General features: G+C 51.0%; 1 long non-coding RNA gene across 1 annotated transcript; it reads left to right on the top strand.

The window, feature by feature from the left end:
* The first annotated feature begins 26,659 nt into the window (after window positions 1-26,659).
* On the top strand, window positions 26,660-52,683 carry LOC107034996 (uncharacterized). Its single transcript, XR_012059644.1, has 5 exons — window positions 26,660-26,828; window positions 31,597-31,678; window positions 48,270-48,419; window positions 50,888-51,030; window positions 51,599-52,683. It is a non-coding gene; the product is annotated as an uncharacterized lncRNA (long non-coding RNA).
* The last annotated feature ends 13,275 nt before the right edge of the window (window positions 52,684-65,958 follow it).

The raw sequence follows: 65,958 nt of genomic DNA, 5'->3' as shown, positions 1-65,958 counted from the left end.
AATTTATTTCCTTTGTTCCAATGCCTTTAATTTTATACATTTAATGTACATTTATGCACTATTCTGAGAAGGGGTCCATGGACTTCACCAGATTGCCAAAGGGGCCCAGGGCAAAAAATAAAAAATTAAGTCTCCCTGAATTCTGGGGAGACAGTCCAGACATAAGCATATTTCTGGAAAAAAATTCTGCATTTTTTAGGCAGAGCGAAAGTTGTTTGTTTGGGAAGGGGCATCGGTTTATGCAAAGATACCTCTGCATTATAATGAGGAAGGCCCCAGTGGTCCAGCAGTGACATCTACGGGGCAGTGACAAGCCTCTTTCCCTGTGCTTGCTACCCGTACTGCCCGCTCCATCGCACGTCCCTCAGTTTGCTCAGCCTGTGCTGTCACATCCCCATCACACACCTTCTACATCTTGTCTGTCACTTGGTTTACGTGTGTCTACGTGTGCATTGCACGTCCCTTCAAGGCTTGTCACATTTGGTCCAGTGCCTGCCATGGTGGGTCACATGTCCCCACCTTGTGTCAGCTGCATGTCCACATACGAATTTCACATGTTAGTTTCTTCGCCATTGGGTACTATTTCCCTCATAGGTCCAGCATGTGTTTGACATGTAGCTGTCTATCAGGGTAGTTCACATATTATTCACTCATTCATTTATTCATTCATTATTGAGGTCCTACTATGTGGTGGTCACTGTTTTAGACTCAGTGGATACAACAATGAATAAACAAAAAAGCCCTGCCTTCATGGAGGCCAAACAATAAACACAACAATAACTTGATATTCAGTTTAAAATTATTACTATTCAACATATCACAACAACATAGTAGTAGTAAACACATAAATAGATCAATGGCGTAATGCAAAGCCAGTTATATGGGGTGCCAGAAGTGATGAGCACCATGGGAAAAACAGGGCAAGGTGAGGGGGAGAGGGCTGAGGGGCAGAGTGGAGTAGTAGGGAGGCCAGGGTGCTCCTGGAAGAATTATCCGGGCAAAGACTTGGAGGCAATTAAGTGAGCTTTGCTGATATCAAGGAAACGTGTTAGAGGCAGAGGGAACAGCAGGTGCCAAAGCCCAGAGATCGGAGCACGTGTGGAGTGTTGGAGGAACGTTGAGGAGACCAGGGTGACTGCAGTGGAGGAAATCATCAGGAAACAACAGGACTGAACCAGTTTCTCAGTCTCAGTGACCTCACAGTTTCCCTGCTGCCGTCAGCCTTTGATGTAACTTAGTTCACATCCAGCCGTGACACAGACTGCACCTGAACAACTGTCATGGACAACACTGTGGGCTCGGGTCAATTTCCTACATTTTGATAGATTTAATCTCAAGGAAACAAAGCAACAAAACCCTTCTCTCTGCAAAGGTAGGTAGAAAATGAAAATGGGCCAGAAAATAAAGAAAGTTGTGTCACCCAAAGGAGGCAGAGGGATGTATGGGAAGGGTCTTGGCTCTGCCACTTAACAAGCCAAGGGACAGGGGTCACAGTGCTGGCCTCCCTGAATCTGTTTCCACATATGTGAAATGGGGGGACAACCACCATGATTATCAGGCTAGGACGCAAAAATAATCCCCAGCTCTCAGCCGGAGCCTGGCGGTGCTCAGGCTGGCTAGCACGTGGCCGCGTCCTCCACATTCATTGCCCACGTGCAGCTCAGGTGCCAGGTAAAAGTTCTGCATGGTTTCTATTTTTAATCCTGAATTCTTCCACTTAGAATAATGCTTCAAATCTTTCTGGAACAAAAACCTGGAGCCCGAATCCTAAACAAATAAAGCACGTGAATTTGAACTGGCACAGTTCATCTTGTAATCTTTTGAAAGAACATGTACAAATAAATGCCCACTTGTCCCGCTTGGGTGCCTGGCCGCTGCCCTCTGGGACTCCTTTTCCTCTGCTGCCATCACCTGGAAGGAAGAGGGACTGCAGGGACACAGAGACACAGACCAGCAGGGACTCTTTTTCCTTCCTGCTGGTGAGGAGACTCTGGGTGCGTACCCCACAGAGGCCAGCAACACATCTCACATGAAGAGGTGGGTATTATGGCTTGCAAAGCTGGCTTAGGGCCATTTCAGCAGTAAGCGAGGATTCAGCATCAAAGGACAGAGTCTTAACAATGACAGATCTAGTCTACCTCCTTCCTTAAAAAAGGAAACAAAGACCAGGTCAGTTATGTGTTTTTCCCAAGGCTGAACTACACCTTAGGATAGTCAGGATTCAATCCCACAGCCCTGAGCTCTAAATTCAGGGTTGCTTTAGAGCCTGGCTACTCAAGAGTCTAGTCCTTGGGCCAGCTACCTCTTCTTAACCCGAGAGCTTATTAGGAAAATACTGGATCTCAGGCCCCACCAGAAACCCGCTGAATAGGCTCAGCATTTTAACAGATCCTGCAGGCAACTGGCACGTGGTTCAGAGCATGTGAAACACTGAGTTTGAACACACTGCCTTCCAGCTCTCCTAGGAGGGTACGTTAAGATGCTTTTGTTTCCCCAAATGGAAATCACAGCATTGTTTTTACCTGCTTATAAAGGTTTTACATGCTCCTATAAAGAAACTCAGACAACACAGGAAAATTTAAAGCAGAAAGTAATAAACATTGTGGTATGTAAATATCCTTTTAAACATCTACCATGTGTGCACAAACACACACTTTAACAAAAATCAGATTATATTCTGCGTACTACTTGGTAGCCTCCGCCTTTTACCTAAAAAGTTTCTTAAGTATGATTTCTCTTTTGAGTAAGTAGTTGCTCAATGAATATTTGCTACATGAAAAGATTGATTAAAACAAGCCATGAGTGTATTTGTTATCTATTGCTGCATTAAAAATTACCCCCAAACTTAGCAGTTTAAAATAACAAATATTTATTATCTCAAGAGTGTTTCCGAGGGTTGGGATCTGGGAGTGGCTCAGAGGGGCGACTCTGGCCCTGGTCTCTCGCAGCATCATCGTCAGGCTGTTGACGCGTCCAGTCATCTGAAAGTTGTGTCACCTCCCACCCCAAGCCCTCACTGTCTCTCACCTGACCTTGTACAATAGCCACACGTCCTATCAGTTCCCACATCTAGCCCTACCCGCCTCTCAACCATTCTTTGATTTACCAGCCAGAGTGAGCTTGGAAAAGGCAAATTCAACCTTGTGGCCCCTGCTTAAAATCCACCCATGGTTTCCCATGGCTCTTAGAATAAAGTATAAAAAATTAAACAAGAAAAGGACCACCAGGCCCGGGGTGGTGTGGCCCAGCCAACATCCCCACCCTATCGTCCTGGCCTTGTCCCTTTGCTTTCTGTGGTCCAGCCACACCATCCCTCTCAGCCCCTCCTGTGTGCCTCGCTCTGCCCCTCTGGAGCTCTCCCAGGATGCGGATCCCTCTGACCGGCCTCCATCCAGGCCCTTTCACCACCACACCTCCAGGAGTGCAGTTCACACACAGACAACCTACTCAGCGGCTACTCCAGCCTCCAGTCCTTTACCCCAGTGCCCAGAGAATGCTCACCCTCAATAAAGACTTGTTGAACTTTCATATCTCTGATATCTTTTATGCTTTACACTAGTGGCAAATATTTCCCCCAGATTGTGATTCCCTCTAACTCTGCTTATTGTTTATTTAACCTTCAGAAGTTTCACATTTTGATGTCGTCAAAACAGTCTTTGGGGATTTCTCTAGTGCTTTATGCACCAAAAAGTTTTGTAGTAGAGCAGGTGCCTCACCTAGGGTCCAGGTCTGAGGAATTCAGATGAGAAGGAACAGGACGCTGGCAACCTTGAACTGACCGTGGGCGCTGCACAGGTGGGCGAGGCCAGGTACCAGCCAGCTCGGGGTTAGAATGTCCCGGGCGTGGCATTCCTGGCCTATCATTTTTCTACACTGCTCACCACCCCGTGACGGGTCGGGCCCGTATTAACACCCAGCACATGTCAGGGGAAAGCAGGCCGGGGCCTACCATTTGCCGGGTGCTGTGTGATGCCCTGGGGAACTGAATTTTTAGGTAAGACTTAAGGGAGGGAGTAGTGGTTTACTTGGTGCAGGCCCTGTGTGTGTGTGTGTATGTGCACGTGTGTGCACATATGAATGTGCCTGGCAGAGGGTTCAGGCAGAGGGAAATAGTATCTCTAAAGAGCCCCAGGTGGGATATGTTCAGGTGGCCTTCTTAAATCCCCAGTGAGGCTGCAGTCACTGCTCCTTCATCTAAAACCCACCGATGGAACAAGGGGAGGGTGTTATGACCCAGATGTGTGGCCGTGTTCTTGAGGGTCTCAGCCCAACCTCAGCTTCCATGGAGGACAGGGCCGGCCAGCTCTGGTCCTGCCATGTTTCTCCACACCTGCCATGAGAGTTAAGGGTGAAACCATGAGTAAATCACAGCAGTGTCCCAGGTGAAGTCCTGTCCACAGGCGTCCTTGGCTCCCTGGCTGGCTGTCCCATCCTTGGCTGTGAGAAGGGGCAGACTTTAGACAAACACCTGTGAACTACAGCAGTTCTGGGGCAGGTGCAGCTCAGGGGTGCCCAGTGCACGGCCCAGCAAGGTGCCACTGGGAGGGGAGTCTCTCTGTGTCTTCTGGGGACAAGTCAGAATATAAGGGCGATACTATGACGCCCAGTGGTTGGCAGGAGCCAGCCCTCATGCTTGCACTTTCCTTACACAAACTTAAGTTGTAGGTGTGACTCACTCTCACCTTACAGATAAGAACCGGAGGCTCAGAGAGGTTCTGTGATTTGTCCAAGGTCACTCAGCTAAACTTGGGAGATCCAGGACCCAGTTTTGCCTGGCTCTAGAGCCTATAAGGGGACCTGGGATGGCCAGGAAGGTGTCCAAGGGCCAGGGGTGGGCATGCGCGAGGCAGCATTGTGACCTCGATGTCTGGTACCTGGGGGAGGAGACTGATGACAGGGACTTTGATTCCAAAAAGGAAGAGCTTTGTGGGGAGGCAGAGATGTGGCTCTGCAGACCTTTCTCATAAAAGTACCTCCTCAGCCCCATTGCAGGGCTAGAAGGAGGCTATTTTAGTAGCAGCAGAACTGTGTGGGCCCCAAATGAATGGCAAGCCATGTATGGACAAAACTGGGGAAATACCGAAATGGGGCTGTTAGAACCAAACGTGACATGCAGGGAAGGTTGATGGGGTTTGGGCTGTGTGACAGCTGGCAGGAGACCATCTCCCAGGAGGACACAGGGCAAGGTGCCAATCCAGGCTGGGAGGAGTGGGGCGTGCTGACAAGGAACAGAGAGAGGCTGCCTCCCCTTGCAGCAGGAGCTCTGCCGCCTGCCTGGAGGAGGGGGCCCTGGAACGTGAATTGGAGACAAGTGGGGAGAAGAGTGAGGTGAAGCAACGCAGGTAGTGATTGCAATAAGCGCCCCTGGACCCCCGAGCTGGTGAACTGAACAATTCCAGGAAGCGTTTGTGTGTGTTTATAAATGTCCTCCCCTCCAAGTTGGAATCAAGTCTTATTTGGCAAAGAATGTTGTCTCAGGGAAGGAGACTGACCGCCCAGAGGCGGGAACGCTGAGGTGAATTTGTTTGCCAGAGCTCCAGATTCGGCTTGTTTGTCCACGGCTCTGCTATTTTCCTAAGATAAGGGAGACCTGCATTCAAACCCCAGCTCTTCCGCTTGGCTGGGGGACCTGTAGCAAGTCACTTAACCCCTCCAGGCCTTCTTTTCCTCAAATGAAACATGGAGAACAAACACATGAGTACCTATCTCAGACAGCTGTCACGGGATCGGATGAGGTAACGTGCATGAACGCCCTAGCTCAGTGCCCGGTGTGCAGCAAGGGTGGGGGGCGGGCGGCAGGCAGCTACTGCTAGCTATCATTAATAGTAACAAAGTGAGGACTCTCCTCTCACAGTCACGGGTCCCAAGCCCCCAGGGCAGAGAAACTCAACTCTATTTTAGAAGGCAAACTGCCTTTATTTTGAAACCGGCTCTAGGAAACAGGCTGAGAAATGGCGGTATGTGTTTCTAGATTCCCTTCATCTTGATGCAGGCTGAACGACTACTGCTCATACACATGGTCCATTCTGGGATCCGAATGTGTGTAGAAGGTGTCCTCCATCTACCTTGTGGGGAACACAGAGTTTTTGCGTTTGGGTAACAAGCCTACCAAGAGATACAGGAGGGCCTTCGCCCAAACTCGGTTTTACAAGGCAAACTGCATTCACCTTGAAAACGACTCTAGGAAACAGGCTTAGAAAGTCCCAGTACTATTTTGCAGGATTGGCCCTGAGAGGGAGGCCCAATTGTCGAGGAAACTCAGAGAACAGGATGACAGGAGGGCCTCTAGTCTGGGCCAGCCCCAGGTGCTGCCTGGGAGGGAAGCACCATTTCAGAGGGCCGGGCTCACCCCCCGAACAGCCTCAGTTTCCCTCTGTCATCCCCGCTCTAGTCACCTGGCCCCAGCCTCCCCCACTGAGGCCTTAACGTTGTCAAGACAAGCCCGCAGCCTGGGACAGCTGCGGGAGGGGGAGATGCCCACTCAGACCGGGCAGAGGTACCGGGTCTCAGGGGGAACAGAACCACTCAGCCCACTTAGGGCCACTGAAGAGCAAAGGGCACATGGGCAAAGAGTGAAATGGTGGACGGTCAAGGGCTTATCACTGCACATGCGTGGATGACAAGAACGGCTAAAATCAACACTGCTGAGCCCTCTGCGGGGATGGACCTAGGAGGTGACAACCGCTCCGTCGGGCGGCTCTGCAGGCCCACACGGCCCTGGAACAGGACCCAGGGGCAGTGGTCCTAGTGAGGCAGCTCTCATCTCGACCCGAGGGAGGACTTCCTGACAAGGGAAGTCCCAGAGGATCCCACCCACCACGAGAACGATGCTCCCTGGTTCTGGAGGCCTTCAGAGATGACCTGAGGCTCTAGGAAGGGAAGTTTCTCTCCAGTAACCCCCAAACCCTCCCATCACTTCACTTTAATCATTTATTTGGTCACTCACTAATACGGCCAGGTGGCAACGCAGCTTAGCGGTCACAAGCATGGGGTGTCACGGTCCAACTGCCAGGATTTATATCCGGGCTCCCTGTTCCACCACCCACTATCTGGGTGCCCCTGGTAGGTCACGCAGCTTTTCTGAGACTTACTGGTGAAATGGGATGGAGGAGATCTACACCACGGGGCTGGGGTGAGCTTACACAGAAAGTTCTTAGCAGAGGGCCCAGCACGTGATAAGCACGCATAAATGTGGCTACTCTGATTGTTAATCATAAGCAGTTACTGTGTGCAGGTACTTTGCGGGGGGGTTTCTGCAGCCTGGCGCCCTCTCTGGCCACCAGGGGTCAGCTCAGACCAGTGCATCAACCATCACAGCCCCTCAGAGCCTGAGAAATTCACCTGACAACCCCCTGCTCGCTGTGGTCCTAGTTTCAACGACACTGGCCTCATCCTCCCTGGTCCTGCATCACCCCTTTTGCACGATGAGGTCAGAGGGCAGGGCTCGTTCAGTGCTTCCTAGACCTCGGCTCACACGTATTTTAGGTACATAGCATGTGGATACATCAAATAACATCACTCTTTTTCATTTCATTATGGACCAACTCAAACTTCCTCAAGAGCTGGTAGTGGCTGAGAATGGCATTTGAGAACAACAGTCTAGAAATGGGTATTTTTCAAAGGTGGGTAATGTATACAACTCCTTTATAAAGGAAACGCTCCTTGCAAGACTCCAAGAGTATGTCCGCAGACTCCCAACACCAGTGGTCCCCATGGACAGCACCGCAATATACCTACTTATTCCATAGAAATGTCTTTTAATTGTGAGTTTCATGGCAAAATTTTAGTCTCTATAATTAGAAATACATATATATACATACATACATATATATATTTTTTAGATTGTATCTGCAAGCACCTCAGTTTGAGAAGTAGGTCTAGATGTCCATTAAGCAATTGTTCTGTTTCTCACGGGAGAAGAGCTTAAATGAAAGCCAGTGGGATTGAAGCAAATTGTGAAGGAGAGCTAGTCTCAGTGATGGGAGGTGCCAGGCAGCACAGCCCAGGGCAGTGACGGGTTTGCTCCTTAGGAGAGGGACAAGGGGTCACCGTCCTGGAAGGTGGGAGAAGAACAGTCTCAGGGGCAAGGGGATAGACGGCGGAAAAGGCTTTAAGCCCTGGGCATTCTCAACTGTGTTTCCCTGCGTCTGTGAGATGAGAACTTTGACGGGAACAAGATGAAACACGCAACTTTTCTTCCTGGAGTCATTTCACACACCCCTCCTTTCAAAAGAAATTCCTTGGAGGTCTGGGGGAGAAACTCCAAGGGAATGCCAATAATTCTGACATCACAGCACTGCCCTAGTGACCCATGAAGAAATACCAAAGCTAGAGATGGTTTCCTGAGCTGGGTCAGACCACCGGCCTGGCTACAGGCACGGCCCACACATCAGAGTCCCCCAGGCCGCTGGGCTCCATGCTGCTGCACCCGGCCTCCCCAGCTTGGGAGACAAGGGGGGATGATGGAAGGGACAGGGCCAGAGAGCTTGTGTGCCCAGCGGGGCATTGCAAAAAAGCTGATCACAATTGGCAGAGCTCTGAAGTTCACAGCTGCTAGGACATTTTATCCATCGGCACCATGGGCATGGTGTCCACCACCTACCAGCTTTTCCAGGTTATAAAGATATTTGAAACCCGAAAAAAAAATTATTAACTGCAAAATACAGAAAGAAACCTGCAAAGCTAAAAGCAACAGACGCTTCATCACCTGTCTACAAAATAGAACAGGACGTTAGCTAGTCAGCAGCAGCTCAAGTCCGACACAAATTACACTGACGGCAGGATGTGGGAGGAGTCTGATGGGCTCACTATGATGTCGGGTGAAGCCTATGAATTTACCAGGTCTCACATTCACCCCTCTCTCAGCAGGGCTACCCAACCTGGCTCCCCCTTTCCTCCCTTTTCTTCTTGCCTCTTCTTGATCTCCCAATTTCTATTTCACCCTGGCTGCCACTGTCCATCAGGCCAGAAAAGGTGCCCCAGGAATCTCCCACCAGCCTCGGCGAGCAGCTCAGCTCCTACCCCCACCCCCGTGAGGCATCTCGGGAGCCGGCCCGCGCTAGGGCCAGCAGAGCCCTGCCCTGCACTGCGGTCCAGCCCGGTAGCGAGGGACGGACCCCAGGCTTGCCCGGGCCAGGCTATCGTGGGTGGAATCTTAGTTGAGTCAGGAATCAGGAGGCAGTGTCACATGGCTGTTAAGAACATGGGCTTTGGAATCTGGCAGACCCGAATTCAACTCCCATGTCTACTGGGTGACTCAGGACAAATTACTTTTGTCTCTTTGAGTCTTAGTTTCCTCACATGTAAAATCACACCCGTCGTTATTAAAATTGGGTATGAATTATCATGTGAAAAGTATTGTGCCCATAGCAACAGTCTTCCTTAGGGGCACAGAGGGCAGCTGTGAGGCTTTAGATGGGATGATACATGTTAAGCTTTCACTTTCTGTAAGAACAATAACCACTTCTACGGAGCATTTCTGATGTTCCAGCCACGCGCACTTTCCCCGGCTTTATTTCAGTGAGGTCTCCCACCAACGGCGGGCTGAGGTTCTGTTGATGGTCCCTGTGTTGCTGATAAGCAAACTGTAGCTCAGAAACTTCAAAGACCATGCCCAGGACCGCACAGAGCTGGGATTCTAATACAGGCAGGTCTAAACCTAACCCTGCACACACCGCCCCCAAACGGTAGCTTTACAAATCGTTCTGTAACGGGCAATCCAGAAGAACATTGACCTTAAACCCAGAAAACATGGCTTTGAAGCAAGGCTCTACCTCTCCTGTAGGTGTAAGCGTTTTAAGCAGCCTTCCAGCCTCTCTCAGCCGGTCCCCTCATATGTGAGTGGAAATAACAAGGCCCAGGTTCTGCCAACGGGACAGGATTACAGCCAGGCTCAAATCAGATGCTGGATACAAGTGTTGGGTGGGCCAGCAATCCCTTGGCAAGCACATTGTGATGACCCTTCTTTACCCCCTGTCAGCTAAGTGTCTGTCCAAGCTCCCCTTGAATACTTCCGGGGACAGAATGCTCACTTCTTAATCTAGTCGCTCATTCTGGTTACAAAGTTCTCCCCTTTGCAAAGTCCGCAAGGATTTGCCTGTAACTCCATCCCACCAGCCCTGGCCAGGACCTCCTCTGCCCTGCCAGCTGGAAGAACCCTCGCAGTCTCCCGCACTGGAGGCTGAAGACCCCCATGGCTGTGTCCTTGCTCCTGCCGTCCTGCCCTGGGCTCCCCCACCACAGGAAGAGGCAGATGAAAGCAGGCATGTTCTCGGTTTGCATGGGCTCCTCTCCTGCTACTAACTCTTTCCCTGTCCCTGCTTACCCGACTCCCAGGCCAGAGACAGTACAGAGCAAAGAAGGATGTGGAAGACACCAGACGCCGATGGCTGCTCTGACCGCTCACACTTCCTGACGCCCCTGCCCTCTGCAAACACCTGCAGTGCCCCGGCTGGTCCTGCCACCTTGGCTGGCACTTGGGCTCTGGGGCCAGGATCATGTGGACTTTGTCCTGTTGGTTTCCCTTGTTTACCCCACTCTCCTTCCCCTGGCACTCCCCAGCCACCCTTTTGCTCGTACCTTGAAAGACTCCAGGAATCCCCCATGGCCCCCACTCTCAAACTTGTCCTCTTCTGGGCCCAGTCCCAGCATGGCCTGCGTGTGGGCGTGGAGTTCGTCGTGAAGGTTGTCCAGGAGGGCTGCCTTCGTCCGGTCTTGGAAGGGAGAAGGGTGGGGGTGGTTAAGCTGGCACTGAGAGCAGAGATGTGCCCCCCCCCCCGGAGGCTCCAGACACCTGGCCCAAGGGCTGTGAATCTGGCCAGCTGCATCCCAGCAACAGTGTGGACCTATATCCAGGCTGGGCTTCATGCTCACAAATGCTGCAGCTAACACTACAGCTCCGTGCCCTGCCCCCTGCTCCCTTCTCTCTGTCCCTTCTCCCTGGGCCATCTCGCCCTCCCATGGCTCTGCCCTGATGACTCCCAGCCCAGATCTCTGCCCCAGGCACCACGTCCATGTACCCAACTGCCCATACATAGCTCCTCTCCATCCAGGTGTGCATCCAAGGTCACATCTACAGCCACCAGGGGGCGCCATTCACACAGACCAGGACCAACCCTTTCAGCAACACAGCCTTTGCCCGTGCCTCCAAATAGCAGGTCCAGACAGTGTTCCCATGTCAGCAAAGAGCCCAAGCCAAAGGCCCGGGTGGCTCCCCACAATCCCACTTCTCCCCACTCTTATATACAAGAGTCCATCAAGTCTTCCTGACTCTGAGCACTTCCTGTGCTGAAGCAAGCTGCCACTCTGCCTCTTGGACTCCTGTAATAGCTTCTAGCTGGCCCCCTTCCTGCCCTCGTGCCTTCAGGCTGACCGTCACCTCTGCCACCTCCTCCTGTACTTTATTAGGGCCTTATCACCTCTAGCTCAAAGCCTTTCTTGATCTGACCCAACCAGCATCTGCAGCTGGTCCTCCCACCATTCCATACCCCTCATGCCTTCAGGCTGACCGTCACCTCTGCCACCTCCTCCTGTACTTTATTAGGGCCTTATCACCTCTAGCTCAAAGCCTTTCTTGATCTGACCCAACCAGCATCTGCAGCTGGTCCTCCCACCATTCCATCCCCCTCATGAATCCAACCCTCTGGAGCTCCCTCACGAAGTCATGCTCTGAATCTGCCCGGCCTTTTCATGCTGATTCCCACGCCTGGAATAACCCTCCCCAATCTTTCCTCGTGGCAGAAGTCTCATTAGATATCCAGATTTGGCAGCTCCAAGGCCACCTCCTCCAAAAAGCCTTCCCTGAACACACCTTCCATTCCCCACAGGCAGAAGCAGCCACTACCCTGAGCCACAGCCCCTGCTGGCCTCCGTCATAGTCCAGGGCACTCTATCATACCTGTCTCCACCAGCCGGTGAGCTCTGTAGGGGCAGAAACTGTCTCACTTATCCCAGTTTCCCAGGGAACAGAACAAAGCACAGTACACAGTAGGTGCTCAATAAATAATCAGCGAATGGTTGACTAGACCTAAAGTTTGGAGGGAGTTCCCACAAGAAGAAAGAGCTCCACATCAACACAATGCTGGAGGCTTAGAGGGGCAAAGATGGTGCTTCCCACCTTAAATAGCCCCCAAGAATAGACCCTCGAGAAAGGCTGGCCCGGTGGGCAGGAGGAAGACCAGAAACCTCATGCTCACCTCCAGCTTCGCAAACTTGTCTGACTTGCAGCAAGCGTTCTCCGCGTTGGTGAGCTTGGTGGGCTTGGTGAGCAGAAACTCTCTGAACTCTGGGCCCTGGAACAGACAAGATGCTCCATCCTTAGCTGCTGCCACAGGGCTTTAACCACAGTAAGAGGCAGGCAGTTCAGGGGGCCTGGGGGGAGAGTCTACTTCTGACACTGCATCACTTTTAGCCCAGCCCAAGCCCACCTGCTAAGATGCCAACATGGAAACCAGCTGCCCTGGTGCTAGCAAATCCACTTTCCACACCCACCATAGCACTTCCGGGAGTGGTGGCCACTTGTGCCCAAGGCGCCTGGGACTGGCGTACAGCATAAAACCCTCCTCTGAGCAGAAAGACAATCCCAGTGTCAAACACCCTGACAAGAGGCCTTGTGCTGGGCCAGGCTGGCAGTACAAGGAGAGGTGGGGACAGACACCAAGTAAAGGAGGTTCTCAAGTTCCCAGCCCAATTCGTCCCCCCTGCAACCACTGCCACTCAGGCGTGGCAACCTGGAGTCTCAGACATGAGGGAGGCAGAAGGAGAGTTTCTTAACTTCTGGAAAACATGGGGCTGGGCAGAGGTGGGCCAAAAGCAGGCACGTATTCCCGGGCAGTGACTGCAACCTGAAACACAGGGACTCAGTGTGGGCCACCAGAGGGGAGACACAAGCTGAGGATGAAGAGCGTTCTGAGTCCTGGCCCTGGGGGAGCCCCCTTCCCACGCAGATCTACTCCCCTTCCCAGAATACAAAGAATGTCCCCTGGGCCAGCGCCAGTGAACCCAAGTCACTGTTCCTAGAAGTGGGGCTGGACTGTGCAGAGCCATCCACACGCCCTCATCTGCATTCCAGGAGGCGGGAAGCAAGTTTGGCAAGATGATGGGGCGGGGCTGAGGAGCAGCCTGGAACCCTAACTCTAATGCAGTACCAAGAGCCCAGGAGATGCTATCTCTTCACCTCATTCGACGGGATGCTCATCCTACAGAGAAGGCACAGGGAGAATGGTCAGCCCTGTACTCCTGATGAGGATACAGACGCCCAGAGCCGTGGAGCCCTCCCTCCAACGGCACACAGGAGATTAGCCCCGGAGATGAACAGACGATCCAGAGCTCTCTAACCCTGCTCGGGGGTTCTCTACCACAACACTGACTCCCATGACTGGCCATACATTAGAATCACTTCAAGTGTTTAAATACTAGTTACATGGGCTCCACCCTAAACCTACTGAATCAGCAGCTCTGGGGTGGAGTCAGGACTCTGCAACTGTTTGAGGCTCCTGAGAGAATCTGTGCGGTCGGTACACTGGTGTTTGGGAGCCCTAGCCCCGCACACGGGGTCGGTCTGGGTGAGGCTGAACTCACAGAGCACCAGGGCCCAGGGTGGGAACTGGGGGCAGGGGGACATGCAGGTGCTCTGCATGGGCATGCAGGCTGGGTGTGGGGTGTGCACCTCTGGCCACCCTGGTGAGGGAGGAACTAATGGAGAGAGGGCACCAAGGTGTTCTTCGTGGGGTCTCCCAGGCTCAGGACAGGTCCCGCACCTGCATCTCCCGTCTCTGCCTGGAGATGCCCTGGTTTCACCTGTTCTCAGCCCATGAGGCTGCAGGCCTCTCTGGAGACCCTGCCCTCTCCCTTCCCAGGGAGGCTGCTGACATGAGCCCAGCCCTGGTGCGCTGCCAGCCTCCTGGGCTCGGCCCGTGACGTAGGGCAGATGCAGAGTCTGCCAGAGCGGGTGAGCAGGCACCTCGGAGCCAGGCCAGGCCGGAAGGGCCCTGCCAGGATCTGGAGTGCAGGGGAGCGGGAGAGGGCTGGTCAGTACGGCTTTCTCTCCCCCAGCCCCAGGCTGTCCACACGGCCCACACCATGGTGCCCAGAGTCGGAAAAGACTGATGTGATTTCTGGCTGCTTCCAGCTGCCACACCGTCCCCCTCCACCACCCACCATCACCCTCAGCACAACTCAAGAGTTCCACCCACAGAGCCAAAATCAGGAGGAGGGGACGGCCATGGAGAGGCTGCTGATGGGACCAGCCCAGAGGCCAGGTTCAGCTCCCCCATCTTCCCACCCCGACGCCGCCTCCTTCTCGGGCTTGCACTGGAGTGTTCTGTGCTGGCTGGGTGAGTGGCTTCGATATGTTCTGAAAGCGGCCTGAGTCTCCCAGCTGGAAGAGCCCACGAGCCAACTGCCCCGCAGCAGCCGGGTCAGAAAGGCGGGGGACGGGATCTTCCCTTTGCTGGCTGTTCTCTAACCCCACGTGCTCCCTCCCGTCCAAATGCCCGGGCCTTTGTGGTTCCCTCCTCTTGGGGGCGGTTGGGTTGCTGGGCTGAAAGCAGAAGCTGCCTGAACACAACCTCCCCTTCCAACTTTCTAGACCCAGCCAGGGCCTCCTGGCAGGGGCCGGGAAGGAGAGAGGCAGCAGGTGACTCTGGGGAAAAGGCTCTTCAAGACCGGAAAGTGGAAGGAGGCACGGGTGTGTAAGAAGGATGTTCTAGGAGTGGGGGTGCCTCCAAGATCTCCAGACTTGATAAGGTCCCCACGCATGCCCAAGGGTGGCCTGGAAGCCCTGGAGGACCATGAGGTCACTCAAGCGACAGATCAGCAGTGAGGGGAAGGGGGCACACAGCCAGGAGCCGGCCCCCTGGTCAGCTTCGTGTAAGACTCCTGACACCTTTGCAGGACTTCAGGAGTCGGGGCTGGGTGAGCTCAGACAGGGAGGGGAGGGTGTCCTGGTGAAGGCTCAGCTGAAATTTCCTTCCAGTCTGGCAGGATGGGGATGAAATGTGTGTCTGAAACATAACTTGATGTGATGTTTCATGCACACCCCAGATGATGGGTCCAAGTTCCCACCTGCTGTGACGGCTCCATGAGGAAGGCCACAGTCAGACCCGGACAGGACTCTGGCTCCACTGTTTCCATGCTCTGTGGCCTCAGATGTTAAGAAACCTAAGCTCTTGGCTTCAATCTTCCCCCTGTAAAATGGGGCTAACAGGAGGCCTATCTGACTAGAGGCTTGTGAGAATTTAAGAAGACTGCTTTTAAGGGCCTGGCACAGTGCCCGGCACAGAGCCAACAACCAGTAAGGAGTAATCATTGTCACTCGGTGCTTTTTTAATTTTCCCTGCTGTTCTGCACCTAATAAAGGATGAAATACTACAGAGTTTCCCCAAACCACTTCCTAATCCAACACACACACACACACACACATCCCTCTTCCTCACCTCCTCCTCCTCCCTCTCCACAGCATGTCAGGGCTGGAAGGAGTTCAAAAGTTGTCTACTCCAACTTTCTCATTTCACACAGTTGGAAACAGAGGCCCAGAGAGGGAAGGAACTGGCCCAAGGTCACACAGCAGTCAGAGGCAGGGCCAGGACCAGAACCCCAGGCTCCCAAGCCGCTCTGTCTGAGGTCCTTTCTTGTACATTCCCACCCCTGTCCTTCCCCCTTTCCTCTCCTTCCTGTTGTTTGTCCTCCCTGGTGGGGGCCTCCTGGGGCACTGCTCAGTCCCTGGGGAACTCTCACCCTCCTTTGCCACAAGCCATAAGCCTGCAGGGGTCAGCTGAGGTCCACGTTACCTGGACCCCCCGAGGGGTCTAACCAGGTCCTCCTCAGTCCGCCCATCACTGGATGATGCACAGAGCTTTGGGGGCACCTTAGAAGGCTGACCTCCCTCCCTGTCCTCTGCCCTGACCCACAGGTCCTGCCTTCCAGCTTGGATGTCTGCCTGGCAGGTAGAGTTCAAGGTCCCACATCCCCGTGAGCTCTGCTTCTCACCTCTCTGAGGACAGTGCTTCTCCCTGGACCAGAGATTGTGGCTGGGGAGACTTGGTAAAGACTTCTAGCATCTGTGCTGGGGGTGGGGTGGTGCTTCTCTGATTTTTCTTTATTTTCCTAACTCTACTAAAGTTCTTGGGAAAGGGAAGAAGCCAGTTAGCTGGACTCCATTTCCTACCAGGAACTTAAACACTAAACATCCGCAGGAGGCCTCATTCTGCCAGCAGAGGCCCAGCGGACGAGCCACACACACATCCGAGACTGCCTGGCAGGGCCCGGGAGCCCTCCTATCACACAGTTCTATTCTGAGCATCCTTCTGTGTTGCGCTCTCCCTCCAAGAGCCGTTAAATGAACCAGGTGGCTGGCTGACCTGTGCTCACAGCCTCTTCTGCTCCTTCCCTGAAGCTGGTTCTGTACGTCACTTCCACGTGCCCGCACAGTAGGCACTGAATGAGTACGCTTGCTTCCACCAACAAAGTAATTAGGCAGCTGATGGACAGGCATGCCCGTGTGGGTCAAAGCCTTCAAGGAAACACCCAAACCGTGGGTTCTCCAACTTTTCAGCTAAAACTGCTCAGTGACAGAGGAGCGTGAACACGGGCCTGTAAAGGAATCAGTTCTCCTCCATAGGACAGAGTGTGGGGTTTCTTTTGTGTTTGGAAGCCTTCTATTTGGTTTTTAAGCGGATGTGACTTTTGCACTTAATATACCTGGATTTGTACTGATAAAAAAGTCATATAACAATTATAGAACATCGTTTTTCTTTCCCAGAATATTCAAACCAAATTGATACTTTGTAAAGAAGGCCATGAAGTGCTATGGCCTCCTGAACCCTGGAACCAGCTTTGGCCTAAGTTAATACACAGGAAGCCTTGCAGGCCTCAGGGTTTCCCAAGAGCTCCTTTGCGCTCTCCCTGACAACACTGGCTCCTAACACTGGGGGGCGCAGGGAGTTCTGAGAATTTGAGCTACAGCCTCTCTCCTCTGCAGACACAAAGCAGCACGTGAACTCCACAGTTTGTACCTATCTACCAAGGGTTCAAAGACTTATCTAACATCCACTTTAAAACCCCTGCCTCAGTCTATGTCCCTTGGGTCCCCTGCTCCCCCCACCACTGTGCGACAGAGAAACTGTGGCCCAAGAGGTTGGAATTGTTTCTCACAGTTAAGGCGAGGGATAGTGACACAGCCATCAGGAGGTGTGGGGTGAGGGCCCGAGGCACATCTGCATCAGTGAGGCGTCTGAGAAAGTCCACTAATGGGTCAGGAGCTGAGACCCAGGTGCTCACAAGCCCACCCCACCCCCGCCCCCAGGAGTCTTCAAATGAACGTGGCTCATTTGCCCAGAACAGCTAAACCAGAGGGACCCCCAGGGGGCCAGGGTCTACCAGGACCCCCGCCCTCCACTTCTCATCATGAACATTTCTCCTTTTTCTTTCTTCCTTTTGTCTGTTACTGTCTTTCTTCCTCTCCTCTCTCCTGACAGTCCTCTCCACTTTCTCTTTTTTTCTCTCCTGTGGCTCTGCCTTACCCTAACAAACAGCATTACCAGACTCCAAGTAGGGACAAGGGAGCCTTCTCAACCCTTGAGGTAGAGGCTGTCCCATCTGGAGGCAGCAAGACAGACCAGGGAACCTGAGAAGGTGCTCTCCAAGGGTCTAACTCCCAAATCCCAGAAACCCAAGAACTCATGGGAAATCTATCACGTGTTAGAGACCGGTCTGAGGAGCCACTGAGAACTGGTGTTCCTTGACATCACTGATTCTGTTAAGTGTGGTGAGGTGCCTGGGCCCCCCACTTCCTCCAATGAGATCTTCTCCTTACCTTGTAGGATGGGGTCTCCATGCCCAGGTTCTCAGCCTGCACTACAATGTAGGCATGTAAGAAGTTGGATGCAATCATATCTGGGACAAACGGTGTGTTTTCTTCTTGGAAGATGATGGCCACAAAGTCATTCCCAATGTGTCTCTTTCTCTGGAGCTAAACAAAAAGTGTTCCATTGTTATAAGCCAGTTAGGAACATCCTGAAAACAGAATAGAACAGAATACAGGAAATTCTTCTTTGTTCTATCTTTATACATAAACCTGGAACACTGAGATCTCTCTCTCCAGGGAGCTTTTTCTTTCAATCTTTAGAAGCCACTAAAAAGGAAGAAAATGAGGAAGAGGCCTAAGTTGCTAGGAAGAGGCTAGCAAGCCTCTGACTGAGCTCTGCAGCATGTAGAGAGCCCTGACTCGGGACTGGTGATATAGTTAAAAGGTGATGCCAGGTTTTACCCTGGGAGAGCCTGTATTGGATCAGGGAGAGACACAAACACAGGTGGAGCCCCTGGAGAACACTAGCAAAGTCACCAGGCAGCAAGTGCTGAATCAGCCACTGCCTACGTAGTGCCTAACACTATAGGAGTAGAGAAGAGGGCAAAATCAGGGGCCTGATGGTAATCTGAGAAGGCTTCCTGGAAGAGGAGATTGGGTGAGGGGGGAGCACTTGATGGACATGTGGATGAGCAGGGAGGAGGGGGCAGATTATCCTATACCAGAAGGGAGAAGAACCATACTTAGAGAAATATGGACACGCTGGCTTGGTGGAGGTCATGGGGGAAGACAGAAATCCGGCCCCAATTCAGCTTCCCACGCTCAGCCAGGTGCTGTCACAGGCGATCCCAATCACCAAGCACCTACTGTGTGTCAAGAACCATGCTGGGCTGTTCACATGCATGATTTCAAATGTTAAGGCCCTCCTGGAAGCCAAATCCTGGCTCAGTGCTTACCTACACATTTGTTCCTTTATTAAGCACCTACTGCATGCAAGCCTGATGTTTCATGTGGAGCTTCCCACTTACTAAGCACCTGCTATATATTAAGCCTCATGCCAGGAACTTTTATAAACTGTCTCACTTATTCTGCACCCATCATCTCATTTCTTAGCAAAAGGAAATGAATATTTATTCAGTCCTTGCTGAGAGCCAAGCTCTGTGCACGTCCCACTTAACTGAGGTGACACTGAGAATGAGCCAGGCAGAGACCAGCCCTCAGCCTCAGGCTAGGGCACGGGGTGATGGGGGCCGTGAGGGAACAGAGATTGAAGGTGAAACACTGAGAGAAAACCCTCTTTGGAAACAAAAGGAATCCTGCTTCTATTTGTTTCTGGAACATTCAGTAGTAGAGCCAAATCGCAGTCTCCTTTGCCAATTTCCTTTTTTCCTAAGAAGCCAGGCACTGTGTTTACAATATGACTTCTGTGCTCCCTCCCAGTTCTCTACTCGGAAACATGGATCCGTTAGGAAGCCTGCCACAAGCCAGGCATTGTACTGAGCCCCACATTTGGACCCTTATGTGATCCCCACAACAACCCTCTGATGTCCTTGGTGTTATTCCCATTTTACAGATGAGGCAAGTGAGGCCACAGGGTTAACCGGTTTGCCCAGAGTCACAAACCCCTAAGTGGCAGAGCTGGCTTCAAGCCACCATCTGCGGACCCTGTCATGTACTCTTCACCACCACCCTACACGGTCTGGGCACCTGGGCTCTGCTCTCAGCTCTACCCCTGATCACTTGGGAAACAGTTTTTTAACCATATGGAGCTACGATTTCCCCATTGGTCATAGGGAGATAACCAGGGGCCCTGTCCTGTCTTCCACACAGGCTGCTGACCTACGGCCTTGGTGAGATAACGCAATAGCATGGGCTTTGATAGGAGGAATGAAGCTGAACAGACGGGCCTCTTGATTATGAAAACAGGGAAGGGAAGGGGGCCTTAGTCCCTTGGGGAGACCAGACCAGATGCAGGCTCTCACCTCGCACACCCTGGTTTCCCGAAGCCCTCCCGAACCTGGTTACCTGCTGGGTGTCTCCCTCGGTAGACGGCAGCTTTGTGGAGACATGAAACACGGTCTCTGTGTCCCGGAATACTGTGTACAGTGATTCCACCCCTGTCTGTCCGTGCGTCACGTCCAGGCCTCCTCGGAAACTTGGTGAAGCATTCAAGTGCCAGGGGAGGGAGGGGGGAGGGAAGGAAAGTGGGGAAGTTTGTAACAACCAACCGCACCCCCTCCTCTGTTTTTTTGTGTAAAAAGAGCCTGTATTCTGACTGGGGGAGGATGGTTCTCCAAGATATTTAGTTGGCCATCCTCTCCGTCGGTCTGCCTGCTTTCCGAATAATGTCGCTATTCCTTGCCCCAACACCTCGTCTTCCGATTTATTGGCCTGTCGTGTGGCCAGCAGAACGAGTTTGGACTCAGTAACCCCCAGACCCCTCCTGCCTGTTTCTGGGTTTCTGGACCACAGGATGATGGTGCTGCAGCTGCTGACAGCTCTCCTCCCCATGCCCCCCAATCCAGTCTCCTGAAGGAGGAGAGTCCAGCTCTTCCTAGCTGGGGATCTCAGCCTGAATTGGAGAGACAGCAGAGGGGCTGCATCAGAAGAGCACTGGGCCAGGAGCCCAGCGGTTCCTGGCACACTGGCAGTGGGTGCTCAATAAACATTTCTTGTTTGGAGAATCACAGCATTGGGGTCTGGTCTCCCCTTGGTGGCATGGTGAGGGTGCAGGTCCTTCCCTCCCTCCCTCCCTCTGCACCCATCTCCTCTCATCAATAAGTGTGGAGGTGGGGGAGGGGCCACAGTTTAGCTTCTAAACCCTGGGGACACAAGCTGGTGTGCAGGCAGGGGAGGGGTGGCCTCTCCGTGGGAAGGGCGCCTGTCGGGACAGGCATCTCTCCTGGTTTGCTGGGGGAGGGAGGGGCAGGCAGGCTGGAGGGTGGGTGGGGCCCCAGCTGTGTCAGCCTGTGAGTGGAGTCACCCAGGCCAGGAGCAGGAGGCGCGGTGACTCAATTGGCAAGGCCTTGCTATCCCCCCAACCCGCTCAGGGCAGGGCAGGTCAGGGGTTGCTCGGAGACCCAACTCCAGAATACAAGAATCCTGTTGCTTGGGGTGCAACCTGATGGGCTCCTGAAGCTCTGAGATGGAACCCTGGGGGGGCTGGGTGCAGGTAAGGGGGGTGACCCGGGAATAGACATTCTCTGGAGAGGTCCTGACCCTCCTTCCCCTCCCCCTCCACGGGCCCCTGGTATCTCACCCTGGCCCGTGCTATTTCTGGCCCATTCTATCTCTGTTTTCTTGTCTCCCTGTTTTCCCTTTGACATTCCATCCCCACCCACACGCCTTGCAGTGAAGTGTGGCTGGAGCTGCCTCTGTAATTAAGAGCCCTCCCCTGGCCAGCCAGGCACACACCCACAGGACCAGGCCATGGGCAGCCTCTGGTGTCAAGGCTCCTCCCCTGGACAAAGGGCGGCAAAAAATGGCAAGAGCACCCCATCCTCACTCCTGGGGCCTGCACCGTCCTGCCCTGCTGCTCCTGCTCCCACTGATGCCAGGGCCCACTCCAGCCAGAAGCCTTTGGGAGGCACTTCTGCCACCAATATCCTCTCCCCAGGCCTGAAGGGGACCCCCTCAGCAAGTTCCCCCACCCAAGCACCAGTGGGCAGGGGCAGCAGTGCAAAAGGAGTCCCATGGAGAGAGATCTAAACAAGTTACGAGCCAAGCTAACTGTTAAGTAAGACACCGGACCAGTATACCTCCACAGGGACCTGAAAGGCCGGATAGAATTGAGAATTCTGACTCCTTCTCAGAACGCGGCAGCCTCTGGCAGCCTCGGGGAAAACTGCTCCCTGGCCTCCAGCCCCTGGGCCATCCCCTTCACACCCCTGGCTCCCCCCACACCACAAAGGGCCTCCAGCATGCGTGTAGGCACCCCAGCTCGCGTGTCCCTGGCGTGTGCGTCCCTTTCCCACAACTGCCCCTCGTCACCTTTTGCCTGAGTGTGCGCACACCAAGCGGTGCTGCTGTCCGAACAGGAGGAAGAGCCCAAGTAAGAGACCCCCCAGGCCCCTGAAGCAGGGTCGGTGCCGGGCACGTCCCCGGAGTGTGGTCTCCGAGGGGAGAGGTGCGAACTCTGTGTAGGCTCGTCCCCTTGGCCCTGTGTGGAGGGGCGCAACCCCGGGACGACGAGAGCAGGGGCCTTCTTCAGGGCAGGACCTGGGACAGAGGCCCCCCGCCCCGAGTCTAAGGCTGGCTCTGCCCCGTCTGCCACCAGGAATGGCTTCGGTCTGTGCTCCTTCCCCGCTGCTGCGACGCCAGGGGAGAGCGGCTGTGTGCTGAAAAGGGACCAGCATCGGCCTGAAGTTTAGCTTTGTATCTGTTCACCAGTTCTCCCCATATGGAGGTGCCATCCCCGCTTAGGCTGCAGAGGAGTGAAGAAGGGTGTGTGTGTGTGTATCTGAGTGGGCTGGGGAGAGAGCGCTGACACGGCCTGCATTTGTGTATCTGGATCTGTGTCCCTGCATGTATATCACTAACGTGTGAGCATGGAAGTTTGTATGTGTGTGTGTGCATGTAGTGTGTGCAGATCTACATGTCTGCTTGCCTCTGGAAAAGGGGACCCCACAGAGAAAGGGCTGGTTGTGAACACACGCAGAAACTCTTGCACCTCCTTATATGGCCCAGAGGCCTCCTGGAGGATGAGAAGGGAGGTGAGCAGAGGAGGGCAGCCTGGCTGCCCGTTCACCTTCCCCAGGAAGCACCTCCCCACCTTCCCACAAGCTCCCCTCAGTGGATCTCTCTTTGCCAGTAACTCCTGTCTCTGGGATGACTTGGGTGCCCTTTCCTTCTTTACTCTGGGGCCCCAGAAAGCTGCAAGGTTGAATTAACCATATGTGTTCTTGGGGGCCCAAGGAGTCTGTTTCCATGGAGCTCTGGGCAGGAGAAATGAGTTTAAATCACAGGGATGCGAATTGAGGCTAGACTTCAGAAGGAATTTACCGGTGTTAGAATAAGGAGACAAGGGTATTCATATAAGGGAGGCTGGAGAATCTCTTTTCCTGGAGATTTGTCAAACAGAGAAATCCCTGCCTTTAAAAGCTTGGAGGTAGGGGACTGGGTACGATGACCTTTTCCTTCAGGTTCAAGCTACAGAGTGACTCTCCTCCCTCTCCCCGGGCACCTCCTTGCCCCATGAAACCGCATCCCCCCTGATTCTAGTAAACATCACTTTCTGATTCTTTTCTGTATCCTACAGAGGAATGAATACTCAGTGACTACCAGGCAATAGTAGGTGCTTAGTAAATGTGCAGAGGACCCCTTGGTCTGGGAGGCACAGCTCTTAGCCCAGTTATTCCTGCTGCAGTGGTGCCTCCACCCAGTCCCAGCCTGAGCGCTGAGCTGTGGGGCCAGCTTGTTACAGCATGTTCCAGACTGACATTCAGGGCGCATTCTGGGGAGACACACAAACACACACATGCAGGCTTTATTCTGAAGCCTTATTTCTGCCCCTCCAGCCCAGCCAGGCCCTTCCACTCCTCTGCAGTCAACCAGCCCTACTGCCTGTATGCTGAAGTCAGGAGAAAGGAAGGGGTTAAGCCAGGCTTAGGGTGGGAAGTGGGTGTGTGTCTGTGTGTTGTGTTTGTGTGGGGTGTGTGAAGTGGGCAGGGGAAGATGGGAGGTGGGACGGGAAATAAGTGAAGCCCTGGTAGGGGCAGGGGCCTAGGACTGGGAGCTCTTTTCCTCCCAAGCTGGGGTCTGCATGGCAGGGTGGCAAGTGGGTGGGTGGAGCAGGGATAAGGTGGGGAGAAAGATGCTGAGATAAACTGGAAGATGGGGAATAAGGGAGACAAAACAAAGGGCAGTGGCCCTGGCGTGTTGATGGTAACTGATCAGGGATGTTGATGTCTCCCTGGCCCCTTCTTGGATGGCACAAGCCTCAGAAGTGAGACTCTCACCATCATTCCTTTCTCTGGTGGAGACAGTCAAGAATGCTGCTGATGTACCTTCCCCCAGTGCATCGTGCATGCTAGCTTTGGGAAGATAAAGCTTTTTTGAGGGACCCTTTCCGGAACAACCACCTGTCTGATACCAATGCACCCAGAGTGACTAAGATGACCTATTTACACTTAACTCTCTGGAAGCCCTTGGAGGGTTGGAGTCATTTTGATTTTCTGTGTCACCAGCGTCTAGTCCAGTACCTAGCATACAGCTGGTGCTCAATACTTATGTGTTGATGAATGAGTATCTATAAGACCCTTAGCATGCTGTACAGCCACCAGAAGGCATTCACTTCATCAACCACAGAAAGGAAAGACCCTTGTCTATTGGGAAGCTCTTTCTGATTACTGCCCCCAGGCTCTTCCGCTACTGAGGGGCCCGCTGCCCTGCTTCTTTTATGCCAGTGATGATTTCCTTTAGATCTGCTGCCTCTGGGATTTTTTTTTTCATAGTAACTCTCAGTCGTGCAACACAGTGCTCTCCTCCTTCAGAGGGAGATAAGGATTTGAAAATGTGGAAGCAAATAACAATAATAATAATAAAAAGTTAAAAGCCTGTGGCAAGGGGTGTAGAGCTCAGTGGTAGAGTGCATGCTCAGCATGCAGGAGGTCCTGTGTTCAATTCTCAGTATATTTATTAAAAAAAAAAAAGAAATGTGGAAGCAAACTGAATGGGGGAAGAGGGTAAACAACACAGATAAGGGAATTTAAAGGAAGAATCAGAGGCTCCAAAAGAGGACAGATTAGACTGCTGGGCATGAAGGGGATGCTGGGGGTCACTCTGCGTGGAAGCCTCACTGTTCTGGGTTACGTGGGCGGGGAAGCAGCTGGTAAGGTGGAAGCAAGAACTGGTCTTCTTTCTCTCCACAGGGTAAAATGCAGGCTGCACTGTGCAGGCCGGCCACTCTCTTGCTGGATGACAGGGTGCCACGTGGGATAAGGCAGGGTACAGGCCTGTGGTGGGGTCACTCCAGAATTCCTCTCCTCACTTCAGAATTCTTCATTTCTTTTTCCTCTTGCCTCCACTTCCTGTTATTTTCTTCCCTTTCTGTTTACAAATAAAACTGACCAGAGCCCCAGAAATACATGGTGTTCTAGGGCTTCATCCTTGTTCCATCTAGGTCCGGGCCCCTGGTTCCCTGACTGTCATTTGCAAACCAAGAAGACTGTAATGAAGAAGTTCCTATATTTTTGGAATTAGTAAAGCATTCCTTGTGCAAAGCCTGTGTTAATGTATTCATTATTAATTCCACGTGTATTTGAGTACCTAACAGAGTAGGAGTGTGTTTGGGACTAGAAGACAAAGCATAACTGTTGTTCATGAGGCGTTCATAATCTAGCTGGGGAAGCAGAGACATATATGCATGATGGAGACAATGAATGGATACATACAATGAATATAATGGTAATAAAATCTATAGTTACTGGTTTTAAACAGTACCAGGATTTAAGTTATTCCTCCAAAGCCAACTATTTTTGAAGAAAGCTCAGGGGTAGGTCATGGGTGGGGCTAAGGGTCTGGTATATTGCGGTGGAGAAGGTAGTGAAGGGGAGGGGAGAAATGGTGCCAGGTGCCAGTGATTTGGGGGTACTTTGGGAGAATAGACTAGAATCTAGATGATTAAAAAAGCTTCAGGACCTGCTTTGCTCGGAAGGTGCTGATGTGGAGTAAAACCTGCTTAAGGACACTGCAAAGACAGAAAAGGGACAGTTGGAGGAATGCCCTATAGAGAGCCACCATCAGTCCTGTCTGGCTAAACTAGGGTTTTATTGAGCCACTCATAATCCTACTCTGAGCTTTAATTCCTTCAGCTATAAAATGAGTGATTTGACTATTCAATGATTCCCAGACTTTTGGATTTCACAGACCAGTAAAATGTCAAAGAAAAAAAACTAAGACTGTGAAAGTTTCTAACTTCTAATTTTAAAGCCCAAGTATTAATCAAAACAACTATCCTTTATCAGTATCTCTTCATAAGACAATTTTTAGCATCAAATTGAAGGAAGGTCATACTTGTAGGATAATACAAAGAAATAGATTTTGTTCCATGGAAAAAAGATTAAACCTTGATTATACTGTCCTTTTCCCATTTTGCTGAGAACTAGTAAAAACTTCATCACAGCGCAGCATGGGTCTGAAGACCATTGTTTGGAAACGTCAAGGGATCTGCTCTATTTCCCTAGTAACATAGGATAACACAGGTAACGCCTGACTTTTAGGATGCCTAGAACATCCCTTCTCAGGCACCATGAGCTCCAATGTTGGTGCCCTAATTGGACCAACTTTTTCCAAACTTATCTCTCCTTCTCACTTTGCCTCCCAACTTCCACGTCATCTGACCTCCACCAGATCACATGTATAATTCATCAAAATCATGAAGGAAAGGGAATTCTTTTTAATGATTTCCTGTTATGACAGTTGATAGATTTAATGAGCTATACCTTGATATATTTAAAACTCATGCAAACACTCTTAGGTCAAAGGATTTCATCTTTAGCGGTTACATTCCACAAAGAGTTGGGAAATTTAAATTTTTAAAGTTCTGTGGGTATTACTGGTAACTACCTAGTGCTCTAGTTTTCTGTGGGAATTTGAAAATGAAGCCATCTGCTATAAAGACATCTGCACTACTTGATCCTGTGAACTCACCCTTTGGACTCTACCCTAAAAATACACTTGAACAGAAGCACTAAACCCCAGACCTAGAGGCTGCGAGGTTGGCAGAGGGTCACTAGAGGCCAAGACCCGCCCGGAGCGGGAAGGGCGAAGGAGAGGTCAGAGCACCGCCCTCGCTCCACCCCCGCCGAGCTGGCCCAGCCCCTCTCACCAGCCCCTTAAAAAAAAAAAACAGAAAAACAGCGTGGGCGATCCTTGCACAGGCGCAGGGCTGCTGGCGCTTGAGCGCGCACACGTGGTGACTACTAGTGGGATGGCGGAGTTGGTGCCTTTTGCGGTTCCCACCCGGAGTGACAAAACCTTGCTGGTGTGGGAGCTGAGCTCCGGACCCAGGACCGAGGCCTTGCAGGTGAGCTGGCCAGGGTGGAGGGAGGGATGCAGAAAGCCGCCCTCGCCCCAATACCTGGGAGTCCCTGGCCAGGTGACAACACCCCCCCCCCGTACGAGCCTGGCGCTGCAAGGTGACCCCCACTCCGCACGAACAAATCAACAAAGAATAATGCTTTGGCTGGGTGTGGGGTGCGGGTGGGGAAGGGAGCGCGTAGTAGTGGCGGGGCGGGAAGGCGGCGGTGGTTCAGCCCGGGGCGCTCTCGATCGCTCGCGCGCACGCACGCTGGTCCGTCAGCCCACTCGGGGCCGAAGGTGGACTCAGCGCTGAGCCGCCGGCCCAGGCCCAGAAAGGCGCCGGGCGGCAGCTAGGGTGCGCGGGCGAGAGCCTTTTACCCACCGGAGCTGCGAGGGAGGGAAGAAGCGATCGGAGAACGGAGGGGGCCGCCCGCGCGCACGCGCGCCGCACCCCGCCTGCCTCGTCCGCCTGGCTCCGCGCAGGAGGACGGAGAGGGAAGGGTCAGGCCGGAGTGCCCTGGTGCCGCGGGTCCAGTAACGTGCCCCTCGCGCGGCGCCCTGGGGGCGAGGCGGGTTCCGGTGTGCTGCGATTTCCCCCGCCCTCGGGCGGCGGGAGGCAGGCGGTGCTGTGCGCAGGCGCGCCTGGCAGAGACCACCCCCGCCCTGCTTGGGGCGGCCCGAGGTGGCCGGGGCAGCGGCGAAGGCCTCCAGCTCCCCCCGGGCGGGGAGCGGCAACGGCAGGGGAGCCGGCGGCGGGCGGAACGGCGGCTGCCGCTGTGGAGGTAGGAGCCCTGGTCAGGACCCGCTTCCCTACCCCAGCCGTGTGCCCGACCATGTACTCAATCCGCAGGCCCCTGGTGCCTGCGTTCGGCGCGGCCTCCCGTGGCCTCGGCATGTTGGGTCAGTAGCGCCTGGGCCCTGGGACTGCAGGGGTCAAGAGGTTGGGATACCGAGTGTGGAGGAAGGGTGATGGGGTATGAGGAAGAGAATGGTGGAGGCAGAGTAAAGGGGAAAGTTACAGAGCTCCGCTGGGCCAAGTGGTTAGCGGTGGCAAGTGGGAGTGTAGCGGAGTGATGGGAGTGCAGAGTGGGGAGTAACTGGGGACCGCTGTGGTGTTTAGGTGTGGCTTGGAGCAGGTCTGTTGTCATCGGAGGCGAGGGGTGCAGAGTAGCTGGCTTCGTAGCGTGAATTAGAATAGGAGCAGGGTGAGACCTGGTGTGGAATAGAGAAGGGGAAGGGGCCAGGGGCTGTGTTTGAGTAGTGGGACTAAGGACAGGTCTTGAGAACTGAGCGAGGGACTGTTTGCTCAGAACAGAGTGATGTGTTTGTGGTGTTCTTTACAGAGAGGGAGAGACCCAGGAACCTGAGGGGAGTGCCCTGGGGAGGCGTTCAGGAAGGGCAGGACCGAAGGATTGTTCCCCCGTTGTCTCCTGGGCCCCTTCTTCCCCACCCAGCAGAAGATGAGGCGGCTCTGGTGAGAAAGGTCTTTGTGAAGAGAGGGGCAGGTCCAGGTCTCTAGGGGCTGTTAAAGTTTTGGAGGGCCCAGCAGGCTTTTGGGGCTCCAGTGCCCCAGTGGTAGGGGATGGGATTGTCCTGGTGTCTTGAGTCCCTTCCAGTGTTGGCTGCTTTGTTCCTGTCCTGTTGCCTCGATATCTGCTTTTTCTTTTGTCAACACCTTACAGAATCAGGTTTTGAGGCCAGTGCCTCACACAGGGGCTCCCCTAGACCAGCCTTCTGAAGGCATGGGTGGGGGTGGGGTGGGGAGGATCAGCCCAGGTCAGATTGATCTAGATCAGGGGAAAGCATGGAACGATGGGGACCAGGGCTAGGGTGGCTCCCTTCTCTCTTCATGGTCTTCCTTTAGTAGGGGCTCCTCTGCTGGTTCCACTTCCCCCAGGGAGCCCGCAGTGAGAAGGAAGCCCACTCCCAGCCTGGGCCAGCCCCAGGAGTCCAGCCAGGGGTGGGACCCAGCCTAAGGCTGACTCTCCTACCACCTAGCTTCTGGAGCAGATTGGACACCTGGGACTGGTCCCTTCGTGAGGGAAGAACCATCCTGTGTGTATCCTCAAGGAAACACTTGGCACTGTTGCCTTCCCTGGGCAGAGACTTGTAATGATTTTCTTGTCTGCCTCTTTGTCTGTGTCCTTTTTTTTTTTTTTTTGGAGGAGTTGACTGCATCTTCCCATCTTTTGGGCAAGAAGACTGGATGAAAAAAAGAAAAAAAATAATGCTTTGACTTTATTTGTATTTAAATTTTTATGAATATACTTCTACACTACATCCTATCTAAAATTGAAATAGAGATATAAGAAAGAACTAGCAATGTAAGAGATCCACAGTAATGTGTAAGTTATTTAGAGAGTTGGTGAGATATTTACACTCAAAGAAGCTTGCTAATGCAGATGATGCTAAAAGAGTGCTAATTCTTTTAGTTGTTTATAAAATGTATAGAGGTATGTGTGTTCCTTCTCACAGGGGTTAGTAACTAGGGGAGCAGGGCTGCTACAGATTCAGGTCCTACTTCAGTGGCAGGTCCGTCTTATCTCTTCAGGTCATATTCTCAGTCAGTAGCTACAGGATGACATTAAAAAAAAATAACAGAAAGAATATGCCAAGCAGTGTGCCTAGTGTTGTGAACTCAAAGATGGGTAAGACGGAGCTCCTTCTAGCAACTCCTGATCTCACAGGGAAAATAAACATAAGCTCAGACCATCATGCGCAAGCACTGAGTGGATGACAGGGTGCTGCAGAGGCGTGGAAAAGGGAGCTGTGAAGTAATAGACCTATGTTTCTCCTAAAACAGTCGTTTTCCTCCTGTTCACTCCCCAACTAATTGTTTATTTTTAAAACTGTCTGACTTTGCTTAATGTCCATGCATTGGCTTTAAACATGATAGACAATGCGCATGAGCAGGTCTAGCCCATACCTTCAAGGAGTTTATACTCAGAGGAAATGGGCTGCAAAAAAAAAGCTATATAAGAAAAAAAGAAGTGGAGAGGGGCAATGAGAGCTCTAAGTTGGTTTTGGAGCTCAGAAGAGGGAAGAAAGACTTCAAATTGCATCAGGGAAAATGTTATTAGAGCAGTGCTGTTTGAACAGGACCTCAAAGAGCCCCTGTATGTCATCAGACAGACATCTTGGGAAGAATAAATTTGCAAAAAGAAGGTAGGAGAGAGGCAAAACACAGGAAACATGCTTTGAGTACCTGGAGAGTACAAGTAGGAAGAGTAGGAGATTAGGGCCAGGTCATCGAGGGCTTCGAAGGCCACGCCTAGGGTAACAGGCTAGGCTGCCCCGTTCCCACAGCAGTGCTCTTGGACAGACTCGAGCCTGCAGCAGAATCAGTCAGTTGGAGTGCTTGTTAAAGCACAGGTTGTGCCCCACAGTTGCTGGTTCAGTTGGTCCAGAGCAGAGCTGAGCGTTTCTTCAGTAAGTTCCCAAGTGAGAACCACTTCGGGAGAGTTAATCCGGTGACTGTACAGGATGGCTGAGAAAGGAAGAGACTACAGGTGCAAACACCAGTCAGAAGACAGTTACACCCACCCAGGAGAAAGGAGAGACTAAGAATCAGTGGAAGTAAGATAGCCAGCTATAGTCAAGTGTGGGTGTTATAAATAAAAGTCAGTATTTTAGTATAATACTCAATTAGTTCAAATTACACATTAATAAGAGGAGTAATCCCTTTCAAGTCGTGTGAAAGGCTATCTTTTATTTCTTCTGGTATTGAATTGGCATAGAAAATCAGAATTAAACTGGGAGGTGTGTAAATAGGAGAGTATTGCTTTTCATATTAAATATAATTATATATTGAGGTTAAAAACTTTGAGCTTATAATCTAGAATTTTTTGAGACCACAAAAGTTTATCTAATCAGTTCTGCTCTGAGGAAAGATTACCTCCAAAATCTACCCAGATCTATATAGGTGTATGTTTTATTTATGAACATCATGAAAGTGAGACTCTTAAGACAAGTGAGGGCAGGGTTAGGGGCTCTAGAAGGTTTAAATAACAATTCATAAGGTTTAGAGGTTATGTAGAACTGACTTATTCATTATTATTATTCTAACCTCTACTAGTTATTCCTGCTGATGAGATACCTAGTAGCTAATTGAGGCAATATTTTCCTTTTCCTTTTCCTAGAGATTTATCCTGCAATAAAATACAGCTTATTGAAAGTGGTGTATTTGAATCACTACCTTTTCTGGAGTTTCTATAAGTTACAAATATAACTTAATTGTGTTTGGGATTTGTATAAAACTTAATTTTTATAAAATTAATTTGATACTCACTTTGAAACAATTTTAGCACGGAAAGCTACTAGAATTATGTAGCTAATCCTTTTTGTCACTAGCAAAGATTTGTACTCAGATGACACTTGGCAATGTCTGGAGACACTTCTGGTTATCGGAACTATAGATATGCTGCTGCCATCTGGTGGACAGAGGCCAGAGATGCTGCTAAACCCCCTACAGGGTACTAGAACTATTGGGCCCAAAATGTCAGTGGTACTGCCCCTTGCTAGAGAAATAAGGATCACTTAACACAAATATTGAGAATTTACTGTTTTGTGTATATATATTGTGTATATAATCATGAAAATATAAATCATAAACAGCTATTTTCCACAGTGAGATTTCTTTAGTGTCTGGAAGGGATAATGAGGTTATGTTTCATAGTATATAAATCAGAATTACTGCCAAAGGATAATGTTCTGAAAGAATATTTCTTTCTATTTTTGCTTTTGTCTTCTTTTTTTTTTCTCCTTTTTTGTAGAAATCTTGGTTGCAACTTAATCATTGGTCCTGAGTTTTGGAATGTTCCGGGCCTGGCATGGAATGCAGTTTTTACACAACGTGTAAGTGAAATAGATGAATACATGTAAAAAATTATGTGTTTTGGTTATTCGTAATTGTTTAGCTGGGTGTAAGCTCATTATGAATTCCAGAAATTATGTCTTGAGATCCATTCTTTTTTTTTTTTTTTTTTTTTTTTTAATGAGAAAACTAAGGTACAAAGAGGCCAAGAGACTTGCCTAACTCACATGATGGAACACTTTGCTTTCCCTAGTACTGATCTTTGGCACAAGCAATAAAATAAAAGGCACCCGACAGAAACATTCAAATTAGCATTGTCATGGAATCCCATTGTTGCTGCTCCAAAATGCGAATGGTACTTGAAATTCCACTTTTGAATTTAATTCCTGCTCACGTGCAAAATTCCTAACTGCTTAAAATGTATGCAGCACAGAGCTGTAAAGAACTAAGTTTAGCCTAAAATTCTTCAGGGAGCAAAAGATATGGGTGCTTCCTCAGATGTTAGCTTCTTTGAAATGGTAAAGCAGAAAGAATTCCTGAATACCCACCACTGGGCACCTCTCTTCCCAACCACCCAAAACATTATTTTTCAAAAAGTATATGTGCCTGAAGTGAATTATCTGTGGCCAGTAGGAACCTTTGAGGTGTGGATGTTTGTGTTACGCTGTACTGTGAAAAATATAAAGGAGATTCATTGCTATCGCCTAATTCTGTGTACTTTTATTCCTGACTACTACTACTAAGTGTGGGCTTTTCAGAATCTTGAAAATTCTGTGACCTCTCCATGTCACAAGCAGATCACAGCGGGTAGGTTCAGTGGCCTGAAGGGGATTTTAGACTCAAGGTGAAGAGCCTCCTCTAAATCAGGCTTTGGAAAAGACTCTCCTATTTGGTGGTTCAGAAATCCAGTTTCACACAGTTCACTTTGGGTTAATGAAGGTGTTGAGGGTGTGTTGAGCTGGATTAGCAGTTCTGCACGTGCCCACCAGTGGCATCTCCCTCCCCTCTTCATTAGTTTGCTGGTGCCTAACTTGCGGAAAGAGAACAGAGGGTCAGTTTTTCTCCTGCCAGCGCACCAGAGAGGGGGCTCGTTAGGTCCCTCCACCAGGAAGTTTTAGTAGCATCAGTACCATGTCTTAAACTCGTGACCTTTTGTAAACATTTTATAACACCGAGAATCTCTTATAAGAATCTGAGTTTCATTATAGTTATGTAGGCAACCCAGGGGGAAAATTGTGGAATCACAGTTGATAAAAATTAATGAATTTATTCCAAAACATTCACTGAGTGCCATGGGTACTGTGTGTCTGCCCTGCCCTACGTGCTGGGGTTACAAAGAAGAATAGGCCAAAGACTTTGTCCCCAAGAAACTTTCATACTGGAAGAAAATTGATGGGAAAACTTACGAGAGCCATGCTAGCATCTCTGCAGGAGGGTAACAAGCTAGAGGGGCAAGGAAGTAGAAAATGGGTGGTGGGTTAGAAAAGATGGTCGTGGAAGAGGCACGAGCCTGTTCCTCTTGTATTTCTGTGTTCGTCTTAAATGGCAGAAAAAGTTAATGAAAGAATCAGAGGTGGTGTTGGAAATAAATTAATACTGTACTCCTAAAATTCATTCACAGTTACTTTCAAAAGGTGGTTAGAATACAGTAGGTGTGTGTTGGGGGCTGGGCTCCTCCTTTGTTCTGTGCCAAATAAAAAAAGTCTAGATGGTGCCACCCCTACTGGGGTGTTTATAAGTTGAAATAATATTTTCCCCTGCATTAAATGTCTGGAAAAGGGCCTCAGCTGAGGTGGATGTATCATGAATTAGATGAAGCTGAAGCTGCAGGGCTCCCCACTTGCCTAGGTCCCTTCCAAGGTCTTAGGAGGGGTCCTAGCAATTTTTATGTTCATAACTTTGCATGTTTTTATTCGATGGGATTTTTCCAAAGTAGATGAGGTTCAAGCCCCACAAAACCTTGATTCATCCCTGGGTTTCAGGTAATTATAATTCAGTAGGTTTCTTGATTAAAACCTCTGTTACTGACAAACACCAGGTGAACAAGTGAGAGGTGTGCTAGAGTCTACTTTGAGTCTGAAGTCCACCTCAAAGACAAGCCAAGAGCTAATTAGTTAATAAAGTACCGTTTTTTAACTTTGTTTTGTTTTGGTGGTGGGAGGTAATTTGACTTATTTGTTTATATATTCTCCGAGGTGGTACTGGTACTGCTAAGTTTAATTATTTCCTCCTTATCTATAATTTTTGTCGCTTTGATTACTATGTGACTTGGTGTGCTTCTCTTTGGGTGGATCCTGTGTGGGACTCTCTGTGCTTCCTGGATGTGGGTGACCATCTCCTTTTCCAAGCTGGGGAAGTTTTTGGTTATTAGGACGTGGGCTATTTTTCAAGGCTCCCACTGGCATGGAGAGCAAAGGTCTAGGACAAGTTAAAGCAACGCAGATCTCACTGTCCCGACAGAAGTTGATGTGTTTTTCTTAAATAAATTGCTCCTCAGATTGCTGCAAGCCTGTTGATTAAATTTCCAGAGTTCTGAGAAAGTTGATTCTGACCATCTTTGCCAGTTTTTGTTGTTGTTTTATGGAGGGATGAATTTTCAGATGTCCTCACTCCACTGTTTACTGATTAGCCTGCAACATGGTTTAAAATCTCTAAAGCCTCAATGACTATAGGCTAATTAAATATTTAATCATGGGAGATAATTGAAGAAAAGAAATAAGAGAGAAAGTGTAATTCTCATAGAGGCTCTCCCAGGTGGGGAGATGAAATTTGAAAAGGTATTTCTATATTTAGTGCCCTCAGAATTAAGGTTAAAGTAACAGTTATTTTAAACACACTCTTTTTTTTTTTTTTAATGCAGGTTAAACACAGGCTTTGGAGTCAGAACTGAGTTCAAATTCCAGCTCTGCCTCTTACTAGCTTGATGACTTAGGACAAGTTACATAACTTCTCTGTGCCTTGGTTTCCTCATTTGTAAAATGGGATAATATTATCTATCACATAAGGTTACAGTGAGGATTAAATATTAAATGTTGATCATAGGTACCTGGCAATCCAAAGGGTGTTAGTTGTGATGATCTTTATAATATAATGTGAAAAGTACACTAATGATTCTTGAGTAGAGTTAATTAACTTAAAGGCAGATTTTCTTTTCTTTCTTCCTTTTTCCTTTGGGTTTTTAAATTGTTTTTCTTTTTCTTGTTTGTTTTAAAGAATTGAGAAGAAAATCTATTCCAGCACTTTGGAATAAAAATTTGTTTCAGAAAAATGAATTTGTCACTGTTGATATATAAACAATATTATTTATTCAACAAACATTTATTAAGTACCTAGTAAACATTAGGCACTGTGTCAGGCACGGAGATGACAATGACAATAAAGTATAGTCCCTGCTCTCACGGAGCTGACAGTCTGGGACTGACAAGTAAGCAGTGACCCCACACACGGCAGCAGAGGCTCTGATGGAAGCACACACGGGAGTGTGCGGTGGGAGTGTGGGTCTCCCCAGCTCCTCTTGTATTCTTTTCAGCTCCAGAACCAAGGGATTGGTCCTACTTTTGTCTTTCACTGGGTAGTTTAAACCATGAAATTTAAAAAATTTCTAGAGATGAAAGAAAAATGCCTTGAATTATGGAGGACACTAAAACAGTATTTCTTACAGAGGAGGGGCTTCCTACCAGCATAGTCCCTTCTAGGGTTTTTGACCTAAAAAGTTCTTTGACTTTTTTTTTCTTTGCTATCCATCTTTTTTCCCTATTTTTTTCTTCCTGTTCTCCACTTTATTATCTAGACACCTGGGTAGTTCCCATATGAAGAGTGCTTTATGAATTCTAAGGGTGATTTGTAGGTAAATTCAGAAAAAAATTTTTTTTTACCTTCAAGTTCCATATCAAAATAATGAATATAAACTTTCATGGACATTATTGAAGTTCCTCTCCATGTTCCGGATCGCCTCTGCGCTCCAGTGGGAGAGAACGCTGCAGGAGAGAGAGGGGCCTCCCACCACTTCCTCTACCTTTGCTGGGTGGTCCCACCTGCCCTCCACTCGGGGGCGAGGAGTTGGCCCTTATCCCAGGAAGAAAAGTGATCCCTTCCTGGTGAACCACCCCGGTGTCAGTGGGGAGCCCAGAGCCCAGTGCCCAGCCACCAGGCAAGGAAGCAGTTGCCGGCATCTCCAGGGGAGGGATCACAGGACCCTTGAGAGTCCATCCCCATCTCTTCCCTCTCCCACACTTAACCACCAGCTCCCCCTCCACCACGGTGAACTCCACCTAAGTTAGGAGAGCATGAGGAAGGGGAACCACCAACTCAGCAAGGCTCCCAGGGGAGGTCACATGTGGGCTGGGCCTTGACAGAGGGGAGGACCTTGCCAGAGCAGGGAGGGGAAGCCATTCTGAGCAGAGGGGCTGTCTGAGAGAGGGTGCAAAAGCGTGGAAGGAGGGGTGGTGTGCGTGAAAATGCTGAATCATCAGTTTGGAGACAGCACAAGGGATGGGAGAGCGAGTGGATTGAGATGGAGCTGGCCTCGCACGTTGGGGGCACCCTGGATGCCCCCCGTTCTTGTGGATCACCCTCTGTGCTTGAAATGCCCATCCTGCCCTGGGGGCAGCCAGCAGGACCCCAGGCAAAACCTCCTGCTCCTCTGAGAACCTCTCCCCATCCACTCTCTCCTTCCAGACTTGGTGGCTGGAGTCTGGCTGTCCCTGGGTGTCTCTGGTTGCCATCACCCTTGTCCGCAGGCCTCTCTCTCCCCGGCTGCTTTGCTAGAATGTGCGTGTATGGCCAAACCTCGGGCGCAGCCTCCCCTACTCTCCCGTGGTTCCGTGGGCCGCAGTACAGAGTGCAGCCCAGACAAGCCGCCTGGCACCTGCTGCTTCAGGAAAGAAGTTTGGCCAGGAGAGGAGAGGGGGGCTGGTCTGACGTGAGGTGAATGGGATACCTGACCCCGATCCCCCCCGAGTCTTGAGTCCCCGCTTCTCAGAAACATATTCACCCAAGCAGCCCCCGGGCCTTTGGCCTTACCTCCTTCATTCTACTTTTAGAAAAACCAGGGACTCTGCGGCAGGGAGTAGCCTATTTTGACAGAGTCCAAGTGGAGCAGCGTGGGGAGGGGTAACCGAAGGGGCGGGAAGCGTGTCTCTGTTGGCGGGCACTGCCTTGCCCGGAACTCGCTTTTCTTCCCCAGTGTTAATTATCAAAATTAACTGAACAGTATAAATAACTCAACTCGGAGACTTGAAAAGCCTCACTTCTAATTAATTCATTTTCAATCAAGACACTTCTGCACGCCCCCTACCCTAGAATCTGAGGGATGGGAACCTCATTGTGCTGCTTTTTAGATATCGAGTCCCTTGCTCCTGAGATGTGAAAGCTCAAAGAGAAAAGAGAGAGAGGAAGGAAAAACACTCAGCTTCCTTGGAAGGGGACAGCCTATAAATAACCCCATATTGGTGCATTTGATGGACAACATTCGTGTCTAGATTGGCTTTTGTCGAGATGAGGAAACATGGAGGGTGGGGGTGGGGTGCAGAGACTTCCATCTGCCGCCTCCTTTACTGGGCAATAAATTTAAAGCAAGACTGTGAGCACCGTCCAAGGCCTCTGTGTTGGCTAGAGCTGGGGAGACTGATCGATAGAGAAGGAGGAGGAGGAGGGATGGGGAAAGGGGAAAATAGAGAAAGAAACGACAGGGAAAATGCAAGCCCTAGGATGAGTGCAGGGAATGGGGGGAAGAGAAGGGGAGAGGAGGGGAAAAGAGGGAAAAAGGAGGGAGAAGAAAGATGAGAAAAAAGAAGGGTCGAAGGGAAAAGAGTGACAGGGAGGGGCAGATGGGAGGGACATTTCCATCCCCACCTTGTACCGTGACCCTTGCCAGACACCCGGGGAGCTGCTCCAGGGCTGTCCTGCCTTGTGTCCAGCTGCCTCACGCCAACATCCCCCAGTGTCTCCCCTCCCAGGCTGCGGGCATCCTCTCCTTCGAGAAGTCATGTGGCCTCTGTGCCCCACCCAAGTGCCCTGGCAGCCCCCAGCAGTAGACCATGGCGCTGGCTCCCTGCCAGGAGGAAGGGACCCAGGCCAAGAGCAAGCCAGCCTCCCGGGGCTCTGCTCCTTGCCTTCCTGAACAAAGTGCCCTGCTGGACGTTGGCCTGGCCGAGGGGAGCATGAGACAGAGATGGAGAGGGACAGGAAGGAGGAAGGAGGCAGAAGCAGAGGCACAGAGAGAAGGACCAAGTCCAAGAAGAGATGAGAGAGAGAAGAGAGAGGCAGAGGCCTAGAGACAGAGACACAGGGAGAGAGAGGGTTCAGGCTCCGGGGGCCTAGGTCCCTTGGGGTCCAGATCGCGGGGCCAGCTGGAGCTGAGGCCTGGGAGGCCAGTGTTGGGTGGGCTCTGTCGAGCGCCGTGACCTTGGGCAGACGACTGCCTCCTCTTTCCACACCTGCAAAATCGTGGTAACGTCAGCCCTTTCCTCCTCCTGGGGTGGTTGTGAAGACGACACGAAGTTAAATCATCACCAAACTTTTAACCAGGGGTCTGGCCCGATATGAGAACTCAATTCTAGACGGCGGTCGTGATTACTAGCAGTACTAGTAGTGGCAGAGCTAGTCCTAGTAGCAGGGCTGGGTTTCCTTCCTCATCACACCCTCCGGCTGTGAGCGCCCCCAGGTGGACACACAGTCTTCTGCAGCAGGTGGACCATGGCCCCAGCCTCCCAGCTCACCAGGCTGCGGCTCCAGCTCGGCTCCCCCCTCACCGGCCCTGTCCCGGCCCCAGTGTGGGGGCTTCAGGGGTCGAGTCTCTTCGGGTGGGCTGAGAATCCCTCTCGGGGTGGGGGGTGCAGCCCAGGTTCCCTTCTGCTCCTGAGTGCACCTCCCTGGCCCTGTATGGCCATAGGGCCTGGGGCTTAGGGCAAGTTGTCGACCTCTGGAGCCCATGGCCACGGGGGCTGACGCCAGCCAGCCTCTGCTTCCTCCCCACTCCACCCCCCACCTCCAGCTGCCTCCCGTTGGATACAGTCCACCTGGTCTTCCTCCTCCAGCTTCCATCGCGTCAACTCTAGCTGGGATTAAGGCCTGGACCAGGTGGGGAGAGTGGCCCTTCCCAGCCACATCCTGTCTCCGGGCCTCTCCTTCCAGCAGGCTGCTGGGAGCCAGCCCCCCAGCAATCTGATCTCCATTAGCTCTTTCTCTGGTTCTCATTACTGTAGCCCAGGCAGCTTCGGAAACGTGTAATTTCCCCGCTGACTTTCTCTTCTTCCTTTGCCTTTTGAGGTCCCTCCCCCGCCCCCAGACCTCCTTGGAGGCCCCTCCTTCAGTGGACCAGCAAAGGGGGAATAGATTCACCTGACATTTATGGGGGTGCCTATGATGTGACCCTCAACCTCAGCCCAACTCTGGGTCTCAGGGAGCATAACTTGGCCTTACCTCCTAAATTAAAAAATAAATGCCCCCTCACCTCTTCCTGCCCCTTGGGTCCCCTGATCCTCCCCTCCCCTACTCGCCGCATACACCCCAGAGCCTGAGGCAGGGCTGCTGGCAGCTCCACTGAGTCTCTACAGAAGGTCTCTGTTGGGCTCCACACAAGGGAGGCAGGCAAGAGTGAATGAGCTGCCTGAATGGTCAAACAAGTGAACGAAGACATGGCAGCAGGGGAGGGGAAAGAACTCAGCCAGGAAAAAACCCAAAGCCCATGAGACTTATCGCCCCTCTCTATTTCTCCAGCCTCAGCCGCTGTGTCCCCATTTAGAACCGCCTCACTCCTTCCTCATTTACAACTCAGCACAGGAATCGCCTCTTCCTAGAAGCCCTCCATTTTGTCCCAGCCTATGTGACCCATGGGGACCTCAGGCACCCTGCGCGTTCCAGACCCCCATCACCATCACACTGTGGCGCGGTCGGTGGTGGCCTTCGCTCTCCGTCTGGATGCCGAGCCTCTCGGGGAGGAGAGCGAGTGTGTCTGTTAACCATCTGGTGGCCTCCTTGCCCAGCACGGCCCTGTGCAGCAAGTACTCAGTAACTGTGGGTAAATGAACGTGTGGATAAAAGAATCAATGAATGAAGGAGATGAACCAGCAGCAGCCTGAACAGCCACTGGCGGAGGACCGGGGGCGTCAAAGAAGGCGATGCCCTTCATGTAGTCGTTAAACACTCCCCTAGGACGCAAGGGGCAGCCCGGGGAGAGGAGTAAGGAGGACAAAGTGGAATTGCAACTCTGTCTAAATTCAGTATGCCATGTGTCCAAGAACCAGAAGGGAGCCATTGTGTTTTTTTCCTTTTAAAAAAGCCTCCTTTAATGTCAGAATATTATGTTTACAATTCACAAGTGACTTTTTAAGGACATTCTGATGCCGTTAGGGGCAGGGAAGAAGCCCAAATGAACAGGAGAGACTGTGGCATGGACTTCCCGATCACCCCCTTCTTAGGTCTCAGGCTCCTCACTGTTTCCAGCCCCTTCTCCAGGACTGGACATCGGCCTGGCCAAGCCCCAATTGCCTGGAGGAGGGAGAGAGAAACCTGCTTGCAGGGGAGGGCAGCTGCAGAGCCCAAACCACCTTGATTAAGTGTCTAAATGGACAGGCCTGGGCAGTGCCCAGATGGAGTATGGCAGACATTGTCCCTGCCCTCTGGGGCTTCCAGGGTGATCCAGACACACAGATGGGGATGAGCATGGATGGGCAGCCAAGGCTGAAAATAAAACAGAATGTAAAATCAGACTCTGTGTGTCGACACGTACATATAAAGTGACCTTCTCTGTTCTCTCTACCTGGTGAACTCCTATTCACCCTTCAAGGCCCAATTCATTTATCCAGTCATTCATGTATTCATTTGTCTGTTGCTCAGCACCATTTTGCCCTTATTAGCTTATGGGAAACCTCCTCTTCCCAACTCTTCTGTGGGGGAGAAGCTTACTTTCACACTACCTTCACCCCTCCTCCCACTCTGGGAATTGTCCTGTGATCAGAGCCTGGTGAATTAGTGTATACAATACCCCTAACCACGTGATTGGTTTAAGGATGTGTGTATCACTAAACCCACCCACTGAGAGTCAGCCCTGGGCTTCCTTTGGGGCCACAAGGAAAGAAGTGCTTGCTTTGTGCTAGGATGCCAAGCTAGAATACTGAGCCTTCTTACCATCCTTTGGGGAGAGCCTGACTGAGGATAAAACCAACACAAGAAGAAAGCAGAGCCAAGAGGTGCTCACTGGTGACAATCAGCACCCGCACCTAGTTTTGCCTCGATACTGACCCTCATATTATACCCTACTCCAGGAAGTTTCAGTTATGTTATGCCATATTCGCCTGGCTGAGCTTGATGGCGGAATCCAAAGATGACTAGGGCACAGCCCCTGCCTTCTAGAAGCTCAGAGTCCAAATGCTGCCCCTCTGTGCTACCTGGCCAACTTCCACAATGGGTCCCCTTCTCCCCTCTGCTTCCCAGCAGTACGTCCACATTATTCATTCAACAAACATTCATTGGCTACCTTCTACCCAGCAGGCTATGTGGTTCCTCGATTGTCCTAGTGTTGTAGACTAAATCTACATTGGTCTTTGCCTCTGCTTGTTAGACTGGGAGCACTCTGATGTTGGGCACCATTTTGGTGAATCCCCAGTGCCTGACGCCTGCCTTGCTCCTGTTTGTTGAATGAATGAACGAGGGCATGCCTCTGTGTTAGGGGAGGCAGTGGACAGCCAACGGGAAGTTGATAGTTGATGTAGAGCAGAAGGTCCTGGAGGGCTCTAGATCCAGCTAGAGCTCCACCAGAAAAGCCAGCCCACAGCTCTGATCCATCCAGCAAGCCTTCCTGCAGAAGCAGTCCACACACTTGCCCCAAGGGTACCCCCTTTTCTCTTCCTGTCTCTCCTTCATCCTCCATTCTTTGTCCTTTTCCTCATCTATATCTCCAGCTCTCCCATCTTCCCACTGGGTCAGTCCTGGTCCATGTCTGCAGCTGGGTAAATTTCTGTAAACAATTAAATCTGTAATAAATTCAGTTGTATTACATCCTTATTAGAAGTTTATAGCATTTGGGAAGAGGGACTCGGGCGGCTAAGAGGCTGATATCCTCTCTGACGGCTGAGTGCCTGGAAGTGGAGTGCTCCCATTTTCAAGTTAACTTGAGCTTTACATGTTTCATTATCTCTGCACATTTCCCCCTGTCGAATCATCCTGAGCCTCTCTCCTTCCTCTCTGCCTAAGAGAATTTCTCCTCCTTTACCTTCTTCTAGTCCCAGGAGATATTCTTACAGCAGGAAGGATGCAGGTTACACAACAAGAACTTCCAGTCAATAGCACACTAAAAGAATCCTTAGGCAGAAGGACAGGAAGGGAGGAAGGTGTAAGTGTCTCCATCCATGGAGAACTGTGGTCACAGGTGAGAGAAAGGAAGGCCTGCTCTCTCAACCACAAACCTGGGGACCTGAGACCCCCAGAGCAGCTGACATGATTGGGTTGGAGAACCCAAGACTGGATGGGAAGTGGGGAAAAACAGCTGCACACGTCTGGAAGATACTTGCCCAGCTCCATTAGCCCCGGCACCAGCCGGACCGTGTTTGATGTTTGATCTTGCCCTCAGCTCAGGGAGGAAGCCAATGAAATGTCAGGGACCACTCATGGAGCCACCCCCTGCTACCAGCCTGGCTTCCCTCCCCAGATCCCCAGACAGCCCACGCCAACTTCCAAGGCATAAATGAAATGCCAGAAAACCAAACACTGACCTCCCCCAACCCCTGATCCTCACAACAGTGGAGACAGAGCCAATTCCCCGTGGGTAGGGGGGGGGTGTGCTGGAGCTCCGACCAACTTGCACCCCTCCCCATGCTTTCTTGTCTGTCCCAGGCCCTAGGAGAGAGGCTGAGTGCCAGACCACAGTCACGCCTCATTTTGGTTCTTTTTGCAGAGGGCAGGTAGTTGATGGAGACTTTTTTTAGGGAGGTGGGAGTGAATCTCCACCACTTACTTGGAAAAACAAGTGTTTGCGGATAGCTAGGTAAAACAGCAAACTTCTATTAAGTAGGACTAGAATGAATAGCAGGGAATGCAAAGCTAATGTGCATTTACTGAGTGCCTACTACATGCCTACATACAGAAGTGAATAAAATGGTCCACCGGGGAGGTAGATATAAAAGCAGACATAAATAGGGTGACAAGGACAGTTATGGCACCAGGAAGTAGCTGGAGGCATTAATTCACCAGGGGAAGAAGCAGAGGGCTTCACGGAGTCAATGACACTTAAGCTGGGCCGAGAAGGGTGAATAGGAGCAAGCAAGGCAGAGATGAAAAGGAAGAGACTTCTGGGCGGTTGGCGGGGAGACTAAGGTAAGCCCTGGACAGCAGCAAAGCATGTGAGAGTGCAGGGGGTGGTGTGGGCGGAGGCAGTGCTGGAAAAAGCTCATATCTAATAACCTTCACATTTATACAGCACTGGACATTTTGTAAGGTGCTTTTCAAAGCCACAATCTCATCTAACCTTTTCCACAACTTGTGGGAGGCAGGTTTTAGATGCCCAGTGCAGAAACAAGGAAACTGAAGCTCAGAGAAATCAAGTGACTGATCTGAAGTCACACAGCAACTGCTCAGGCTGCATCTGAGCTGAGCAAGCCCTGTGCAGTCTCTGGCCCTTGTGGGGCTTTTAGATTGGGGGAAGACAAGGTGGGGTGAGTGAACAGATGGATGCACCTGGGACCCCAGCCTAGGCCCAGGAACAAAGAATCAGCTGGGAGAATGAAGGGGGCATTGTGGCAGACTTCCTGGCAGAGGGAGCCGCAGAGTTTTGTTGGGCTGGAGGAGGGGTGGACAGGGGCTGGGGGGAAATAGCTGATGTGAAAAAACTTAGTGAAGGTGGTGGTTAAGAGACAGGGAGAGTTATGGTGGCACAAGGGAGGCACCGGAACTGTGTATCAGACTGAATTGAGCCAAAGTGGGATGAGCTGGGATGACAGCAAGGGGAAGAAGGGCTTAAGGCAGCCCTGAGGGACACCAGGCACGCGAGGCAACAGGGGCTCCCCACGGGAAGCTGTGGGGGGAAGTGGTTAAGAGTGTGCTTTGGAGACGAAGATGCCGCTAGTCCCCATGTAATGGCCTGACCTCAGAGTTGGGCCCAGACAGGTGCCCGGGTATTCAAAAAAAAAAAAAAGAAAGAAAGAAAGAAAGAAAGAAAAGAAGAGTGGACTTTGGAGAGGGAGGGAGCTGGGTTCAAATCCTAGCTGCACAACTTTCTAGCTCCCACCATCTCAGAGGAGTGGGATTTAAGTAGGTCAGTGCTGAGTACAGTGCCTGGTACTTGGCATGTGCGTTCATTTATGGGATGTCCCATGAAAATTACGGTAGAAATGAAACTTTAAAAAAATTAATATCTATTGAATAACAGCTGTGTGGTAAAAGCTGTTTAAGATGCTTCTACACGGGTCAGAGTTTCCCAGAGCTGCTGGGTCATGAGGCTCACTGGGGTGACTCAGATCCTCTGGGGGGACTAAGTATTTTTAATAAGGGTCCCAGGTGATTGTGACGTCAGGCAAGTTTGGGAAACACTAACAGGTGAGCAAAGCTAAAGAAGGCTGGTTCTAGCTTTGAGGGGGTGAGGAGGGCAGTTGCAGATGGGGTCCAAGTCAAAAGGACAAGGGACTATGGGGTAAATTAGTTACCTGTTGCTGTACCACAAACTTACCCTAAAACTTAGAGGCCTAAAATAATTTCAGCCAATTAGTACCTCATACAGTTTTTGAGGATTGGGAGCAACTAGCTGAGCAGTTCTGGCTAGTGGTCTCTTGAGAAGTCACAGTCAGGTGTCACTGCAGTCATCTGAAGGCTTGGCTGGAGCTGGAGGGTCCACTTCCAAGATGGCTACTCGCCTGGTGTGCCGGCCATTGGCTGGGGGCCTCAGCTCCTCGGCATGTGGCCTCTCCATGGCTGCTTGAGTGTCCTTACAACATGGCAGCTGGTTTCCCCCTAGCAAGTGATCTAGGAAAGAATAAGGATGAAACCACGTCTTTTGTGACCTGACCTCAGAAGTCACACACTGTCATTTCTGCAGTATTCTGTTGCTTACACCCCTTGAACCTATTCTGTGTGGGAGGGGAACTCCGAACATGAAAACCAGGAGGTGAGGTTCGTGGGGATCACAGTGGAGGCTGGCTACCGTGTGGGATCTGATCACCTCTATTTCATGGATGGAGAAAACTGAGGCTTGCCAGGGTTGATCCAGTCCCCCAAAGCAGAGGCTTGAACCCAGATTTTTTCCCCTCTGTGAGCCCAGCAACTTTCCACCCCCCACCCAGGCTCCTTGGGGAAGAAGCCACTGGTGGTAGAGCCTAGATCTGCATGCCCCCAGCTGGGCAGAGGGGAGGGGTGGCAATCAGGCCTCCCAGGCCTGCGAAATAAATATAATCACATGTTTGCCTCAGCAGACAAAAAGCAGTAGGGGAGGGAGAAGGCTCTCTTCATCTAAACATGCTTCTGCCCTGACGGGCTGTGTTTTCCATTTAAACCACACTCGAGATGGCTGGGAAAATATGCTTGATCCTAGGGCATTTTTCAGAAATTCAACCTGTTGGGCTCCTTGCCCCTTTCCTGGTGCCCCCAAGAGTGGGCTTATCCCACCCCCAACAGCCTTAGTGCCTCACTCACAGGGTGGTCTCAGACCCCTGTCTCACCCTATCTGAGCCCCCAGGAGCTGGGGCAGCTGCCAAGTCTCTCCTGGTGTTGGAGCAACATCAGTCTTCATGTGATGTCAGCAGACCTCGGGGAAGAAATTCTTAGGCCAAGGAGACCTCTGCTTTCAAGAGGACCCGAGGGCCGGGGCTGGGCCTCCGCCATTAGACTGAGGCTCCCAGTAAGTGGTAGCGCCCAGAATGGGGCCATGCCTCCTTCCTCAGTTGACAGTGGGTAGGGGTTTGACAGGCAATGGCTGACACTAGAGCAGGATAGGGAGGTGACTGGTGGGGAGGGGTCCTCCTTCCCTTCTGCTGCTTGCTTCCCACGCCCTCTCTCCAGCTTTCCTACTGCCAGTTAGTTAGCAGGGCTGGGCTTGGGGAAGAATGGAGTCAGCAAAGAAATACAATGAGGAGGACCAGAGAGTGGCCAAGGTGACGGGTCTCAGGATGGAACTGCAGCTTCCACCCAGCTCTCCTCTGTGGGCACGCCCCATGCTTGTGTCTGGACATTGGTCCCTCCCCCAGATCTCCAGCTAGATGGGTTTCACAGAATCAGCAGCTGCAGAGTTGGAAGAGACTCTTGGTTTCACTATGCAAATGGAGGAACTGGGGCTCAGAGAAGGAATAAAACCCGCCTCTTGGTGCGGACACAGGGTGGAGCCAGCAGCAGCCACTATCAGGATCAAAGGTCACCAGCTTCCTCCAGAAGCCCAACCCTCCTGAGGGGAAAGAGGAGAAGAGAGGAAGAAGCACAGGGAGCATCAGAAATCTTGGGATCCTCTTGGCTGGGGGTGGCGGGGGTGTTGGGGCTCAGGTCTGTGGTGGAAGCTTGCGTTGGGACCCCTGGGGTTTGGGGCAGGCAGGAGCAGCAGGAGGAACCTGTCCCTCAGCTTTAGATATGTAAAACCAACCCTCCAGGCCTCAGTTTTTCCATCCAGAAAATGGGGATTTGTTTCTCCAGTCTGGCCCCACTACTTGTAGATAAGAGCTGTTCCTTGCTGGCCCTGTCCTCTAAGCACTGAGGATATGAACTTGGCCTCCCCTCTTCTGACCCCTGGCCTCCAGTTTCCACTGTAGTGGCATCAGGGGACCAGAAATAAATCCTGAGGGAGGATTAGGGTCACTCAGGTCACTTAAGAGTTCAGATTGCAGCAGAGTGGCTGGATACTAGGTTAGAAGGACTTCCTGGCCTAGTGGGCAGTGGCCCTGCAGGGCGTGGCTACCCCAGCCACCCCCCAGCTGGGAGGGAGATCCTCTCTCCCAAGATAGCCTCCTTTTTTGTGTGTGTTTTTTTAAATTGAAGTACAGTTGGTTTACAATGTGTTAATTTCTGGTGTACAGCATAGTGATTCAGTTATATATATATATATGTTCCTTTTCATACTCTTTTTCATTATAGGCCATTACAAGGTATTGAATATAGTTCCCTGTGCTATACTGTAGGACCTTATTGTTTATCTATTTTATGTATAGTAGTTTCTATTTGCAAATCCTGAACTCCCAATTTATCCCTCTGCATCTCCTTACCCCCAGTAACTATAAGTTTGTTTTCTATGTCTGTGAGCCTGTTTCTGTTTTGTAAATAAGTTCATTTGTGTCATTTTTTTTAGATTCCACTTATAAGCAATATCATGTACTATCTGTCTTTGTCTGACTTACTTCACTTAGTCTTACCATCTCCAGGTCTACCTATGTTGCTGCAAATGGCATTACTTTATTATTTTTTATGACTGAGTAGTATTCCGTGGGATATATGTACCATATTTTCTTTATCCAATCATCTGTCAATGGACAGATTTCTCCCATGACAGGTTGCTTCCATGTCTTGAAAACAGTCTTTTTCTGCTCCTCCTCCCTGGGGACAGAGAAGGGGTGTGGTGGCGTGGATGGGGCTAGACTCCTGGACACTGCTGGGATGCCCCTCCCCACCAGCTCCATGAACCCACAAGCCACACCTGTCCCATTACAAAGCCACAGAGAACCCAGGCTGGGAGGGACCACCCTCTGGTGACTGCCCTCCCACCACAGCTCTGGCCCTAGGCTTCCTGCTTGGCAGAGGCAGTGGGGCAAGATGAGGTGGGGCAAGATGAGGTGGGGTGAGAGAAGGTCTGTGAAGAGGATGGAAAGGCCATGGAGGGGCAGCTGTCCAATCGTAAGGGAAAGACATGGAAATGATAAACATTTCCACAAAATAGAAAAGAAGGAGGAGGAAGAAGGAGAAGAGGAAGAAGATTCTACGAGGAAAAGCTGGTGGCAAGCCCTGCCTTTTGAATCCTTCATTCAACCCTCAGATGCTGGAACAGACCCAGACACCCCTGGAAAACAGAAGACAGTACAGGGAAAGCTTGGGGGACAGGACTCTGTGGCAGGGGCAGATTTTTAAGCAAGTAATTTAAGAATTTATGAGGTACTCTTAAGGGCTTTAAAACAGCAACAGATGGATGTGGGAGCCCATGATTGGGTTTACAAATTGTAACAAACCCAAGCGGCCTGTCACCTTTAAGAAAAACAAATGAGCTTAGTAATTGCTTTGCAAGCAGGCACCTGTGCATCTGCATTCCTGTCTTCTTGCCGTAAAAAGCAGAGACAATGCCTTGCTTGTATACTTGAGGTTTTAGACAACACTCTGCAAGTTGCAAAGCAATGACCCAGGCCTTCAGCTATAAATGCTGGGCGTGCCTGCTGTTAGATAGTCTTTTATCCCGTAAACAAGAAACTGGCTGGTCTGGTGGTCTGCTTTGTAATTAATATACTAAAAATGTATCTTGTTTCCCTTTTCTCATGACTTCCCTAAAGATAAGCCAAGCCTTTATACTCATTGTGGATTCTACACTTTTCATCTCATCCTGTCTTGCCCTAAGTTCCTGCATGCCATCACATAACTGTTAATTTTTTCCTTTGATTATACACAAGAAATGCGCGAGCATTTGAGAGGCTGGTGAAGTTGGCTCCCGACTCCCTCTTGCTCTCTTGACTTTTCCCACAGAGTCTCAAGTAATTCATGCCGTCTCCGTGGGACTTCTGCCGGCCAGAACCCACAACTGGTGACCCCGACATGTCTGACTACACAGCGACAAAACGACACGTTTCAGCTGGAGAGAAAAACTGCATCCAGATCCCCATAAATTTCATCCTAGTAAGGGAAACAGCAACGCCCGCTCGGGATAGTTGCCAACGTGCATAGATTTCAGCGAGAGCCTTGTTTTTCTTTCTCTTTCTTACTGTGGGTCAACAACTATCTAATAAACAAATGATCTACCTCCACACATTGCAGCAGCTACTGAAAGCAGCTCATTACACCATGTCGGAAGAGCAACTTATTAAATTGTTACAAATGGTACAGGAGACTTGTCCCTAGTTTCCAGACCATGAAACAATCGATTTAAAACTCTGGAAATGGGTTACTAAAAATTAAAAATGTAGGCATCAGCAAGGGAGAAAATCCCCACTTCCATTTTAACTACCTGGAGTTTGGTACGCACTGCTCTATGTCCCTTGTATTCTTCCTCGCAGAATAATTGTGCTGAACCTGCATCTCGTTCTCCCCCTTCCTCTCCCCCTACTTCTTCTACTCCAGTCCTTTCTACACCACCTGCCTCTCTTTCGCAGATAATCTGCCGCTGCCACCTCCCCCTCCCTCTCTTGAGGAGTACGATTGTAAACTGCTATGAAACAATGTTTCAAAGAAGGCGTACATTTGGGAGAGCTACATGCTTATCTGGTGATTGCAGGGCATGGGCAACATGTTAAGTATGAGGCTGTCCCTTTCTCAGTATTCAAAAAACTAAGAACTAGTATTGTATAAAATGGTACCCAAAGTTCATTTAGTAAAGATATTCTTGATACATTTGGAAATGCATATGTTATGACTCCTTGGGATTGGAGAGCTCTTGTAAAAACTGTCTTAACTCCTTCTCAATTTGCTGTTTGGTCTTCTGAATACCATGAAGGTTGTCTCTTAGGAACTGCTTGTAATGCTAATGCTGGCGAGGGAGGTAGCCTGAGGCCAGATCATATTGGGCCTTGTAAGGGTAAGGCAAGGAGGTTGATTTTTCTGCTAAACGTGATAGAAAACCATTAGAGGGTTTGGATTTGATTTACGTATTTGAACGATCTGGCGGCTGTGTGGAGAATGGATTCTAGGTGTCAGCGTGGAGGCTGCCAGGAAAGGCCGGACCCGGGCTGTGGCAGTGTCGGGCTAACCAGCCGCTGGCAGCAGTGGAGACAGAGCCCGATTCTGAGCTTGGTTTAGAATTAGAGCCAGCAGGCCCTGCTGACCACTGGATATGGCTGAGGGTCAAAGGGAGGAATGGAGATGGCGCTTGGGCTTTTGGCCAGAGCAGCTAAGAAGCTGGTGGTGCCTCACTGTGGACTGTATTCTCCATTCATCTCCTTCTGTCGCCGGCCCGGGCCTCCCTCTGCAGAGGCTGCAGGACAGTTGTTCATTCATGGATTCCTGCAGGAGGTATTTCTGGAGCTCAAGCCGGGCCCCCTCCAGCCCCCAGCCCTACTCTGACTGGACCCTGCCCAGCTTCTGACAGCCGGGCCGGACCGCTGCCCTCCCCTCCAGCCTGGTGGGTCTGGCCTCATACGCTGCTGCCCAGATGTGGGGTAGAGACATCAGGGGCCTTCCAGGGCTTGAAAATCTCTCTTTGTAGTGAGATGCTCTGGAGGAGGATAGGGGAACACAGTGGGTGTTCCTGTCCAGGGAATGGAGGCCCTGCCAACCCCTGTACCAGGGGAGTGTCCCTGATAGACACTTGTCATTGTGGAGGGTAATGAATGGCAGACAACACTCCTAGGCTCTGGGCGCCTGGACCAAGACAGTGTCAGAGGAAGGTCCCCAAGAGTGCCTCTGCCTGGGGATGACAGTTTTCTACTACAGGTCCTGAGCTGCGGAGACTCAGACGGCTAAGATCACAGCAGTTCTTCAAGCGAAGCCTCAGGTCGCCTTTGCCTCGCTCTGGGCAACTTAGGAGGAAGCTTCAGGGCGCTATCCTGCGTACCTCTGCTCAGAGTCACCAGCCTCATCTCTCAGTTCCCTTCCAGCCCAGTCCTCACTTGCCCAAGCCTTTCTTCTGCCCTCAATGTTCTTCCTGTTTTCCAACTGCCTCCTACCCCCTCGACCACTAGAAGACCACTCCTCACCACTCAACACCTGCCTGGATATCCCCGTGCTTCTCCCTGAGACCCAGCCCAGGCCCTGGCTGCCCTCGGATGCCCCTCTGTGGCTGGGGTGGGGTCAGAAGCATCTCCGGGCAGCTCCGGGCCTGGCGTCTCCGTCCCCGCCCCCACCTCGGAGCCTCAGTCTGTCAGCAGTGATGGATGCCGGGTAGCAGTCCCTTGGAACAGATCCTGGATCTAAAAGCCTCATGCAGCCATCCTGGATGGGAGGTGGGGGAGGGACACGGGGGTCCCCCAGAGCCAGGCTCCCTGCCATGAATGAAGCGGCCTGCAGAGCCAATTAGCGCAGAGAAGAGCCCAGCGATGAATCATGAGCCCATTAGTCCTGCCAGCTCGCCCCTCCCCCCACCCAAATGGGGCCCTGGCGGTGGGGGTGGGGTGGGTGTCTTTCCTCCTTCCAGCCGGCCTCTTCCTCCCCAGAGCCCCTCCCTCTCAGAACTGCTGAGAAGACCCTTGTACCCGAGAAGCACGTCATGGCAGAGGGTATTGGACGCTCCCAGACGGGACACCCTCTACACACCCCCTACTGCCAGCCAGACTGGTTCAACTTGAGAAGAGACCCAGTGAGTGACCTCTTAGCCTGGCTCTTTCCCCCTTTCCTCCATTCTCCAGGAACTGAGGGCTAGACCTGGGTTGTCAGGTTGTCGGAAAGATGAGCCCTGGATGAGGCTTCCAACCCAAGTCAGCCCCAGTGATCCAAACTTGCCCCTCCTCTGAGGGAGGAGGGAGATGAAGATCACAGAAGGTTAGGGGCTTGTCAGTGACCCAGCTCAGGCAGCGGACATCCACACCCTGCCAGCCCAGCCCGTGCCTCACCACCTCTCCTAAGCCCGTGAGGGTCTTTGTGTCGATGTCAGTCACAGCAGGCTGATGCCTCAAAGCTGGACTCTGGTGACTGGTCGGTGGTTGGCATCAAGTCCATGCCGGGCAGCGGCAGAGGAGGAAGGGAGCGAAGGAAGGATCCTCTGTCTGGACACTCTTGGGTGGGATCAGATTTGGAGAAGGTGTGGTTGCAGTGAGGGAGTCCGAGAAGGCGGAGGGAGACACAGCCACAGCTCTGGATGCCATGTGCCAGGTGTTGGCCGGTGACTTGACCTCATTTCTCCTGCTGTTACTTTCTCTGTTTTACAGATGAGATGACTAAGGTTTGGAGAGGTTAAGGGACTTGTCCAAGGTCCCAGAGCAAGAACATGGGAACTGGATTTGAACCTCAGTCTGTGACTTCGGTGCTTGAGCAGATGCCTTCTGAGCCACATCTGGGACTCTGATTCTGTCCAGAACTGGCTTCATTTATCCCGCTGCCTAGTTGACATCACCGACCAGCTGTCCGGTAGGGGCCTCTAACTCAACGTGCTGAACTCTGAGCTCATTAGCCACCCTCCCCAGCCTGCTCCTCCCTCCTGCAAAAGGTACCTTCCGTCATTGGCTGCCCAAGCCAGCAACGTGGGGATCCTCCCTCCTCCCTTTCTTCCTCCACGTCCAACCAGGCATGAGAGTATGGAATCTGGTCCGTCCCGTCTGTGAAATGGGCCCATCACTGGGCGCCTCCTCCCCAGCTGTGCGGCAGGGATGTAGCTCAGGCCCTGAGCCTTTCTCACCAGCATAATTCCCAGACTCTCCCAAGACTCTCCAAATGGACCTCCAGCCTCCCCTCAACTCAATTCCTTCCTCCATGTGGCTGTCAGAATGCATGTTTCCAAGTACAATCTAACCCTTCATTTTCATCTTTAAAAATGTTGGCTCCCCGTCACTTTCAAGATAAAACATTAAGAAGTAGGCCCAGCAGACCTTTCTAAACCCTCCTCTGACCACCTCCCTCTCTCATCCAGTGAGCTACTGGCCACGTGGGATTGCGCACCTTGCCCAGGATGTGCCAAGGTTTTCGTTCCCCTTGACCTTGGCTCCAACTGTACTTCTGCCCAGAAAGCCCCCTTCCCCATCTCCACCTGGCAAACTTGTACTTCTCCTTCCAAAATGGTTGAACGTCGTCTCCTCGACGCAGCTTCCCCTGCCCCGCCCCGCAGGATGAACGGCTCCCTCCTCTGTGCTCCCACAGAACTTTGCTCAAACTGCTGGCCCAGCACTTCCACACCAGCAGAGCCCTTAGCAGGTGGCTGCCTGTCCTTGCCTGAGAAGGGGGGCGGTGGGCTGCTCGGCTCTGCCTCCCTGATGGGGTCTGGCACAGCAGAGATGTTCAATAAAGGCTTGAGAGACTAGTGGACGGCCCTCCTCTCACCTCCTTCTCTAGTCTCCAACTTCCTGTTCTTCTGGCCTTGCTCCCAAGATAGTTTCCACCTGGAAACCATCCAGTGAAAAAAGTCTTGCTGGAAGGTGATCTGAGGAGTTGGCCATGGTCTGTGTGACCCCTGGAACTCAAGTAATCTGATTTGGACCAGAAAACACAGATTGTAGTTGGGGAATCTGGATTCTGAACAAAACCGCAAGACTCGGACACGTCACTTCTCTTCTGTGGGCCTCAGTGTTCTTTTTGTGTTTTTTTGAATTAACTTAATTTTAATTGTGGTAACATTGATTTATAACATTATAATAACATTATATAAGCTTCATGAGTACAGAAGTGTATTTCTGCTTCTGTATACCCAACACCATGCTCATCACTAAACATTTATTTTCCATCTGTCACCACACACTTGATGCCCTTTACTGATTTCACCCTTCCCCCACCCCCACTTCCATTCCAGCATCCTGTACTTTGCATCTATGTGCTTGTTTTCGATTGATTTGGTTTTGTTTATTTGTTTCTTAGTTTTATATTTCACTTATGAGTGAAATCATACCGTATTTGTCTTTCCCCATTTGACTTATTTCACTTAGCATAATACCCTAACGTCCACCCATGTTGTTGCAAATGGCAAGATTTCACCTTTTTTACAGCTCGGTAATATTCCTCTGTGTGTGTGTGCGCGCGCGTGTGCGTGTGTGTGCACATGCACCACGACTTTTTGAGATATAGTTGCTTTGTAAAATTATATTAGTTTCAGGTATACAACATAATGATTCAATATTTTTGTAGTTTATACTCCATTTAAAGTAATTATAAAATATTGATTATGTTCCCTGTGCTGTACATTAAAACTTTGTATCTTACTTACTCTATATCTAATAGTTTGTACCTCTTAATCTCCTCCCCCTACTTTGCTCCTCCCCCATCCCCTCTCCCCACTGGTAACCACTAGTTTGTTCTCTATATTTGTGAGTCTGTTTCTGTTCTGTTATATTCATTTGTTTTATTTTCTAGATTCTACATGTAAGTGAAAACATACGAATTTTGCCTTTCTCTGACTTACTTCACTAAGTATAATACCCTCCAGGTCCATCTATGTTGTTGCAAATGGAGAATTTTTATTCTTTTTTTATGGCTGAGTAGTATTTCATATTATGTATATACTTTACATCTTCTTTATCCATGCATCTTTTAATGGGAACTTCGGTTGCTTCCGTATCTTAGCTATTGTAAATAATGCTACTATGAACATTGAGGTGCAGGTATCTCTTCAGACGAGTGTTTTTGTATTCTTTCGATAAATACCCAGAAGTGGGATAGCTAGATCATATGGTAGTTCTATTCCTTTTTTTTTTCCCCTCTTTTCTGAGGAAACTCCATGCTGTTTTCCATAGTGGCTGCACCAGTTTGCACTCCCACCAGCAGCATATGAGGGTTCCCTTTTCTCTGAATCCTCGCCGACACTTGTTATTTCTTGCCTCAGTGATTTTATGTTAAGTGAGGGTATGAGTAGAGGGCAGATGACATTCTAAACTCCCTTCCAGCTCTGATGTTGTATGAATTTTTTGCTTTATGATTCCATGGCCTGCGGAGGATCCTGGATAGTTGGCATGGTGTGTGAACAAGAAGCAAGAGCTGTATCTTGAGGGGTGGACTGTCCAGGGCAGACAAGCAGCGGTCCTGGGAGGTGACTCCCAAGAGAAAGAGGGATCGGTTGGAGAGAAGGGCAGGTGGACACACACTGAGAGGATGGCTCTAGCTCTTTGGATTCAGTTAATTGTGAAAATCAGTAGTCTGGCCGGAGGCAGGAGCCAGAGAAAAGCCTGGGGGATGGAGACTCCCAGAGAATGAATGGATGGGGTGTGGCATCCTTTGTGCATCTGTCTCCCAGGGCTGACCCAGGGGTTACTATAGACAAAGTCCAGGGGGGCTGGTGTTCAGGGGAGGAGCAATGCAAAGGGAAAGCCTGCTGTTAGAATTTGGAGGGGAAGGACGGGGAGAATTGGGATGAAGTGAAAAATAGTCATATGCAAATTAAAGAGAACCTCAAGGCCACACATTTAAATAGACACCGGGTGCTGGAATAAGACCTCGCCCGCCACCAACTCCAGACCCAGACCTGGGATCTAGTCCTGGCTCTGCCACTGCCTCGTGGTTGTGTGACCTTGAGCAAGTTCCTATTTGCCTTTGAGCCTCTGTTTCCCCATCTGTAAAATAATGGGGTGTTCTGGACCATCTCTGAGGGCCATGGGTTGGCACACTAACTACAGGGTCCCATCAAGGGTCCTGCCAGCTTCAGCTCCCAACCCCCCTTGTTTACCCCCTTGGACCCCCCAACCTAAGCGTCCACTGTGAGGCCCAGGGTTCTTTCCACGCCTGGCCGGCTTTTCTGGGCTCCTCCCCAAAGCGGCCCCTGCCTGCCTCTGCTTCCCTGCTTCTACTTCCTACTTCCAAGCAAGACTTCCAGCTTCTCCAAGATCCTGGATTTGAACCAGTCAGCCAGCAGAACCAACTGATTTTGATTTTCACAGTGAGGCTGGTGGGAGCACAGGCAGCCAGCCTGACCTCCCTACCTTCCTCCCTTCTCATCTCTCCGCTGCTGCCACCCCAATCCTCTCTCACCCCACAGGAGGGGAGGACAGACCTGGGTGTCCTAGGGGAGCGGGGAGAGGTGGACCCTGGTGGTGGCGGGCAGGAAGGAGGAGCAGGGGGCTGGAACAAACCACTCTCCTTCAATCAGCAGCCTCGGGATGAGATAGTCCATTAGGTGGGACAGAAAGGAGGTGCCAGTGTTGAGCCAGAAGCTGGAAGGAGCCATCACTTGGCAGTAAGCCCCCGGCCCACCACTTTGATTGACCCTCATTCACTCCCTCAGAGGCCGTTAACATCCTTTACGGGCCTGGGGACACGGCCAAGACTCTCACCTCATCTGGGGCCCTGGGCGGCCGCCTTTGTGCTTCTCCCCATGCCCGGCGCCTGCCATGGGGGACCGACCTGGCCCCGCTTCCACAAGGACTGTAAGTGAGCAGCTCTCAACCTTGGAGTAGTTCGGTGATCTGAAGTAGCAGTCTGAGCTCCTGGGGAGCTCCCAGTCTGATGGGGGCAGGTGGGACACCCATGTCGGCTGACAGATTGAAGAGACAGAGCTGAGTGAGGGCCTCAGGCGGGCTTCCTCGAGGAGGAGACAAGGAGAGGACAGGGGAGCAAGGCCAAGGGAAAGAGGGTCAATGACGAGACTGGGAGAGGGAAGAGGGGCCTCCAGGGCAGGTGTGAGTGGTTTGTCCATCCGGAGTGTGGAAGGGGCGGTAGGCGGTGGGTGGGGAGGTGGCGCTGCTGAGGCTCAGTTGACGCATCTGTACAAATGGGCCCACACCTGCCTCCCCAGTTGCTGTGAGGATTAGCCGGGACCCTGTCCCTCAAAGCCCTGGCTGAAGATCACACTCCCCCCTCCCTTACTTCCTGTCCTTCCTTCATCCCCCAGAGGGGCCAGCCCCCTCCCCATTCCGCAGCATCTGGCCTCATCTGGAAACGTGTGAGGTCCCAGTTGAGGTTCTGAAGGAAGAACCGGTGGAGGACAGGGCTGAGGCGGGGGCAGTGGCTGGAAAGAGCGGGAGCTGCATCTTCCTCACCGCCACCTCCCCCGGGCCTCATTCAGCAGCCCTTCATCTCCTCACTCTCGGCTGCCCCCGACACACACCTGTTTTCTCCCTCAGCTCCTCGGTGCGGCCCCTCCACGGCCTCCGGCGGGGCTTCCGCTTTCCTTCCTCCAGCTTTGCCCACAGTGGCTGCCCCGTGATAGATTCTCCAGTTTTGTTTCCAAAATTCTAGCCAATTTTGTATTCTCCTCCATAACACATCCAGGATGTCTGTGTAAGAATATTTTATTTTCAGTTAAATTACCAGACTTTTCCCTGAAAAATCTTTGAATGAGAAGTGGTGCCATTTTTTTTTAACCCCTTGGCTTTGCCAGCTCAAAGCACCTGATGAGGACTCAAGAGGCCCTGTGTCCTGCTTTGAGCCACATTGTGGGGCTCTATGGGGACACAGAATGCCCAGAGCCCTCTGTCCCACCCCAGGAGAAGAAGGTAAGGGCTCTGGGTGGGGGAGAGATCCCTGGAGCCCCAGCCTTGACTCCCGGAGGAGCAGGACTCTAGCCTGGTGGGGGGTGAAGGGGCTTTGGGGAGGGTCAGAGTTAACAGTAGAGTGGGCAGTTCTCATCTGTGACAGAAGGAGGTGTGGTCCTCCTGTGGTCTGACCTGATTCCATCCTGCTTCAGAGGCAGAATCTTGGGCTCATAAAATGTTGCCAAAGAGGACTTTGGGGATCCTGTCGTCCCATTCCTCCGATTTCAAATGGGGCCACACAGGGATGTCATTTGAGATTCCAAAAACCTTCCTTCCTTCCAAATTAATCCACTCTCAGTTTCCAGGGTGTGGCAGGCAGAATAACGCCCTCCCCCAAAGATGTCCATGTTCTAATCCCTGGAACCTGTGAATATGTTACCTTCCATGGCTAAAGGGACTCTGCATATGTGATTAACTTAAGGATTTTGTGATTAGGGTGATCCTGAGTTGTCTGGATGAGCACAATGTCATCACAAGGTCCCTATAAGGGAAAGAGGGAGGCAGGAGAGTCAGAAACAGGTGACAATGGAAGCAGAGGTCAGAGTGATGCAAGGAAAGAGCCATGAGCCAAGGAATGCAGGCAGCTTCCAGACATGGAGGCAAGGAAACAGACATGCAGGCAAGGAAACAGAGATGGCAAGGGACAAACTCTCCCCTTCCGAAGGATGCAGCCCTACTGACCATTTTAGACTTCTAACCTCTGACCTGAATTTATATCTTTTCAGCCATTAGATGTGTGGTAATTTGTTACGGCAGCACTAGGTAACTAGTTGCTAATCAAGTACTAGTTACACAAGGCTTTGTTGGCTCAGGTGGGGACTCTAATAAACCCGCCCCTTTCATTCTTCCTCCCTCCACCGCTGGCATTAATTACGCATCTCTTTAGTGTCAGGCAAGTAACAGTAACTGTCCCAGCCCCTGCCTTGGAGCAGTTTAGGATTTGCAGGTCTGCAGACAGGCAAGCACATGAGAACCATATGGTGAAACAGTGAAAACTGGTTACCAGGTGGGGCGTGGGTACAGACAAATTAGAAGTATGGGATAACAGCTACAAACTGCTATATATAAAATAGATAAGCAACAAGGATTTACTGTATAGCACGGGAAATTATACCCAATCTCTTGTAACAACTTAAAATGGAATGTAATCAGAAAAAAAACTGAATCATGAGGCTGTACACTTGAAATTAACATAACACTATCAATCAGCTATACTTCAATTACAGTTTTAGAAGAGTGGCTTTTTCCAAAATATACAAACAGCTCATAGAACTTAACGACAAAAACCAACCCAATCTAAAAATGGGCAGAAGACCTAAACAAGAAATTCTCCAATGAAGGTATATAAATGGCCGATAGACACATGATAAAACGTTCAATATCACTAATTATCAGAGAAATGCAAATTAAAACTACAATGAGGTACCGCCTCACACCAGAGTGGCCATCATAAAAAGTTCACAAACAATAAATGCTGGAGACAGAGTAGAGAAAATGGAACCCTCCTGCACTATTGGTGGGAGTGTATTTTAGTACAGCCATTATAGAAAACAGTATGGCGATTCCTCGAAAGGCTAAAACCAGACTTACCCTATAATGCAGCAATCCCACTCCTGGGCATATATGCGGAGGGAACTGTAATTCAAGAAGATATATGCACCTCAATGTTCATAACAGCACTATTTACATTAGCAAAGACATGGAAGCAACCTAAATGTCCATCAACAAATAACTGGATAAAGAAGTTCTGATATATATACAATGGAATACTACTCAGCCACAAAAAATAATATAATGCCATTTGCAGCAACATGGATGGACCTGGAGATTGTCATTCGAAGTGAAGTCAGCCAGAAAGAGAAAGAAAAATACCATATGATATCTAAAACATATGGAATCTAAAACAAAGACACAAATGAACTTGTTTACAAAACAGAAACAGACTCGCAGACATAGAAAACGAGCTTATGATTATCGGGGGGAAAAGGAGGTGGAAAGGGATAAATTGGGAGTTTGAGATTTGCAGATACTAACTACTATATATAAAATAGATAAGTAACAAGTTTATTCTGTATAGCACAGGGAATTATATTCAATATCTTCCAGTAGCCTATAATGAAAAAGAATATGAAAACAAATGCATGTATGTATATGTATGACTGAAACTTCATGCTGTACACCAGAAACTGACACAATGTTGTAAACTGACTATACTTCAGTTTAAAAAATACTACACAATTAGGGGGAAAAAGTGGCTTTTGGTGGAGGGTAGGGGGTATGCACAGCCTGCATGGGACAGGAGCTGGAAGCAACAAGGGAGCTCCACTCCTGGATGTTCAGCTTTGTGACCATGGACAAGTCGCTTACCCTCTCTAAGCCTCAGCAAAGTAGGATGAATTAGAACACTTACTTCGTGGGATTGTGAAAATGAAGTAGTGGTTCACGGAGTGTGCTTGGCCCAGTGCCGGTCACATACATCATAAATGCTCAGAAAAGGGAAAGCTTTACAGAGGAGTTAGAATTTGAGCCCAGACTGGAAGACCAAATAGGAATCTGTTGGGTAAACCAGCTGGAGGAAGATGTTCCAGGCAGAAAAAATAGTGTGTGTGAAGTACGGTGGGGTGGGGCATGGAATTTTGGGGGTGATTGCAACAAAATGCAGGAGGCTGGAGCCTAAAGTGACCAAGAAGCAGGAGAGATGCTTGAAGAATATCAAGGGTTCTTTATGCCACTTCCAAGGATGATTTTGTCCTGAAGCCAATAAGGAGCCACTGAAGGTTGCTGAAGAGGGGAGCGACTCAATTAGATATTATGCTGCAAAACAAACCTGTCTTCTGGGTTGTTTCCAAAAAAAGAGGAGAGACTGGGGTAGGGAATATCACTCAACTTCAGCCTGTGGGCACAGGGAGGAGAAAAAGTTTCCACTGCCCCCAACTGTCAACCCAGAGAAGACTTCCAAGGAGGAGGGGGCCTCAGGATCTCAGCAAGTCAGAGGACAAGGCTCAAATACCCATTGTCTATATGAGGTCCAAGGTAAGCTAACAGCCATGACACCTGGATGTCTAGCCAACCTGGATGCAGAGACTTACTTACGTAGAGTGGACAGTCTCCCATGTCGACTCTTTGGAGGGATGGTGAAGGGAGTTTTTGTTCTTATCCAGTTTGGGGGGGACGTGGTTGCTGCCTGAGCTGCCTGGGGAGGGGGCTGCTGCATTAGCGCCATTTTCCCTTAGCTGGAGCTGCAGAGTGGGTGTGGGACATGGCAGGGGTGGGGAAAGGGCAGAGTGCCAGTCTTACAGTGTCCTGCCCCCCAGCCTGACTGAATCTAAGCTGTCCTCAGCAGTGTCAAGAGACTGGACCTTTGACAACATGATAGACTGAAAATAAACTAGGCGTTACCACTTAAACCTTGGAACCAAGCCTCCCAACTTGAGTTTCAATGCCCCAGTGAAGTGGTAAGCTGACCGCCATCTTTCTTTTGGTGAAGAATGCTGAGACCATCAACCCCACCAATGAGGGTGAAAAATATCAAAGGACCACCTGACTTAATTTACTGATTCTTGAAAAGAGAAAGGAGAGGAAGCCAGCCAAAGCCGCTGGCTGCCGCTGACGTTTGAATAAGGCATCAGGAGCCTTCTTGGATGGACGTGCGATTCAATTTGCGCACTTAGCACCTTCTGCCCTGGAGGAGAGTTCCTGGTGGGACCTCAGCCTCCCGACTTGACTGCAAGCTCACTGAGGACAGAGACCTTGGTTTGCCACAGAGCCTGACCGGCAGGAGGGCTCTGCTCCTCTTTGGCAGACTTGATTCAGCCTCCGAAGTGCTTTCTCTGCTTCTGTCTTGGCTCCTGCAAACCACTCAACAGTCTTCCTAAACACTGCTCAGACCCTCTGACTCTGCTTAAATGCCTATGGGGACTCTCCACAGCGGCAGCAATAATTCCCAAAGTGCGCCCTAGGGCACTTCAGTCCCAAGAGATGCTCCAGAAGAAGTTGTTTGAAGGCCTAATAAGTTTAGAAAATACTCTTTTTTGGAGCTTCCCACCCTTTTGAGATTCACATTCTACCTGAACATAATAAAGGCTCTGAGAAATCCTGTAAGTTAGTGTGCAACCAGGTTACCATGTTTGACACAGCTTCCCCAAACTTAGTCTATCATGCACAATCTTTTTATTATTATTTGCAAGAAATACCTCTAAGCAGCTCAAGAAACAGTCCCATGCTTTGGGAAGCAGTGAACTGAATGGTAAGTCCATTCGGGGAAGGGAAGGGCAGCTGTGACACGACAAGTCCCTGCCTGAGGGGGTGGGTCTGTAGGAGCACATGGGGAGCAGCAAAGGCTCGGGAAGCCAAAGAGGAGGTGAGGCTGTGGACGGAGGTGACAGAGACTGTGGGTCAGAGATTCCATTAATAGCTCCCTCCTCCAGGTTGTTTCCTCATCTGAACATGGATGTCCCAGGCAACTGTATGCACTTCTGAGCCTGGCATATCCGAAATAATCATGGCCTCTCATTGGGCCCAGAAGCCCCTGACCAGGGAGTCCCTGAGATGTTATGCAATTATGAGGTCTCCCCCCCAAAAGAATATTCCAGCGAGTCAAGTGGACAGTCACGGCGGCCACGTCCCAGTGGAGCGGCTACAGCAGGATCCTTCTATGGAAAGAAAAGCCCAGGATTTGGAGGTGGAATCCCGGCTTCCCATCCTGATCCCATCACTTACTGGGAGCCGCGAGGCCATGGAGAAGTGACTCAATCTCTCTGAGCCTTCTTCCTCATCCGTAAAATAGGAAATAACAGCTGCTCATAGGGAGTCAGGATTCAAACAGAGTTCTTGATGTCTCCAAAGCCAATTTGGTTCATTGCCCTGTGATTTGCTCACCACCTCCAGGGCTGTAGACATTCCCAAGGGTAGGATTAAGTTTCATCATTCATTCATCCATCATTCATTCAATCCAAACATTTATCAGGTACCTACAATGTGCCAGGTGTGGGGGGAACATCGCCAGGAAAAACAAGCCAGGTCTCCACCTGCTTGGAGCTCAGTCTGGTGGGGACTGAATCACTAATGTATTTTTTCAGTCCTGGCCAGTGGGCCAGGCACTGTGATGGGCTCAGCACTGTATTGAGTGCACTGTATTGACAAAGCACCTTCGCCATCACCCTTTCATTTGTTCCCAATGACAGTCTGGTGAGAAACAAAGTGCAGGGATTACAACCCGTTTTGTGGACAAGAAGCTAGAGACTCAGGAAGACCAAGTGAAAAGCTGGGCTGGGAACCCAAACCTCTTCTCGCCACAGGGACTCACAGAAGGCGTGCTCTGGGCTGGGCTCTGTCACATGCGGTGCAGAGGTCCAGTCTGGCTGCCTTTGCCTGTGTGTCGTTGTGGTCCCTGTTCCTCGCCAGACTCTGACTCTCCCCGACTCTGAACCCTCAGCCACGAACCCTCCACACAACAGGGTGCATGCTCACTGATTCCTCAAGTTGCAGCCCCTCAGCCATCCCCCCTTGCAGCCCAGGAAAGCCTTCCTGCACTTGAATTTCCATACCTTAATAGGTCAAGGCTGGCTCCTCCTGGGGACCTCCTTTGAGTGGAGCAATTCTCATGGAAAACCAGGATGGTCCAGTTCCTTCACCAAGTCCAGCATGTAGGCACACGGGACCCTGGGCCACCAGCCAAGTGGTGCTCACTCTGGGGCTCCCCTGGGGCTGGGGGCAGGAGCAGGGTGGGGGCAGGGAGCCAAGCGTGCAGATCTTCCAAAGCCGGTGGTGCTAGCAACTGGAGTGGGAGAGGAGGAGAGAGAAAGGGAGGAGGGGTGCAGACTGATGAGCCCACCATCATTTCACTGGGGGTCTGGAAACTGACAGCAAGATGGGATCCTGGAGGGAAGCACTGTGTGGGGCGGGGGGCAATATCACCTAACACCCAGCTCGCTGTCAACTTAGATGAGTACATCCCAGCTGCGCCAGAGAGGGCTGACAAATCCGGCAGTTCCAAAGGCCTTTCTGAGTGCCCCTCCTCCTCACCCACTTCCACCTCCTCCCAGAAGACATCTCAGATCACCTCCACCCCACAGGAGGGTTCCCTGTGTGTCTGCCCAGCTCCTGTACCCTCCACTTCTCTATTTCCTGGGTGTTGTCTCCATCAAACATGGGGTCGAGGCGGTGGACCAACATCCATGGCCCGTGAGACTGTGGCGGTTTCTGGAGAGCATCTCCTCTGCAGGTACAGAGCATGGGATCTCCTTTGCAGCTGCGTCCCACGCCAGCACCAGCTTCAGAGACCACCCTCTCATCTCCGCCAGACCCTGACTGTTCTGCAGGTGTTTGCAGCCTCTCTCGTGCTCCTGGCACGTGGCCCTCCGCCTGCATCATGTCTCTTCTCCCATCCCCTGCCCCTGGTTCTTACCAAGTTATTCCTCTAGTCCCTTTGGCAGCGAGCAGTCTCACCTGAATCATACTCATTGCAGTTTAAGATGCTCATCTTCTTAACTTCCAGGCTCTGTAGGGGCAGGGGTGGCCTGGGGGACTTGGGGGAGATCCAGGGTACAAGTATTTGTAGGGCGTAAGCCATGCTATTCTCATAGTTCTCTCTAATGTCTTCCTGAGAAGAACTTTGGTCTCTATTAATTCAGTTATTTCCCAGAGAAAGTAGAGCTGCTTCTTTCCTCTTCACAGGTGGAAACCCCTGCAGACAGGAACCCAGGAGTCCTCCTTGTCACCACCCTCCTTCCCTTACTAACTCCCTGCCAACTCCCAGCTCAAGCCAGCATCAGCCCTTGCCTGGACCACAGCCAACACCTTCTAACAAGTCTCCCCACCTCCATTCTCATTGCCCCCAACCTGCAGTTGCCCTGAAATGATCATGTCACCCCTCTATCGCAACCCCTAAATGCTAAGTGGCTGCCACCGCTCTTCAACCAAGGTTTTAAACATGACCCAGAAGACCTCACATGGTCTGTTTCTGCCCACCTTTCCTGCTCCCTGTCCCCTTTGCTCTTTGAAATCCAGCCACAACCACCTTCTCTCAGCTCTTTACACGCCCCCTCCCACCACAGGGCCTTTGCATATACTCTTTTCTCTGCCTGGACTGTGCTCCCATTTTCCAGCTTCAGCCTGGGCGTTGCCTCCTTGGGGAAGCCCCTCAGTCTCCCTGGTCAGATGCTCTGTATATATATTCTCAGGGCATCATGTCCTACCCTTTCTTTGCACTGACCGCGTCTGCCATTCTGACTGCATTTGTGTGACTATTTAATGGACATCTGCTCCCTGCTAGGTTGCAGCCTCGGTGAGGGCAGGAGCCAAGATGGGTTTGCTCCCCCTGTATCCCCACGGCTGGCACAGTGCCTGGCACATAGTCGGCTCTCAGTAAATAGTTGCTGTTTGAATGAGTGAGGCCCGGATGAAGGATGCACTTGGTGGATTGTCACCCAGGGAGGCTTAACCAAGCCAGGACCGGGAACTCAGAGCCCTTGGGGTAACTCCCAGGGACTCTCAGGGGAAGCCGCAGCGCCATGCCCTGCTGGAAGAGGGTCCTTCCATCCCTCTGCTTTGCTAGCAATTTATTGCTATTTGAAAACAGAGTTTGCCACATAACTGGCAGCCCCCCATGGACCAGATGCAGAGGAGGGTACCAGCTAGAGCCACGAACCCCACTGCAGTCCGCACTGCTGCTGCTCCCTCTCAGCACTGCTCTGCTCCCTGGCCTTGGGAGCCCAGTACGTGCCACACCTTCGCCTTAGAAATGGTTCTCCTCAAGCCCATCCTAAAGCAGAGAAGTGGGAGGCTTTGGTTTCTTCCTTAAAGGGTGGAGATCTAGCAGGAGGAAGAGGAAGGAAAGGAAAGCCAGAGCTCCCATGAACAACTCAGGGTGATAGGAGACAGGCTCGTAGGAGCCATCGGGGGAGGTGCCTCCGGGAAATGACTTGCCCTGTCTGGTCCTTGGCTTATCCAAGGGAAGCATCACAATCTCCCTCTTTAGCATCTCTCCCGTGGAAAGGGAGAGTCAGAGAAAAGGCCATCTGCTGTCCAGCAGGCTCCTCTGAGCAATCCTGGAGGGCTTCCTGGAGTAAGAGGGTATTATAGAATCCACAGGCGGATTGGAAGGGTAGCTAAGAAGCAGAAGGCTGCAGGCAAGGAAAGGCTGTGTGACCAGAGTAGAAGGCAGAGTGCAAGGGAGGCAGGAATCACCCTGTTGCATTAATATGTTGCGTCCTGTCAGTCTACACTCAAAACCATCCAGAGGCTCCCATCTCACTCAGAGAAAAGCCAAAGACCTTCCTCCCTACCCTCATCTCCTCTTCACCTCCCGCCCTGCCTCCCACTGCCCCGCCATGGTGGCCTCCTCCCTGCTCCTCAGACACTTGGTCATGCTGCGTAGGCTGCTGCCTCTTCCTGGAACCGTTTCAGCTACCCCACTCCCACCCCCGTCTCACTCCGTCACTGGCAAGGCTTTGCTCAATGAAACCTCCCCTGATAATGCTGTTTAAAGTCATCCCCAACCTTGGCACCCCTACTCCCTTTACCTTGCTGCCCCCCCTCCCCAGAACACTTAACAATCTCCTAACCGCTCCATAACTTACTTATTCTCTCTCAAGAGAATGTGAGCTCCATGGGGTAAGAAAAAATTGTTGGTATGCTGATACATCCTCAGCACCTGGGACAGCGCCTGGCACACGTAGGTCTTTGTAAATATCAACTGAGCAACCCACTAGGGGCTGAGAGCCTGGGAATGGAGTGGAAACTCATTTTTTCAGGCTCCTTGATCAGCTAGGGGTGAGGAGCTCCTGGGTAGTCACCCAGCATGCCAGGAACAGAACTGTCCCCCTCACCGTCACGTCTGTCCCAGCTCTCCCTCCTCCCTCCCTTCAGGGTCCTCTCTGGGTGATTGTTCTCCTGGCATCTGGCATCCATCAGTCCCTTCCAGAAGCCTCTGTGAAACCAGGGGGCTGACTAAAGCGATCTCAGATTGGGGACAGGCAGCAGTGTACAGGCCCCTGTCTGCCCCAGCCCTGCCCAGAGCTGCCAGCCCACTGACTTCACCGCCCCCAACACCCCATGGGCCTGGAGGAGGCTTTTGCCAACCACACACAGCTCCTGGCTCCAGATTTGAGGGGGGAGGAGGG

This window comes from Vicugna pacos, chromosome 16 (genome assembly GCF_048564905.1).
Source record: "Vicugna pacos chromosome 16, VicPac4, whole genome shotgun sequence".
Lineage (NCBI taxonomy): Eukaryota > Metazoa > Chordata > Mammalia > Artiodactyla > Camelidae > Vicugna > Vicugna pacos.
Note: the sequence above shows the minus strand (reverse complement) of the source record. Positions and strands in the feature narration are given on the sequence as shown.